The 72,089-nt window shown below is 39.2% G+C and overlaps 3 protein-coding genes across 5 annotated transcripts in view; 2 read left to right on the forward strand and 1 right to left on the reverse strand.

Moving 5' to 3' along the window:
• Positions 1-3,551: 3,551 nt before the first annotated feature.
• On the forward strand, positions 3,552-48,836 carry LOC133560863 (solute carrier family 2, facilitated glucose transporter member 4-like). 2 transcript variants are annotated; one of them, XM_061913866.1, is made up of 11 exons: positions 3,552-3,961; positions 9,314-9,409; positions 19,606-19,766; positions 19,970-20,091; positions 26,570-26,685; positions 27,870-28,032; positions 34,169-34,356; positions 34,434-34,538; positions 36,351-36,452; positions 36,522-36,725; positions 46,883-48,836. In XM_061913866.1, exons 1-11 carry the CDS (start codon positions 3,929-3,931, stop codon positions 47,090-47,092), a joined length of 1,500 nt encoding a protein of 499 aa, XP_061769850.1. In that variant the 5' UTR covers positions 3,552-3,928; the 3' UTR covers positions 47,093-48,836. The 2 variants fall into 2 exon arrangements, with proteins under 2 accessions (XP_061769850.1, XP_061769849.1); XM_061913865.1 differs by having other exon boundaries at positions 3,558-3,961; positions 19,970-20,094.
• Positions 48,837-49,101: 265 nt separating this feature from the next.
• On the reverse strand, positions 49,102-55,826 carry LOC133560864 (Y-box-binding protein 2-A-like). Its single transcript, XM_061913867.1, has 10 exons — positions 55,666-55,826; positions 54,978-55,041; positions 54,880-54,913; positions 54,722-54,811; positions 54,054-54,287; positions 51,384-51,463; positions 51,140-51,305; positions 50,980-51,081; positions 50,833-50,905; positions 49,102-49,512 (listed from the first exon to the last, which is right to left on the reverse strand). Exons 1-9 carry the CDS (start codon positions 55,766-55,768, stop codon positions 50,864-50,866), a joined length of 915 nt encoding a protein of 304 aa, XP_061769851.1. The 5' UTR covers positions 55,769-55,826; the 3' UTR covers positions 49,102-49,512; positions 50,833-50,863.
• Positions 55,827-62,501: 6,675 nt separating this feature from the next.
• LOC133560866 (eukaryotic translation initiation factor 5A-1) overlaps positions 62,502-72,089 on the forward strand; it is a 32,381-nt gene continuing 22,793 nt past the window's right edge. For both annotated transcript variants that reach the window (XM_061913876.1, XM_061913877.1), the window contains exon 1: positions 62,502-62,803. The gene's annotated coding sequence lies outside the window, so the exon portion shown is untranslated. The remainder of the gene's footprint in view (positions 62,804-72,089) is intronic.

Below are 72,089 nucleotides of genomic sequence, written 5' to 3' on the forward strand. Positions count from 1 at the left end.
ATAATACATTTTAGTGTATATCTGTAAATAACAATATATAAATAATAAATGTCAGTGTTTATTTGAAAATAATGATATATAAATAATAAATGTCGGTGTTTATTTGTAAATAACAACCTATAAATGATAAATGTCAGTGTTTATCTGTAAATAACAATATATACATAATACATGTCAGTGTTTATCTGTAAATAATAATATATAAATAAGGTCATGGTTTCTCTTACGCCAACAACACAAACACGTTGGGTTTAGCGTTAGCTTGTTAGCATTATCATTCTGTTCACCCAGGTTGAGGCCAATAACTACACAAATGAAGTGTCTGTAACTACTTTTACAACATGTAATAAAGTTAAATGGTTAATATTTGATTTTATTTGCCTTCATTCCACTCGTGTGCTGCCTCCTTTATTTTACATTTATCCAACAAAGTCGGAGTAGTAAGCAGCTGAGGTAGCCGCTTAAATACGCTTAAAAGAGTTTGTCCGCTTCTCGTAGGTTCGCCTATCGAAATTAAGTATATAAAACTAATAAACATTAAACTGCATAGAGTTTGCAGACTATGGCTGAGTAAAACCCTCCAAAATCATTGCACTGATCAGTGTTCTTCAACACAAAGATGCCCCCAAAAGTTACTGCATTTCGAAAACCCCTTTTGTTCTTCTTTCTCTACGTTGTCCATTTTTCTGTAAAAGAAATACACAAGAAATAAGAAAGAAACAAGTCGCCATGTAAATTACAATTGCGCCATATAGCCTTTCTGGAAGAAAAAATGCTTGTGTTGTTTTCGGCTGTATGAATTGTTCAATTAAATGCCAAAAATAGTTTCTTGATAGGTAACTAAAAAGGGAGGAAGTGTGCAAGATTTTACTAAACGACAAGAAAAGCAGCTCACACTCCAAAGGTCCAAAGGAATAGAGTCAAAGAATACAAGAGTTTGCAGTGATCACTTTGTTAAAGGTTTGTTTGATGTACGTTTAATGTCCATTGAAGAATTATATTAATACTATTTGTATTTCTTAAACACGTGTTTGCTTTGAGTGTTTGGAAAATAACCAACTTGGCGAATGTGAGGAAAACCTAAAAGACAACAATCATAAAATATTCTTTCAGCACATATACAATTTTGACATATATAGTTATATTTTGATAAACAATCATAAATGAATCTTTCAGCACATACACAATGTTGACTTCTATAGTTCTATTTTGATAAACAATCATAAATTAATCTTTCAGCGCATACACAATGTTAACATCTATAGTTATATTTGATTAACAATCATAAATTAATCTTTCAGCACATACACAATATTTAGATATATAGTTATATTTTGATAAACAATCATAAATGAATATTTCAGCACATACAAAATGTTGACACCTATAATTATTATTTTGTTAAACAGTCATAAATGATTTTTTCAGCATATATTACTATAGATGTCAACATTGTGTATATTGATAAACAATCATAAATTAATCTTTCAGTACATACACAATGTTGAAACCTAATGTTATATTTTGATAAAGACAGGGCAAACGCACTACTTGTAAACTGCGTGTGCAACATCAACAACAAACATGGCAGTAGATGTGAAGTTACAATTTCCTTGACCCAGCCACACACAAAGAAGTTGTAGACCTCCATGCTTTTCCCAGTTTCATCTGTTTTGTCGTCTAGAATGATGTCTGGAGCACCAGATAGTTCGACATGTTTGACAACGCCACCGACGTATAATCCTTGAAACCACTCCACAAACCTTTTTTTGATAAAGTATAGGATTTATTCAATGGTAGAGTTTGATTTTTGGCTCCTATCTGCTTTTTGCAGGAAGATTTAAGCCCCTTTTGTACTCAGATAGTTTGCGCACTGCTTGCTGTACAACAGCCGTCTTAGCTTCGTTGACCACCACTCGTTTTCACTTCTGGGAAGAAGTCACGTGTCGGAATACAAGAAGATGGTGTTCAAAAATCCTGTCTACGACAGGATTATGCCGTTGTTTTTGAAAACACCTACTGCAAAAATCCATGTGATAACAATGCGGGGTTTTTTTGTACCAAAAAATAGCAAATCAAACGAGTCATTTTCTACATGATGTCTGTTGTTTTTCAGGACTGTTGCAAAATTGCTCGTAAAAGATCATCTATATCAGTGGTTCTCAAATGGGGGTACCTTTTGGGTTACTTGAAGGTATGCCAAGGGGAACGTGAGATTTTTTTAGAAATATTCTAAAAATAGCAACAATTCAAAAATCCTTTATAAATATTTTTATTGAAAATACTTCAACAAAATATGAATTGTAAGTTTATAAACTGTGAAAAGAAATACAACAATGCAATATTCAGTGTTGACAGCTAGATTTTTTGTGGACATGTTCCATAAATATTGATGTTCAAGATTTTTTGTGGGCAGCACGGTGGAGGAGGGGTTAGTGCATCTGCCTCACAATACGAAGGTCCTGAGTAGTCCTGGGTTCAATCCCGGGCTCAGCATCTTTCTGTGTGGCGTTTGCATGTTCTCCCTGTGACTGCGTGGGTTCCCTCCGGGTACTCCGGCTTCCTCCCACCTCCAAAGACATGCACTTGGGGATAGGTTGATTGGCAACACTAAATTTGCCCTAGTGTGTGAATGTTGTCTGTCTATCTGTGTTGGCCATCACAAATGGGCCCTGCGACGAGGAGGCGACTTGTCCAGGGTGTACGCTGCCTTCCGCCCAATTGTAGCTGAGATAGGCACCAGCGACCCCCGCGGCCCCAAAGGGAATAAGCGGTAGTAAATGGAGGGATGGATGGAAGATTTTTTTGTGAAGAAATGTTTAGAATTAAGTTCATGAATACAGATGGATCTCTATTACAATCCCCAAAGAGGGCACTTTAAGTTGATGATTATTTTTATATCTTTTTATCCAAATAGTTCAAGAAAGACCACTACAATTTAGCAATATTTTGCACAGTTATACAATTTAATAAATCAGAAACTGATGACATAGTGCTGTATTTTAGTTCTTTATCTCTTTTTTTCAACCAAAAATGCTTTGCTCTGTTTAGGAGGTACTTGAATTAAAACAATGTTCACAGGGGGTACATCACTGAAAAAAGGTTGAGAACCACTGATCTATATGTTAGGACGAGAGCACTTCAATGGTTTTTAGGACCTCGGCCCTACTGCAAAAATGCTCAAAATTGTTTACATGACAGGAGGGTTCTGCTGTTTTTTAGGACCTGCTGCAAGAATGCTCGTCAAAGATCCTAACAGGAACACTCTGCTGTTTTGAAGGACCTATTGCAAAAAAACACTGTTAGACAGAGAATCACTGACCGTCATGTTTGCAGTAGGTCTTTAAAAACAACAGAGTTCTGTTAGATATAGGGTCTTTGAAATCTTGTCTGGAAAAACAGAAGTATGGTGGCTCCCAAAGGGTGGCAGTGTTGTCCAAGTTAAAGAACTGAGAAGTCCTATGGTGTGACTGTCCTCAAATATAGGAACCACCTGTTACTCAGCAGACGAGGGCTCTGTTCTGTGCAATGGGAGACTCAAGGGAGACCACAACGGGCTGTGGAAAGGGGTCCATTTGGCATGCCCTCTCAAAATAGAAACAATGACACGTGGTTTGTTAAGGTCAAGAAAATATCCCGGGACTGCTCGTTGTCCTCTGTTGCGGGACGTCAAGATCAGTGATCATGATATATCTGCCCACCGCTAACTCCGCCCCACACTCTGCCTCCTATTCTGTTGGAATGTGGTTGGTGTCTACTACTTAGCTGGACTGATCTTCAAAATAAGATATACACTCTCAAGGACTTTCTTCTTCTTCTGCAGTTTTTGTAAGGGGGTTTTGACACTGAGGTTTCGGAGTAGTTGGGGGTTGGGGGGCGTTCTCACGTGTCTCCACTTGTGTCACCAAGCGGGTGGGCTGCCAAAGTCATGCCGGCCGGGTTTCAGCAACTGGGAGGAGAGGTCAGTGCATTTGTTGTTAATTTTTTGTTCAATAAGTAGATCTGTGGAAACAGTGCCCACGACAGTGGCAAAAAACTTGTTTATGTGTTTTGACCTTGAGTGTTGGGTTTGGCGAGGTACTGGTGTGACTGCTTCACTCTTCCAAGCTGGCGCCTACATTAACTGTTTTTATTTGCAAAAATACCACTCAAAGATCCTCTGTATTACAGGGGTGCTCTGCTATCTTAAAGGATTTAGTGAAAAACAAATGCACTTTGCTGTTTTTACTGCAAAAATCCAACAATAACACTTGTTTTTAAAGAAAGACTTAGATTTCAAAGATCCTTAATATGACAGGAACAAGAAAAATGTGTCACAGATATTTTTGGGGACAGAAGCCCTGTGCGGTTTTTACTGCAGAAAAACATGAAGGGATCACTATGTTGTTTTTCAGAACATACTGCAAAAATCGTAGACGATGATTCTCTTTCTGACAGTAGCGTTTTGCTATTTTAAAAGCACCTACCGCAAAAACGCTCTTCAAAGATCCTTTGTATGATTTTAACACCCCACCGTTTTTAAGGACCTTCTACAAAAACACCAGTCAAAGATCCTTTGTAGGACATTATTAGGAATAATACTGTTACACAATAATGGGGTTATGATGTCTGTGTTCTCCAAAGTATGAATCTTTGTGTTGTACACGTGATACACCTCCATCCATCCATTTTCTACCACTTGTCCTTCTCAGGGTTGCGGTTGACGGGGTCCAAAGTGCAGGTATTAACGTTAGTTTTTATCCTGTAGGAACAACCATGCAAATTGTTCGTTTCTGGGAGCACTTTTGTGTATGTGCACGCACTTCGGGCGTTTGTATACGTGTGGAATGATAGCCGTTAACGTATACGGCTGGACAATTCATAGAATTTGGATCGATATTTTGGCTTCTCTCAATCATAAAAGTATTATAATTGATAAAAACTATTAATGTGTCACCCAAATTATGTGCAAATTTCTGCGCTTGTAACGGTGAAATGCATGAATGAATGTATGAAAAAAAAGACCACATCTACTAAAACATTTGGACATCATCTTGGATCCTACTTTTTATTTGACAGAGTGCCAGTATCCCTAATCGGTAATCACACACAACAACAAAAAGCAGAGCCTTATGAGTTCTATTTTAATATAATGGCGGACAGAAATGGCCAATAAAATGGAATCCGCTGTTACACATAGAATATCATGGAAATTGACATAAATGTGAGTGAAATGTTGTCATTGCGTCGAGGAGGAACATTTGTTTGGGAAAATGATGTGTCCTGTAGCGCTTATTTTATCCCCGAAACAATAAACAGCTCCGTCCTGAACTAAACTGTTGAGACTGCCACTTGAAACATCAACTGAGCTATGAAGCTAAAGCTAGCAAAGACAATCCATACGCCCACAACACATCTCGTCTGCTTGCATTGTTATGAACGTGATGTGTATTTCTGGTCTTGTCATCCTCGTCCGGACAGATGGGTGACACCGCAGTGCGACAGAATCAAAAGATCTGTCAGAGACGCTTTACTGAACCATAGGTTGCTGTATTACAAGTGAAGTGAATTATATTTATATAGCGCTTTTCTCTAGTGACTCATGGCGCTTTTACATAGTGAAACCCAATATCTCAGTTACATTTAAACCAATGTGGATGGCGCTGGGAGCAGGTGGTTAAAGTGTCTTGCCCAAGGACACAACGGTATTGACTAGGATGGCGGAAGCAGGGATCGAACCTGGAACCCTCAAGTTGCTAGCATGGCCACTCTACCAACCGCCCCGAGCGAGTGTCATTAGACAGGTCTGTGGCCCTGGAGGAGGTCAAGTCCAAAATGAGGCACTCCTCACTTGGAGAAGCCAAACCATCAGTTTTATATTCCTCCTTTCGGTCTCTGTGTGTGTGCTAAGTCAGGAGAGCAGATCCTGACCATAAAAGGAGATGTTCATGTGTAAGTGTCGGGAAAACAACTGCTTTAAGTCATAACTTAAATGTTGGCATTGAGCTAGACAGGTAGTCCATTATCAAGGATATGAATATCAGTTTTGCATTCCGAAGTCCCAATTGGAGCCTCTTTTCCTACGAGAAATGATCCAATCCACCTGCAAATATCAAAATAAAGGGGCTTATCTATTTATGTGCTCAAATTGAAATATCCATCCATACATCCATTTCTACCGCTTATTCCCTTTTGGGGTTGCTGGGGGCGCTGGCGCCTATCTCAGCTACAATCGGGGCGAGGGTTCCAGTCACCGTCTGCAATGCACACATGATTGATATGGTTAAATTGTTAACACCCTGAACAAGTCGCCACCTCATCGCAGGGCCAACACAGATAGACAGACAACATTCACACTCACATTCACACACTAGGGCCAATTTACTGTTGCCAATCAACCTATCCCCAGGTGCATGTCTTTGGAAGTGGGAGGAAGCCGGATTTAATTAAACTTGGTGGTTTGCTTTCTCCAAGGTGAATATGAACATTCACCATATGCAAACATAATATGAGTTAATTAATTCACTTCAAATGTCATCATCGATTTAAGATGAATGTACAAATAACACAACAGCTGTTTTTTTTAAACTGCTTCAAGTCGTCTCCTCGCTCCTTACAACCGCACACATCCACCCTTCACAATACCAGCGCTATGCAGAACAGCCAATCTCACTGCGCTAACAAAAAATACAGGTTTCAAATAGGTACCTCACGCAAGCACAATGCAATTATAGAACTTATTGACACATTTACTAAATTATTATGCCTTAACCTAAAATACTGCTCAATATTGTCCAAATTGCACCAATATATGTCAGGATGTTTGCATTTAAAGGGGCTGTTTGCAACATTTACACAGATGCCTTGAAGGTGTTAACTCTCCAATGTATTTTACAGTATATTCCGTCCTCTTACGGCTTCTAGGACGTAATGACGTAATAACGTACGTACATAATTAGCTTTGGGTGTTGTTAGCTAATGATAGCGATTCGGATAGCTCGCATTGAATGTATATTCTATCATAACAACAACGTGACTGCAAATTGTTCGTTGCTTCCCTTTGACTGTTTTTGTACGTGTGACCGTGCTCTCTGAGCGTACGTTTTGGCGAGAGCGGACTAATCATTTCACTCAAGCCGGTAAAAATTGCTATTACATAAACTTTGTAGATGTGAAAAATATGGACAATTGTCAAACAAATGTGTTCTTCACACCACCATTGGTAACATAAGCTAGCCAATGGTGTTTTTTTTTAGATGTTTTTACTTTAAATATTTTACAGTGAGTAAATTGAAAACTCTTTAATTAAAGAAAATTCAATTACATTGTTATTTATGACACAAAAAGCACACACTCTATTGGCTTTCATATTGCTGTTGTTATTTCAATTTATTGTTGTTACTATTGTTATCATTTTACTTGTTCATTATTAATTTAAATGTGGTTGTTCTTTTAAGGCAGGGTTGTCAAACGAACAGGTTTTTTCCGGCCCATGTGATGAGTTTGCCAAGAGTTTTCTTTTTTTTTTTTAAAACAGAAACTGCTGTTTTAAATGTGTCCACTGGATGTCACAATAGCAATTCTGCTTGGCAAGCAAATGTTTTATCTTGGCGCCAAGCAAGAGGTAACACAGTAAACGGTAAATGTGGCTCTTCCTTCTCGACCCACATGAAACTTAATACCTGCCATTTTATGGCTTCTGCTTCAAAAACCCTCGTTGCCCCAAAATGTCTCTGTCAAACACGAAAAAAGTGAACTTCATTTTTGTATAGTTTCACCTCCGTTATTAACAGTTTGTTGAGTTAGCTCTGTATTGATACGTGGACATGACAAAGGAGGTATTTGATACATAGAAGAGTTTAAAAGTTGTGTTTTTTGTTCAGTCCCATAAATAGTCAGATAGATAAATGGATGGATGGATGGATGGATGGATGGATAGATAGATAGATAGATAGATAGATAGATAGATAGATAGATAGATAGATAGATAGATAGATAGATAGATAGATAGATAGATAGATAGATAGATAGATAGATAGATAGATAGATAGATAGATAGATGGATGGATAGATAGATAGTACTTTATTGATTCCTTCAGGAAAATAAAATTCCAGCAGCAGTGTACAGAGTTGAGATTAATTAAAAAAAAAAAAAGACTGTGACTTAAAGTTTAATTCTGGTTTTGTAGATACACTGAGAAAAAATATAAAATCATTGTGTTTTTGAAACTGCACACATTTCCTCAGAATTTTCAACAAACTTGAAGTGTTTTGTCCAGATGATTATTTGTGATTTGTATGTTTTCATAATGCTTGTTCTATTTTTAGCCAAAATAATACAAAGAAAACAACCTAGAGTTGTCTTTATTTTTAAGTTATGATTTTGTAATTTCGGGCTATTTGGTGAAACATTTTTATCCATGAGGCCCCTGAGCTAAAATGATTTTGACACCCCTGGTTTAAGGTATATATTAGACAAAGTTGTGTTTTGGTGGTACAATAAATACTGGTATTTTCAAAAGAATGAATAATCGTGTTATTAATTGTGATTTCAATATCAATCAAAAATAAATGTGCTTCTTATTTTTGCCAGCCCTACATGAATGCTAGACAATTCCCTCAGGCAGAGGAGATTTTTTTATGCAATATAGTAATTGTGACAAACGTAGAAAATATGAAAGTGTTCTGTTAATTAAACTACTAATGGTAACATAAGCTAGCCTTCGGCGGTGTTGTTTTCATTAGAAAAATGTCATTTGGAGTAATTCTTTCCCACAGAAATAACTACGGTAAGTAAAAGTATAAAAGTATTGAAGCTACTCTGACAAGTACAATTTATCCAAAAAGTGACTGAATTAAATGTAGCACGTTAGCTACTAAGCTAACACACCACTTTAATTTGTAAATTTCGGTATAGGTGTTGTAAGGTTAGCAATAGCAATCAATTAGATTACTCTTTGATTACTTACTTAGTATAATAGCAACTTTATCGTTAACGTTATTAACACTGCACATCACTCAACGGGCAAGCATCAAATATTTAAAGGTTTTTAAGAAAACTAATTACTTTCCTTGGCAACTATGTATTGGGTAATTATTTTGTTATCAGTTAAAAAAAATGTTCGGGAGACTATAGTACAAATAACTAATACCGTATTTAATTACCTACAGTGTCTGTGACACTGTAAGTAATTAATTATCATTATCACTATAAGTATCACATAACGCCAAACCTGGAAGTGTGAAGTCAAGTACTTGACTTCCCTAAAGAGAAGGGGGTCTTTAATGAATATTCGTTAACAATTTAACCATATCAATCATGTGTGCATTGCAGACGGTGACTGGAACCCTCGCCCTGTCAGTCTTCACTGCTGTACTGGGATCACTGCAGTTTGGCTACAACATCGGCGTTATTAACGCGCCCCAAAAGGTAGCACTAACTTTTGAAAATACAAGAAACAACGCGAAAGAAAAACAACCAAAAACTTTTTGCAGTAAAGTTGTAACACGGTTGTTTGGTTGATGCTAACGCTATATTAATGAGCAATACAAGAAACAACTCTTTCAAGAATCAGAAAAATAGTACAGAAAGGTTTCAATTTCTCAATATCCTAGATTTTACAGCATGTCCACGGCAGTGTTGATTCTCAGCAGTGGTACTTCAGGAAACACATTCTCTCTCATGCAAAGAAACATCTTGCTGATGCAATCTATGTGTGTTTTACTTTTTCAACCCCCAAATGTTCTAAACCAGAACTGGGAAAATTAAGGCCGGGGTTTAAGATTTTCAATCTGGCCCGCTGGACATTCCCAAATAATTATTTTCAATCTTTAAGATCGAAACTGTAGCTGCCATTATGATGTTTTCAAATGACCGTAAGTCTTGAACTATACAAAGTATTTTAATTGTTAGAATCTGTGCTTTTGCGTGATATACTAGTTACTATGGTAATCTAAGTCAGTGGTTCTCAAATGGGGGTACGCGTACACCTGAGGGTACTTGAAGGTATGCCAAGGGGTATGTGAGATTCTTTTTTTTTTTTAATCTAATAATAGCAACAATTCAAAAATCCTTTATGAATATATTTATTGAATAAAACTTCAACAAAATATGAATGTTAGTTCATAAACTGTGAAAAGAAATGTAACAATGCAATATACAGTGTTGACAGCTCAATTTTTTGTGATGTTAATGAATTATTTTTTGTGAAGAAACGTTTAGAATTATGTTCTTGAATCCTGATGGATCTCTATTACAATCCCCAAATGTTCACAGGGGGTACATCACTGAAAAAAGGTTGAGAACCACTGATCTAAGTCACAGCTGCTCAGACAAGGCACCAAGCTGTGTTTTATGTTGCAATTTCTTCAAAATAGCCACCCTTTGCTCTGATTACTGCTTTGCACACTCTTGGCATTCTCTCGATGAGCTTCAAGCACACCTGTGAAGTGAAAACCATTTCAGGTGACTACCTCTTGAAGCTCACCTTTTTTTGTAAAGTACATAACTCCACATGTGTTCATTCATAGTTTTGATGCCTTCAGTGACAATCTACAATGTAAATAGTCATGAAAATAAAGAAAACGCATTGAATGAGAAGGTGTGTCCCAGCTTTTGGTCTGTACAGTACATCAATCAATCAATGTTTACTGATACAGGGGACGGCATGGCGAAGTTGGTAGAGTGACTGTGCCAGCAATCTGAGGGTTACTGGTTCAATCCGCACCTTCTACCATCCTAGTCACGTTCATTGTGTCCTTTGGTAAGAAACTTCACCCTTGCTCCTGATGAGCGCCTTGCATGGCAGCTCCCACCGTCAGTGTGTGAATGTGTGTGTGTGAATGGGCGAATGTGGAAATACTGTCAAAGCGCTTTGGGCTCCTTAAAAAGGCGTAGAAAAGCGCTATACAAGTACAAACCATTTACCATTTACCATTTATAGCCTTAAATCACAAGTGTCTCAAAGGGCTGCACAAGCCACAAAAACATCCTCGGCTCAGATCTCACATCAGGGCAAGGAAAACCTCAACCCAATGGGACAATGAGAAACCTTGGAGAGGACCGCAGATGTGGGGACCCCCTGGGCGACCGGTGCAATGGACTTCGAGTGGATCTAGCATAATATTGTGAGAGTCCAGTCCATAGTGGATCCAACATGATAGTGAGAGTCCAGTCCATAGTGGGGCCAGCAGGAGACCATCCTGAGCGGAGACAGGTCAGCAGCGCAGAGACGTTCCCGAACCGATCCACAGATGAGCGGTCCACCCAGGGTCCCGACTTTGGACAGCCAGCGCTTCATCCGTGCCCACCGAACATGTGCCCCCCCCCCCCCCCCCCCCATTCCACAAAGGAGAGGGGGGCAGAGCAGAAAAGAAACGGCAGATCAACTGGTCTAAAAAGGGGGGTTTATTTAAAGGAGTACTGGAGCCCGAATAGAAAAGGCTCTATAGCCCGCATACTTTTTTTGGGCTCTGGGAATCACTAATAAACTGGAGTTATTTGAACGCAGATTTTGTGCCGGGACATATGGTACAATACAATCAGCAAGATAGGATGGAGCTAGACTGTGCGTCCCAGCTACAACTGGGTTCTATTAACACTGACACGATGGTATATACGGCGGATACTGCCCTCCAAAATAGTTTCTCTCGTTTTGAGGAAATAACATTAGAGGAATTGTTACAACGTGTAAATGGAATAAAACAGACAACATGTTTACTTGACCCTCTTCCTGGGAAACTGATCAAGGAGCTCTTTGTATTATTAGGTCCATCAGTGCTAAATATTATAAACTTATCACTCTCCTCGGGCACTGTTCCCCTAGCATTCAAAAAAGCGGTTATTCATCCTCTTCTTAAAAGACCTAACCTCGATCCTGACCTCATGGTAAATTACCGACCGGTGTCTCACCTTCCCTTTATTTCAAAAATCCTTGAAAAAATTGTTGCGGAGCAGTTAAATGAACACTTAGCGTCTAACAATCTATGTGAAACCTTTCAATCCGGTTTCAGGGCAAATCACTCCACGGAGACAGCCCTCGCAAAAATGAATAATGATCTATTGCTAACGATGGATTCTGATGCGTCATCTATGTTGCTGCTCCTCGATCTTAGCGCTGCTTTCGATACCGTCGATCATAATATTTTATTAGAACGTATCAAAACACGAATTGGTATGTCAGACTTAGCCCTGTCTTGGTTTAACTCTTATCTTACTGATAGGATGCAGCGTGTCTCCCATAACAATGTGACCTCGGACTACGTTAAGGTAACGTGTGGAGTTCCCCAGGGTTCGGTCCTTGGCCCTGCACTCTTCAGCATCTACATGCTGCCGCTAGGTGACATCATACGCAAATACGGTATTAGCTTTCACTGTTACGCTGATGACACCCAACTCTACATGCCCCTAAAGCTGACCAACACGCCGGATTGTAGTCAGCTGGAGGCGTGTCTTAATGAAATTAAACAATGGATGTCCGCTAACTTTTTGCAACTCAACGCCAAAAAAACGGAAATGCTGATTATCGGTCCTGCTAGACACCGAACTCTATTTAATTATACAACTCTAACATTTGACAACCAAACAATTAAACAAGGCGACACGGTAAAGAATCTGGGTATTATCTTCGACCCAACTCTCTCCTTTGAGGCACACATTAAAAGCGTTACTAAAACGGCCTTCTTTCATCTCCGTAACATCGCTAAAATTTGCTTCATTCTGTCCACTAAAGACGCTGAGATCATTATCCATGCGTTTGTTACGTCTCGCCTCGACTACTGTAACGTATTATTTTCGGGTCTCCCCATGTCTAGCATTAAAAGATTACAGTTGGTACAAAATGCGGCTGCTAGACTTTTGACAAGAACAAGAAAGTTTGATCACATTACGCCTGTACTGGCTCACCTGCACTGGCTTCCTGTGCACTTAAGATGTGACTTTAAGGTTTTACTACTTATGTATAAAATACTACACGGTCTAGCTCCATCTTATCTTGCCGATTGTATTGTACCATATGTCCCGGCAAGAAATCTGCGTTCAAAGGACTCCGGCTTATTAGTGATTCCCAAAGCCCAAAAAAAGTCTGCGGGCTATAGAGCATTTTCCGTTCGGGCTCCAGTACTCTGGAATGCCCTCCCGGTAACAGTTCGCGATTCCACCTCAGTAGAAGCATTTAAGTCTCACCTTAAAACTCATTTATATACTCTAGCCTTTAAATAGACTCCCTTTTTAGACCAGTTGATCTGCCGTTTCTTTTCTTTTTCTTCTATGTCCCACTCTCCCGTGTGGAGGGGGTCCGGTCCGATCCGGTGGCCATGTACTGCTTGCCTGTGTATCGGCTGGGGACATCTCTGCGCTGCTGGTCCGCCTACGCTTGGGATGGTTTCCTGCTGGCTCCGCTGTGAACGGGACTCTCGCTGCTGTGTCTTGGATCCTCTTTGGACTGGACTCTCGCGAGTGTGTTGTATCCATTGTGGATTGAACTTTCACAGTATCATGTTAGACCCGCTCGACATCCATTGCTTTCCTCCTCTCTAAGGTTCTCATAGTCATCATTGTCACCGACGTCCCACTGGGTCATTATTGTCACCAATGTCCCACTGGGTGTGAGTTTTCCTTGCCCTTATGTGGGCCTACCGAGGATGTCGTGGTGGTTTGTGCAGCCCTTTGAGACACTAGTGAATTAGGGCTATATAAGTAAACATTGATTGATTGATTGATAGACTGTGTAGTATTTTACAAAGTTTGTATACGTAAGTAGTAAAATCTTAAAGTCACATCTTAAGCGCACAGGAAGCCAGTGCAGGTGAGCCAGTATAAGCGTAATATGATCAAACTTTCCCGTTCTTGTCAAAAGTCTAGCAGCTGCATTTTGTACCAACTGTATTGTTTTAATGCTAGACATAGGAAGACTCGAAAATAGTACATTACAGTAATCCAGACGAAACGTAACGAACGCATGAATAATGATCTCAGCGCTGCTAGTGGACGAAATGGAACGGATTTTAGCAATATTACGTAGATGAAAGAAGGCTGTTTTAGTAACACTCTTGATGTGTGACTCAAACGAGAGAGTTTGGTCGAAGATAATACCCAGATTCTTTACCTTTCGCCTTGTGTAATTGTTTGGTTGTCAAGTGTTAAGGTGGTATTAATTAATAGGTGTCGGTGTCTAGCAGGACCGATAATCAGCATTTCGGTTTTCTTAGCGTTGAGTTGCAAAAAGTTAGCGGACACCCATTATTTAATTTCATTAGGACATGCCTCCAGCTGACTACAATCCGGCTTGTTGGTCAGCTTTAGGGGCATGTAGAGTTGGGTGTCATTAGCATAACAGTGAAAGCTAACACCGTAGTTGCGTCTGATGTCACCTAGCGGCAACATGTAGATGCTAAAGAGTGCAGGGCCAAGAACTAAACCTTGGGTAACTCCACACGTTACCTTAACATAGTCCGAAATCACATTGTTATGGGAGACGCACTGCATCCTGTCAGCAAGATAGGAGTTAAATCAAGATAAAGCTAAGTCTGACATACCAATACGTGTTTTGATACGCTCTAATAAAATCACATGATCGACGATTTGAAAGCAGCACTAAGATCAAGAAGCAGCAACATAGATGACGCATCAGAATCCATCGTTAGCTATAGATCATTAGTCATTTTTGCGAGGGCTGTCTCCGTAGAGTGATCTGCCCTGAAACCGGATTGAAAAGGTTCACAGAGATTGTTAGACGCTAAATGATGGGGGGAGCTGCCATGCAAGGCACTAACGAGGACCCATCAGGAGTAAGGGTGAAGTGTCTTGCTCAAGGACACAACGGATATGATTAGGACGGTAGAAGGTGGGGATTGAACCAGTAACCCTCAGATTGCTGGCACAGCCACTCTACCAACTTCGCCACGTTGTCCCCTGTGTGGGCGGAAATCAAATTTAAAAACGCTAAGGCGGTAATGATAGGGACTGTATACAGATTCCCTAACCAAAGTGATTTCTATGGTGCTCTCAAGGAGTGGAGAAAATTATAACAGGAGATCTGAACACAGATTAAACGTAGAGATGCGCCTGTCTTCAAATCTTACAGCAAGCTTTGTAATCTGGACGGTCTTTCCCAGCTAATAACACTACCCACGGCGTGGCAAAGTTGGTAGGTGAATGGCACCGTGCTGACATTAAACAATCCATACACTTAGGTAAAACGGAATCCATCCTATTTGGGTCCCAAATCAACCTTAAGAAGGTTAGTGACTTCACTGTAAAAGTGGGTGACATTGTTATCACCAGGAAAGATGAGGTTTCTCTATAGAATCTCCTCTCTGGTCACCAAAAGCACCATGAAAATTCTAGCGGGAACTCTCGTTCAACCCTTTTTCGATTACGCTCGCACCTCCTGGTACCCCCGGCCAGCACCTCCAAAATCCTCATATCTAGTCTCCGAACATCCCAGAACAAGCTAGTCAGGTTACTTTTAGACCTCCACCCCAGATCACGCCTCACTTACCCACTTCTCCCAAGTGGGCTGGCTCAGGGTGGAGGACAGAGTAAAACAACTTGCACTGAACCTAGTCTATAAAATACGCTACACCTCCCTGATACCGAAGTACATGTCAAACTACTTCCATAACATAAATGACCTCCATAACTACAACACCAAGGGGAGCTCCACAAAAAATGTTAAACCCAGATTTCGATCTAACAAAGGTCTTAACTAATTCTCCTTCTGTGCCACATCAATATGGAATGCACTCCCAACAGGTGTAAAAGAAAGTGCATCTCTATCCTCCTTCAAAGCCGCAGTAAAAGAACAACTCCAGGCAACTTCAACCCTTGACTAACCCTCCCCCCTCCATATCCCTCCTCCCCGGATTGTAAATAATCAAATGCAAATAATCAAATGTATATACTTGTTCTTATGCTTTCTGAACTCACTATTTTCACTGCTCGCTGTACATATCCCATGAAGTCAGACCTACACGTTTCAATGTCGATTTCTCAGATGATGCAATTGTTGATGACTGAAGTGCTGATATCAACCAAACCGAACCCCACTTGGGGTCCTACTTTTTTGTAAGCGTTTTGAAAACAAATGATAAACGTATGCATTGTCCTGTGATATCTCACATTATATACTGTGTTTTGGAAACAAGTTGTCATAAATGTTACTTAATTCATTAAAAGAAATAATATAAAAAGAGACACATTTGTATGCATATGTAAAAATGTATTCAGTTATAAAGATTCATTCACTTTCTTCTTTCCTTCATGGAACTTAACTTTACCGCTGCTGGTAGTTTTTTTAAATGTTTTTATTTAATAAGTTGTGGGTGTATTTATTTCAGTATAAAAACATACAAAGTGTTTTTCTTGGGTCATGAAATGATGATAATCGTGCGCCACGACATAGATACATTTTATATTTAAGGCTTAAATCTCTGGAGTCTACATCAACTTCAGATCTATTCCTCATTTCAAAATGTTTTAGTTTTTTATGTTTTATGTTTTATCAAACAAAACTATGTTTTTTATGGCAAACACAAAATATGCAAAAAGCAGTCCATCCATCCATTTCCTACCGCTTATTCCCTTTGGGGTTGCAGGGGGCGCTGGTGCCTATCTCTGCTGCATCCGGGCAGGAGGCGGGGCACACCCTAGACAGGTCGTCACTTCATCGCAGGGCCAACACAGATAGACAACATTCACACTCACAATCACACACTAGGGCCAATTATGTGTTGCCAATCAACCTATCCCCAGGTGCATGTCTTTGGAAGTGGGAGGAAGCCGGAGTACCCGGAGGGAAATATTCCACCAAAAATAATTTTCAAAGTGGAATATTTGATGTGACAAAATCGGGGTTGAGGTGTGGGGGTGGGGGGAAGGAGGGTGTATTATAACCTCCCTTAAGAGTCAGTGTTGCAAGGGGTTCTGGGTATTTGTTCTGATGTGTTTATGTTGTGTTACGGTATAGATGTTCTCCCGAAATGTGTTTGTCATTTTAGTTTGGTGTGGGTTCACAGTGTGGTGCATATTTGTAACAGTGTTAAAGTTGTGTATACGGCTACCCTAATATATGGCTGTTGACTAAGTATGCCTTGATTGACGCTCAAACCACTTAAACGTTCTCTCTCTCTCGCTCTCTCTTGCTCTCTCTCTCGCTCTGTCTCTTTGTCTCTGCCCCCTGCCCCCCTCACGACTGTTGCTGTGTGCGCACATCTTCACAATTTGTTTTGTTTTTAACCCATCTTAACCCTGTACGTGCATTGGAAATACACGCAACGTTGACACAAAACGCCGTACATTTGAGGCATTTAAGAAACCCCGACCCGACAGTCCCGCAAAAAAGACATGTCCGGGGAAAAGAGGACGTATGGTCAGTGTAATGTTACTATGCCGGTACATAACATGTGTTCACATGTTACCTTTGTGTGCTGTCAGCTAATGATAGCAATTTGGTGAGCTAACGTACGGTGTCATTGAATGTATGTTCTTTCGTAACAAGAAGACTACAAATAGTGTGGAAAAGACAATGGCAGAAAAAACATGATTTAATAGAATGAGCAGTTGTGACAAATACAAACCCCAAAACCAGTGAAGTTGGCACGTTGTGTAAATCGTGAATAAAAACAGAATACAATGATTTGCAAATCCTTTTCAACATATATTCAATTGAATAGACTGCAAACACAAGATACTTAACATTCAAACTAGAAAACTGTTATTTCTTGGAAATATTAGCTCATTTAGAATTTGATGCCTGCAATGTGTTTCAAAAAAGCTGGCCCAGGTTGCAAAAAAGATTGAGAAAGTTGAGGAATGTTCATCAAACATTTATTTGGAAAACTCCACAGGTGAACAGGCTCATTGGGAACAGGTGGGTGCCATGATTGAGTATAAAAGCAGCTTCCGTGAAATGCTCAGTCATTCACAAACAAGGATGGGGCGAGAGTCACCACTTTGTGAACAAATGCGGGGGCAAATTGTTGAACAGTTTAAGAACAACATTTCTCAACGAGTTATTGCAAGGAATTTCGGGATTTTCACCATCTACGGTCCGTAATATCATCAAAAGGCTCAGAGAATCTGGAGTAATCACTGCACGTAAGTGGCAACGCCCATGACCTTCGATCCCTCAGGTGGTGCCGCATCAAAAAATGACATCAGTGTGTAAAGGATATCACCACATGGGCTCAGGAACACTTCAGAAAACCACTGTCAGTAACTACAGTTTGTCGGTACGTATGTAAGTGCATGTTAAAACTCTACAATGCAAAGCCAAAGGCAATCATCAACAACACCCAGAAACGCTGCTGGCTTCACTGGGCCCAAGCTCATCTAAGATGGACTGATGCAAAATGGAGAAGTATTCTGCGGTCTGACAAGTCCACATTTCAAATTGTTTTTGGAAACTGTGGACGTCGTGTACTCAGGACCAAAGAGTAAAAGAACCATCCGGATTGTTACAGGCGCAAAGTTCAAAAGCCAGCATTTGTGATGGTATGGGGGTCTAAGTGCCCAAGGCATGGGTAACTTACACATCTGTGAAAGCACCATTCATGCTGAAAGGTACATACAGGTTTTGGAACAACATATGTTGCCATCCAGGCAACGTCTTTTTCATGGTCGCCCCTGCTTATTTCAGCAAGACAAAGCCAGGCCACATTCTGCACGTGTTACAACAGCGTGGCTTCGTAGTAAAAAAGTGCAGGTACTAACTGGCCTGCCTGTAGTCCAGACATGTCTCCCATTGAAAATGTGTGGCGCAATATGAAGCGTAAAATACGACAACGAAGACCCCGGACTGTTGAACAACTTAAACTGTACTGAAAAGTTTCAAAAATTGATCTCCTCAGTTCCCAAACGTTTACTGAGTGTTGTTAAAAGGAAAGGCTGTGTAAAACAATGGTAAAATTGCCCCTGTGCCAACTTTTTTGCAATGTGTTGCTGCCATTAAATTCAAAATTAATATTATTTGCGCAAAAAAATTTAGTTTCTCAGTTCGAACATTAAATATCTAGTCTTTGCAGTCTATTCAATTGAATATAAGTTTAAAAGGATTTGTAAATCATTGTATTCTGTCTTAATGAATCACACAACACGCCAACTTCACTGGTTTTGGGTTTTGTATGTCCTATCGTAACAATAAGACTACAAATTGAAGTTGTGTGTAAGTAAAAGCCAATAGCAGAAAAAACATGATTTAATAGAATTAGCAGTTGTGACGAATAGAAAAAACAATATTTTCTGTTATGCTAGCCTATGGAGTTATTTATATATCGTATTATCGTTTTATTTTGAAATATTATATTTATTGGTGTATAATTCCTTCATGAACCACATGTATAATTTAATATTATCTAATTGAGTAAATACATGTTGAAAAATCCAGAAGTGTTATAGTTTTAGTTTTAGCAAATATAATTACCACTACAAAAAATATTCTAATAGAATGGCAATCACATTTTTTTTTAAGTCAGGGGACTTTTTCTGGGACGTCTCACCTTGACCCTCATGTGAGCGTCAGCTGATGCTAAAACAAAAATAGAGGCTGACATATTTGCACATGACACACACACAACCTTTACAGTTGACATCTATTTGTTTGACATGTGTCTTTGTGTTGTGTTCAGATTATTGAACAGGACTACAACACAACGTGGTTTCATCGCTATGGACAGCCGATCCCTACTGGGACACTTACGTCCTTGTGGTCTTTGTCTGTGGCCATCTTCTCCATCGGGGGCATGTTGTCCTCCTTCTGTGTCGGTTTTGTTTCGGAGTGGTTGGGAAGGTAAGAGTGTGTTACTTCCAAGAAAAACAAACAAAAATGACAGCAGCAAAAAAAAATAATAAATAAAGAACCTCCTTTCACACTAACAGTACGAGGCACAGAACTGTGGCAGACTTTTCTAAGATGCATATCAAGTTTTTTAGACGTGTTTCTTTTAGTACAAAACAGTCCTTTGTGACGGAGTAGATGTGTCCTTTCCCCAGGAGGAAGGCCATGCTCATCAACAACCTGTTTGCATTCATCGGTGGGAGCCTGATGGGAATGTCCAAACTGTGTCGCTCCTTCGAGATGATGATCCTCGGGCGCTTCATCATTGGCTCCTACTGTGGTAATACCCATTTATTTGTATTTGACACTTTTTCTTGTCTGTTTTTGCTGATGTTCTTATATCGTTTTGCTGTTGTTTTATTGTCTTTTATTGTGTGTCTTATACATTTTTGTGTGTTGCATGAAGTTTTTTCAATGTGTTTTTTACAGTTTTCTTGGAGTTTTGCTCTTTGTATTGTTTTTACTACTCTTGTCTAACAAAGCTAGTATTTTTATGTACTTAATGCTTATAGTGTGATGCTCAGCTCCTAGTGTAATGCTCAGCATGCTAGCCCGGTCAATGACACATCAACATATAGGCTAATGGGGGAAATACAGTCACGATCAAACATTTACATAAATTTGTAAAGAACAAAATGTCATGGCTGTCTTGAGTTTCCAATAATTTCTACAACTCTTATTTTTTTGTGATTGAGCGATTGGCGCACATATTTGTTGGTCACAAAAAACATTAATGAAGTTTGGTTCTTTTATGAATTTATTATGGGTCTACTGAAAATGTGACCAAATCTGCCAGGTCAAAAGTATACATACAGCAATGTTAATATTTGGTTAAATATCCCATGGCAAGTTTCACTGTAAAAAGGCACTTTTGGTAGCTTGTGTTTTTGACCACTCCTCTTGACAAAATTGGTGCAGTTCAGCTAAGTTAGTTGGTTTTCCAACATTAATTTGTTTCTTTAGCATTGTCCCCACGTGTAAGTCAGGACTTTGGGAAGGCCATTGTAAAACCTTAATTCCAGCCTGATTTAGCCATTTCTTTACCACTTTTGACGTGTTTTCGGGGTCATCATCCTGTTTGAACATCCAACTGCACCCAGCACCCAACCTCCGGTCAGATGATTTTAGGTTGTCCTGAAGAATTTGGAGGTAATCCTCATTTTTCATTGTCCCATTTAAGCACAAGTTTCATTGGCAGCAAAACAGGCCCAGAGCATTTTACTACCACCACCATGCTTGACGGTGGGAATGGTGTTCCTAGGATTAAAGGCCTCACCTTTACTCCTACAAACATATATTGCTGGGTATTGTGGCCAAACAGCTATTTTTTTGTTTCATCTGACATCACATGGACAAAGATAAGACCTTCTGGAAGAAAGTTATGCTGTATGTAAACTTTTGATCATGACTGTGAGTGCCCATTAGCCTGTATGTCAGTGTGTCATGCAATTGACAGGGCAAAACATCTTTTCGACAAATAAAACCTATGTGGATATGGGCAGTGTCGGTGCCTATTTCCTTCTCAAAATGCTGGTACGCTAGACTGACCATACGTCCTCTTTTCCCCAGACATGTCCTCTTTTGCTAGACTGTCCGGGGTGTCCGGGCGGGGTTTCTTAAATGCCTCAAATGTCCGGTGTTTTGTGTTAAGGTTGCTTGTATTTTCAATGTATGTACAGGGTGAAGGTAGTAAAAAAACAAATCAAATTGTGAAGTTTTGCACACGCAGTAACAGTCGTGAAGGAGGGGCAGAGAGAGCGAGAGAGGGAGGAAGTGAATTGATTGTCAATCAAGGCATACATGCTCAACAGCCGTATAAACAACTTTTACACTGTCACAAATATGCGCCACACTGTGAACCCACACCAAACAAGAATTACATATTTCAGGAGAACGTCTGCACCGTAACACAACATAAACACAAAAGAAAAAATACAGAGAACCCCTTGCAACACTGACTCAACTGGGATACTACAATAAACACCCCCGCTACACCCAAATGTGTTCCAACATTAGCACGGCTAAGTGCCATTTCTGGTACTGTATGTGCATGAGGTGATATTTGCTTGGCACAATATAATGCATTACATGTAATGATTTTTTACTTTGTATACTATTGGTAGAAGGCTATATGATTTATGCATAACGTGGTTTTGGGCTGCATATCTGGTAAACTCAGTTATGGCGAGTGGGAGGGGACTACAGAATTTTGACCCTGATTGCAGTACCATTTCTGGCCACATTCCTACATCTCGCACCTTAAAGGGTCTATCCTTCCATTCATTTTCTACCGCTTGTCCCTTTTGGGGTCGCGGGGGGGAGCCTATCTCAGCTGCATTCGGACCGTAGGCGGGGTTCACCCTGGACAAGTCACCACCTCATTGCAGCCTTTAAGGTTCTAATTATAAAAAATTCAATTAATGCGTTTTGGTGTCTGATGGTGTTTTTTTGTAATATTGTTATGTTTAGAGAGGGTAGAGGACGGCTCAGACACACAAATTATTGAACATTTTCTTCCCCCTGGTGTCAGAGCCGTCCTCTCCCCTCTCTAAACATAACAACAACATTACGCGGCCGTGGGAGTGTCCCGAGGTGCAACACACAGCGCGCAAGGATGAGGGTCGTTAATTTTTTTTAATCTGTAATTCCACGTTATTAACATAGCTATTTATGAAAACAAAATTGATTAAATATGTATTGAAATAGGGGGGTTAACTCACCAAAAATGATTCCCGGGTGCGGCCACCGCTGCTGCTCACTGTTCTCCTCACATCCCAGGGGTGATCAAGGGTGATGGGTAAAATGCAGGGAATCATTTCACCATACCTAGTGTGTGTGTGACAGTCATTGGTACTTTAACTTTTAACTTATTTTTTAGCATCTTGAGCACAGTCAGTACAACCTCTTTCCCATCAGCACATCTGCAGCGCACAGAAAAAAACATGCACTGGACCGCTTTTAAAGTGCCCGTAAAAAGTGTCAGACGTCTGCTGTGTGTTTTCTCGCAAAAAGCCACGACTTGGAGCTTGAGAACATGAATCTGTGGTGAAAGACTGTCTCCATGGCGACAGTTGTGTAATACATCCCAAACCTCATTTAAGTAAGGCGGTCTGCATCGGTTGTGAATAGCACATGCCCGATTGTAGCTGAGATAGGCTCCAGTGCCCCCCACGACCCCTGAAGGGAATAAGTGCTAGAAGATGGATGGATTGATGGAATATTAGTAGATCGCACAAATAGTACATGCTATTTTATGGATTTTACACGCTGTTTAGCACGTGGCATATGGATTTCAGAAAATCCGGTATTTTATTGCATTTTTTTTGCGTTGTGCTTATTTCTAATAGTTTTTTCTGCTTTTACTATGTTTTGCTGTTATTGGTTTGACTGCTTTTACTACACTTTTTACTGCATGTTGTGTTTTTCTTATGTTTTTCTGTTTTGTGTGTGTTTTTAATTTATTTATTGTATTTTTGTGCTTATTTTTATTTTTTTTACTGCATTTATTATGTTTTGCTGTCATTAGTTTGTCTGCTTTCATTACAGTGTTTGCTGCATGTTGTGTTTGTCTTATGTTTTTGCTGTTTTGTGTGTTTTTTGCCGTATTTCTTGTATTTTTTGTGCTTATTTCCAATAGCTTTTGTTGTTTTAATGTTTTGCTGTTATTGAGTAGTCTGCTTTTATCCCACTTTTGGCTGCATGTTGTGTTTTTCTTATATTTTTGCTGTTTTGTGTGTGTTTTTATTGCATTTTTGTGGTTATTTCTAATGGTTGTTGTTAGTTTTATTATGTTTATATATATATAGTATACTTTATGTGGGGCTTCACGGTGGCAAAGGGGTTAGTGTGTCTGCCTCACAATACAAAGGTCCTGAGTAGTCAGGGTTCAATCCCGGGCTCGGGATCTTTCTGTGTGAAGTTTGCATGTCCTCCCCGTGAATGCGTGGGTTCCCTCCGGGTACTCCGGCTTCCTCCCACCTCCAAAGACATGCACCTGGGGATAGGTTGATTGGCAACACTAAAAATTGGCCCTAGTGTGTGAATGTGAGTGTGAATGTCGTCCGTCTATCTCTGTTGGCCCGGCGATGAGGTGGCGACTTGTCCAGGGTGTACACGCCTTCCGCACGATTGTAGCTGAGATAGGCACCAGCGCCCCCCCAAAGGGAATAAGCGGTAGAAAAATGGATGTGTGGATATTTTCTGTGCTTAATTCTAATTGTTTTTGCTCCTTTTATTATGTTTTGCTGTTATTGGTTTGTCTGCTTGTATTACACTGTTTGCTGCATGTTCTGTTTTTATGTTTTTTTATGTTTGGTGTGTTTTTGCTACAACCCCCGTTTCCATATGAGTTGGGAAATGTCGTCAAATGTAAATATAAACGGAATACAATGATTTGCAAATCATTGTCAACCCGGACGGCGTGGCGCAGTGGGAGAATGGCCGTGCGCAACCCGAGAGTCCTTGGGCCAATACCCACCTAGTACCACGTCCGTTGTGTCCTGAGCAAGACACTTCACCCTTGCTCCAGATGAGTGCTGGTTAGTGCCTAACATGGCAGCTCCCTCTATCAGTGTGTGAATGTGTGTGTGAATGGGTAAAGGGGGAAGTAGTGTCGAAGCGCTTTGAGTACATTGAAGGTAGAAAAGCACTATACAAGTACAACCCATTTATTATATTCAGTTGAATATGCTACAAAGACAACATACTGTATTTGATGTTCAAACTGATAAACATTTCTTTTTTTGCAAATAATCATTAACTTTAGAATTTGAGGCCAGCATCACGTGACAAAGAATTTTGGGAAATGTGGCAATAAATACTGATAAAGTTGAAGAATGCTCATCAAACAATTATTTGGAACATCCCACAGGTGTGCAGGCTAATTGGGAACAGGTGGGCGCCATAATTGGGTATAAAAACCGCTTCCCAAAAAACGCTCAGTCTTTAACAAGAAAGGATTGAGCGAGGTTCACCCCTTTGTCCACAACTGCGTGAGCAAATAGTCGAACAGTTTAAGCACAACATTTCTCAAAGTGCAATTGCAAGAAATTTAGGGATTTCAACATCTACAACAAATTTAGGGATTTCAACATCTATAATATCCTCAAAAGGTTCAGAGAATTTAGAAAAAATCACTCCCCATAAGCGGCATGGCCGGAAACCAACATTGAATGACCGTGACCTTTAAACCCTCAGACAGCACTGTATCAAAAACCGACATCAATCTCTAAAGGATATCACCACATGGGCTCAGGAACACTTCAGAAAACCACTGTCACTAAATACAGTTTGTCGCTACATCCGGAAGTGCAAGTTAAAGATCTACTATGCAAAGTGAAAGCCATTTATCAACAACATCCAGAAAGGCCCCCGGCTTCTCTGGGCCCGAGATAATCTAAGATGGACTGATGCAAAGTGGATAAGTGTTCTGTGGTCTGACGAGTCCACATTTAAAATTGTTTTTGGAAATATTCATCATTGTATCATCCGGATCAAAGGGGAAGCGAACCATCCAGACTGTTATCGATGCAAAGTTCAAAAGCCAGCATCTGTGATGGTATGGGGGTGCATCAGTGCCCAAGGCATGGGTAACTTACACATCTGTGAAGGCACTATTAATGCTGAAAGGTACATACAGGTTTTGGAACAACATATGCTGCCATCTAAGCGCCATATTTTTCATGGACGCCCCTGTTTATTTCAGCAAGACAATGCCAAGCCACATTCAGCAAGTGTTACAACAGCGTGGCTTTGTAAAAAGAGTGTGGGTACCTTCCTGGCCCGCCTGCAGTCCAGACCTGTCTCTCATCGAAAATGTGTGGCGCATTTTGAAGCGTAAAATACGACATAAAACAAGAATGGGAAAGAAATCTACTTTCAAAGCTTCAACAATTAGTTTCCTCAGTTCCCAAACATTTATTGAGTGTTGTTAAAAGAAAAGTTGATATAACACAGTGGTGAACATGCCCTTCCCAACTACTTTGGCATGTGTTGCAGCCATGAAATTCTAAGTTAATTTTTATTTGCAAAAAAAAAATTAAGTTTATGAGTTTGAACATTAAATATCTTGTCTTTTTAGTGCATTCAATTGAATATGGTGTTGAAAAGGATTTGCAAATCATTGTATTCCGTTTACATTTACATCTAACACAATTTCCCAACTCATATGGAAACGGGGTTTGTATGTTTATTGCATTTTTTGTGCTTATTTCACTTTTTTTTTTTGCTGCTCTTATTATGGTTTGCTGTTATTGCTTTGTTTGCTCTTACTGCCCTTTTTGCTGTATGTTTTTTTTATGTTTTTTGCTCTTTTGTTTGTTTTTTGCTGCTTTTATTATGTTTTGCTGTGATACGTTTGTCTGCTTTTATTACATTTTTTGCTGCATGTGGTTTTTATGTTTTTGCTGTGTTGTGTGTTGTTTTTTGCTGTATTTATTGTATCTTTTGTGTTTATTTGTAATTGTTGTTACTCAATTTATTTTGCTGTTATTGGTTTGTCTGCTTTTATTACATTTTTCTGCTTGTTATTTTTTTATGTTTTGCTGTTTTGTGTGTTTTTTGGATGTATTTATTGCATTTTTTGCGCTTATATCTAAATCTATTTGCTGCATGTATTATGTTTTACTGTTATTTGTTTGTCTGCTTTTATTACACTTTATGCTGCATGTTGTGGTTTTCTTATGTTTTTTGCTGTTTTGTGTGTTTTTGCTGCGTTTCATTGCACATTTGTGATTCTAATGGACTCTAAATTGCAGGTTTGGCATCGGGCTTGACCCCCATGTACGTGGGTGAAATTGCACCAACCAGCTTGCGGGGAGCACTGGGGACGCTGCACCAACTGGCCATCGTTATTGGGATTCTCATTGCACAGGTAAACTCCATACACAGTGGAGTACAAGTGTCCCGAGCACTATGGGGCCAGAAGTTTTGCATTTTATTTTTCTTTTACTTTATGTTATTTTATGAAAAACTCAAAACAAACTGCTTACACCCTGCAAAACACTCACAGGAAACGTGGAGCAGACGCCGTCCACATAGTAGGAACGTAACATTGAAAAGGATTATCTTTAGTCGCTAGTGAACAGATGACAATGTCCAGCCACTCAAGGTAGCAAAAGGATCAACTTAAATAACCTTAATCACAAACAGAAAACAGTTGAGGGAAACGTGCTTGAAGGCATGTGTAAAGCAGTTATGAAAAAACACCAACACAACAGGAAGTGCCACCAAAATAAGAGCGCAGGACAGGAACAAGCACTAAACATGGAAGAACACTCACAAAACGCAACCTGGTGGAACCAGCCGTGACAAAAGAGCAGCTAATATTAGCCTCTCTTGTGGTTTGCGGTCTATTCTTTTTTATCAGACACAGACAACGAAACAGGTGAAAGCCCCCCTCTTGACGGTGCTGCAAGTTCAATCCAAATCTACAAAACTTTAAAGAAAAAAAATACTCATATTTATCTAACAAAAAAGTGGTTATTTTATTTTAAATCACTGATTTAAAATTAATTCAAGCACCCACTTATTTATATTTTCATGTCTAAAAGAATCATGGGAAGAGTCTAAATGAAAGTAGGGAAAAGGAATAATAAAGGATAACAAACATAACAGAAACCAAACTAGAAATTGATGTCTTATTGCCTCCTGATGGGACTTGATACTCTAAGAATCTCTTCTTTACATTACGCAGTGACTATAGTCGTGTTTTAAATTGTTTGTTGAATTTGTTGATATTTATTGTACGCAGAGCTATAAAACTGAAACCTGTTCAAATAATTTAGAGCTAAATTATGTTTCTGTTTTCTTTTCCTATATATATATAAACATTGTACTTTGCAATAGCCTAATTATATAAGATAAAAATGTTTCTCTTAGGTTAAAATTGTTATATCTTTAACAGAAAAAAATAATTCCCTTCAAAAAGGTGTCTTTTTTTGTAACCACAAAGTTCAAAAAGAAGTTAAGCCTGTTGCTTGGCATTCAGTGGTAAGCGTTGCTTGTGTAGCTCATTACAACATTTTTAATGACAATGAAAAAACATTTCTGACCTAGGTTTTGGGCCTGGAGTCGTTACTCGGCAGTGAGGAATTATGGCCTCTCCTGTTGGGGCTGACGGTGGTCCCGACTGTCTTCCAGATGGGGCTCTTGCCTTTCTGCCCCGAGAGCCCTCGCTTTCTCTACATAGTACGCTGCCAGGAACACCATGCAAAGAGTGGTCAGTGGGAATTGCTGTTTTTTTTTGTCTCAGAACGTCCTGGAATTATTATACATTCCCTGGTAGTGTCTACAATTCAGACAAGAATAAGACACCAGAGGAAGGTAGATAAACGCTATATGTTTTCTAAATCCATTTGCTTTATTTAAACATCACATATATTATAATTTATTGCTACATTATTTCACATTAAAAGGAAAGATTGTGGTAATATAAAAAACCAAAACCAGTGAAGTTGGTAATTCGTAAATAAAAACAGAATACAATGATTTGCAAATTATTTTCAAGTCATATTCAATTCAGCATTAATTGTGCCTTAACAGATGTGTAATATACCCATGCCTTGGGCAATAATAAGCCCCCATACCATCACAGATGCTGACTTTTGAACTTTGCGCATATAACAGTCCGGTTGGTTCTTTTCCTCAATGGACCGGAGTACACAACGTCCACAGTTTCCAAAAACAATTTGAAATGTGGACTCGTCAAAACACTTTTCGACTTTGTAGTCCAATCTTAGATGAGTTCGGGCCCAGCGAAGCCGGCAGCATTTCTGGGTGTTGTTGACAAATGGCTTTCGCTTTGCATAGTACAGTTTTAACTTGCACTTACAGATGTAGTGACGAACTGTAGTTACTGACAGTGGTTTTCTGAAGTGTTCCTGAGCCCATGTAGTGATATCCTTTACAAAATTATGCCGCTTTTTGATGCAGTAACCCCTGAGGGATAAAAGGTCTGTAATGTCATCGCTTATGTGCAGTGATTTCTCCAGATTCTCTGAACCTGGTGAAATTCCTAAATTCTTTGCAAAAGCTCACTAAGAAATGTTGTTCTTAAACTGTTGGACAATTTACTCAGGCATTTGTTCACAAAGTGGTGACCCTCGCCCCATCCTTTTCTGTGAATGATTGAGCAAAGAAAGCTGCTTTTATACCCAATCATGGCACCCACCTGTTCCCAATTAGCTTGTTCACCTGAGGGATATTCCAAATAAGTGTTTGATGAGCATTCCTCAACTTTCTCAGTCTTTTTTGCCATTTGTGTCAGCTTTTTTGAAACATGTTGCAGGCATCAAATTCCAAATAAGCTAATATTTGGAAAAAAAATAAAGTATTCCAGTCCGAACATTAAGTATCTTGTCTTGGCAGTCTATTTAATTGACTATAGGTTGAAAGGGATTTGCAAATCATTGTATTTTGTTTTATTTACGATTTACACACTGTGCGAACTTCACTGGTCTTGGGGTTTGTATTTGTGTGAAAACATTGTTTTAAAAAGAGTTATTTTTGTTTCTTGATTTTACGTTTGTTTTTAAATGTTTTAAAGTAACACCAAGTAACTTTTCAACCTTTATAAAATATTTTCATAACTTTAGAGATGATACATGGACTTACAAAACTAGTTGTATGGCCATGACAGAGGTGTCATTCAACTAAATGACACCTCTGTCATCGCCTGACGGGTCTGTATCACTTTCATTTAGTGACTTTAAGGTGGGTGGCAGGAACCCTGCCAGACAAAAAACTACAAATGTACTGACTTGCTTTACGGCAATTCCCCATTGTTAGTTTTCTGCACCTGATTCCACAAGCTGTGTGAGGTTGTTCCATTTAGCCCTAAAGACGTTTCACCTCTTCACTGGCTTGGTAGGAGTGGGCACTGTTGTGTTTTCTGGGAGAATCAGTCTATGTCAAAGGTGTCCAAACTCTTTGCCCTGGGGGCCACATTGAGCGAAAAAAAATCTTGCAGGGGGCCAAAAGCAGACTACTTGTATATAACGATATATACATACCGGTATTACACACATATACAGTGTATGTATGTGTATATATATATATATATATATATATATATATATATATTAGGGGTTTGGGAAAAAATCAATTCGAATCGTTTATGTTGTACGATTCAGAATCGATTCTAATTTTTAAATAATCGATTTTTTTTTTTTTTTTTTTTTTTAATTTATTATTTTTTCAATCAATCCAACAAACGACTACACAGCAATACCATAACAATGCAATCCAATTCCAAAACCAAACCTGACCCAGCAACACTCAGAACTGCAATAAACAGAGCAATTGAGAGGAGACACAAACACGAGACAGAACAAACCAAAAGTATTGAAACAAAAATTAATATCATCAACAACAGTATCAATATTAGTTATAATTTCAGCATAGCAGTGATTAAAAATCCCTCATTGACATTATCATTAGACATTTAAAAAAATAAAAAAAAAGTGTCACAGTTGCTTACACTTGCATCTCATCTCATAAGCTTGACAACACACTGTGTACAATGTTTTCACAAAGATAAAATAAGTCATATTTTTGGTTCGTTTAATAGTTAAAACAAATTTACATTATTGCAATCAGTTGATAAAACATTGTTCTTTACAATTATAAAAACTTTTTACAAAAATCTACTACTCTGCTAGCATGTCAGCAGACTGGGGTATATCCTGCTGAAAACATTATGTATTGAATGAATACAGAATCCTTTTAAATCGGGAAAAAAATTGTTTTTGAATCAAGAATCGAAAAAATCGATATATTATCGAATCGTGACCCCAAGAATCGATATTGAATCGAATCGTGGGACACCCAAAGGTTCACAGCCCTAATATATATATATATATATATATATATATATATATATATATATCCATCCATTTCCTACCGCTTATTCCTTATATATATATATATATATATATATATATATATATATATATATATATATATATATATATATATATATATATATATATATATATATATATATATATAATGCAGTTCTAAAATTAGTGTAGTGATAAAGATATAACATAAGTAATATAATTACATAAAGCATCTGTATAGATTTGATATCCATACCACTACACTAACTTCAGTTGTAATTACAATTTTTAAGGCAAAACTTCTGTTTTTTTTTTCTTTAATATATACTATTAACTAATCCAACTCTGTGTGCTGTCTAATTCAGAGTGCCTGTGCGATCAATAGTTACATGATTATTTTTACACGTAATAAATGATCGCAATTATTTGTCTGCCTATCAATTTTATATCAAAAAGAAGAGGGAAATTTCTCAAACATGTAGAGCAGAAAAATAAATAGTAATAATAACAAAAAGAGCCCTAAAAAAGGTGTAAGGAAACAATCACTAATGATGCACACTTAAGGTGTGAAAAACGGACACACACAGAAGATGTGGAGAAGTAACAATTAACACCACACCGCAGCCTTAGGGAATGTGAAGCGTGAATGAAGCCAAAACCCGGTTTCCAAAACCCACCTACACTTAGCTTCTGTTCCCGCTGAGGTCTTGGGTCAACAACTCACGATAACGTCAGGAATCCGCTTCTTCGGGGGAGGTTAGGACTGGCAGTTATGCCACTGGGTTACACAGCTCCCTCCACCAAGGCCGCAGCCGCCAAGTGTACGTCCAGATAGGCCACTGCAGCCAGCTCTACGTCCAGGCACCAGCTCTGGCTCCAGCTGGGCCAGCTGCCAGCTCTACGTTCTGTGCCGTTTCCAGTCTCGCCTCTAGTAAGTCTTCTGACGACTCCACCTCCAGTCTCGCCTACAGTGGGTCTTCCGACAACGCCACCTCCAGTGCCGCTTCCCATTTCGCCTCTAGTGAGTCTGCTGACGACTCCACCTCCAGTCTCGCCTCCAGTGGGTCCTACGACAACACCACCTCTGCCTCCAGTGAGTCCTCCGATGAGGCCACCTTCGCCGCCACTTTCACCTATAGCAGAGCAGCATGCACGACCTCCAGCCCAGCAGCCTGGTCACCTGGTGCGAAAGTGACCGTCAGTTGCTCGCGGCCTGCCGACTGGTCGATCGCCAGTCCATGGACGCCCCCCGCGCCATCAGCAGCAACGATCAGGACTTTGGCGTGAAACTCTATGGCTGCTGAGGTTCTGGTCTCGCTCATATCTGCCTCCTCGTCAGCCATCGATGTGGCCAGTTCATGGACGCCCGCCTTGCCAGCTGCAGCGGCATTCCACTTGTTGCTACCCCCTGACCAGGGGCGTCACTAGACCTAATACTTTACTGGGGCACACCTGGGGCACAAATAATTCATGAGAGCGTGCAAAGCGCGCAAGCAAAAACATTTTTAGCACTTATTTATCATAAAAAATACATAAATAGTGCTTTAAACTATGGAATCATATCAGATTATGTTGTATGAATCTTTGATTAACCACCTGAAATTAATTAATGCATTTGACCTACTTGTGCACTTTTTTACTCCAGACTTCTAAACTGCTTCTGGTAAAAGCAAAAAGGAAGAGCAATGAATCTTTTTGAAATATATATTGCAGTAATCATCTGCAAATTTAACATCTACGAAGGTAAAACAAAAAATAAAGCACCCCTACATCTCTGGGTTCTTTTATATTATTTAATTTCCATTTATGGCAATGTGGCTAATCCTCTTTCAGATACACAAAACTATAAAATATACACAAAACAATAAAGCCACAGTTGTAGAATAAATGAACAACTGTTGTGTGTCTGTCAGGGAATCATTTTCTGAGAAGTAAACTGTAACGTCTCCTTTTCATTTTTGCAAAGTGGTCAATCACTCTGGACAGACATGGAAATATTACAGTAACTGTTATACAGTTGACCAGTGGTTCCCAACTGCTGGCTCGTGACATAAAAGTGGATTGTATGTCATTTTCAGTGAGTCGCAGTCACATGTGTGCATGAAAAAAAAAGTTTAGGGAGGAAAAAAATCAAATTGTGGCAACAAAACCAGATATTTTTAGCCTTTTTTCTAGTGATTATTAGTGAGTATTTTAGCAAAAGGCAAACCGACTAACAAGTTGGAGGAGGACTCAGGACAGACATGGAAATATATTAAAAAAAAATCTAAATGGGGCAACAAAACCCGATATTTTCAGCCATCTTTCTGAAAACAAATACAGAAATGTTACTATTTTTTCTGGAAATAAAACCAGATGCTTTAGCTGTAGCCATTTTTCTGGTGACAAAACAAGATTATTTTAGTCAAAGTCACACCGATTAACAAGACAAGTCTACTGTGCTATTTTTCTGTGAAATAAACTTGAATGATTTAAAAATAGGCTCACGACTTGATGATATGGAAAAATGTTTTTCTTCCTGAAGATAAACCATTTGAGAAGCACTCAAATCACACATGCTCACTCCAAATCATCATTGATGCAGAACCAGCAGACAATAACCAACATTATGTTTCATGTTCATTGGAAATTCCCCCGACAGCTCGTACAGCAAATTAATATGTTTGTCTTGATACAAGGAATAAGGTTAGCTAACTTAGCATCAACTTAAGACAATGATGTTGCCTAGCTAGCTAGGACTTCACTTACATCTCTCATTCCTCGCTTATTCTCTGCTGCGGGCGAATAACTTTCTTAAATCCATCTAGGAGTTACAGTTTGAGTCAAATCAAAATCAAAATATTGTAATTAACAAATTGTTGTTGGCTAACGTCACCTACCTTACTCAGTGATTCGAATCCCCCCCCCCCTCTCTCTCTCTCTCTCTCTCTCAACCGAAGTCTCGATCCACACGTGAATAAATTACCATATTAAGTAGCCATGTGCTCACTGTTTCGTGGAGTGAATACAGTAGCAATCAATTACCATACTAAGTAGTCTGTGCGCTGTTGTCTATGTTATGTAGACTTAAAACTCTGAAGCGTTTTTTTTTCTTGGTGAAATTTTTAGTGGGGCACTGCAGATCAACAGTGGGGCACGTGCCCCAGTGAAATATGTCTGGCAACGCCCCTGCTCCTAACTCGTCGCTACATCCTGACTTGTCCTCGCTGGTTTCGGGGACACATGGCCTGGCAACCTGCCGCCAACTCCTCCTGCCAACCTCCTGTGACGTCTATAATTTTAAATAGATATTTTTTTAAGTAATAATGCAAAGTATGAGTTGTGGAAAGCAACATTATGTTAATGTTCTGACAAGACAAGCTTATTCAGTTGTTAGGGTTCAAAAAAACTATAAAATAAATGAGTAGTTTTCTGCCATTTTCATTTTATAAAAGTAGCTCTCACAAGAAAAAAGTTTTATTAAGCATTGTTGTTTCATACCTTTCTCAGCATTCATTTTGAATGGCTTTTCACCAGGCTTGAGGAGGCTCACCGGCCGCCAAGAAGTGGGCGACCTGTTAGCTGAGATGAAAGAGGAGAAGAGAAGGATGGACATGGAGCGTAAAGTTTCCATTGTGGAGCTCTTTCGCTCGCCTATGTACCGTCAGCCCATTGTCATTTCTATCCTGTTGCAACTTTCCCAGCAGCTATCCGGCATCAATGCCGTACGTATTCAAATATACCCACTCCTCCCCTCAAAAAATGTAAATCGACTACCTTTTTGTTTTCTTTGTCGTTTCAGATTTTCTACTACTCCACTAGTATCTTCACTAAGGCCGGAGTACAGAGTCCCGTTTACGCAACAATAGGAGCCGGCATCGTCAATTGCGCTTTCACCGTAGTGTCGGTCAGTAGAAACATTTGCTACTACGCTAATATTCCCTTTAAATTGACGCATCGGTTTGTATCTTTGTTGGTATTTCTGCAATATGTCCACATGCATCACCCATGTAGAAAAAATCTGAAGTGGTGATTGTAGCAGAGATATGGATCCCTCACCCGGGGCACCATGGAGCCGCAACTGCGTAAATTACTTAGGATAGACATATCTGCCAAATGTCATGTTGCTAAGCAAAATGTGCTAGTAGGGCTGAATTTTCTTTAAGGGCCTGTTTGCTACTTGCTTAAAGTAAAACACAATTAAACCAGAAATACAACGCACCCAGTTCTCCCAGTGTGGTGAGTCAGAGTACTGCTGAGGCATTGAACTGCAAGTTCACAATATATCGCCCCCTACTTTGTGTGTAGCCATGATTTTGAGCATGATTTTGACCATGCACAATAACCACACCAAATATACATATATATATATATATATATATATATATATATATATATATATTTATATATATATATATATATATATTTGGTATTATACATATATACAGTTTGTATTCAATATATGAATATGTGTATATATATATATATATATATATATATATGTATATATATATATATATATATGTGTGTATATATATATATATATATATATATGTATATATACATATTCATATATTGAATACTAGCTGTATATATATAGATACGTATATATACATATATAAATACATATATGCATATACATACATATATACATACACACACACACACACACATATATATATATATTTATTTTATTATTATTTTTTTTATTATTTATAATTATTTTTTTAAATGTCTATATTTTTACAATTACTTATTATATAGTTGGTAGGCCTGATGAAAATAGCTGCCATTCATAGCTGTCACACTCTGGTGTCCCGTGCAAACACACACATCCATGGAGATTGCACACACATACTCAAAGGCAGTCTTAGAAGCCACAAACTATTTTCATGGGTCCTGGCTGACAACTGCCCCGCAACAGTTCAAGAGAAATTAGCCTCCAAAAAGGGATAAGACAATGGGAGAAGTAAGACGAGTGTCAATACTTCTGAGCGGTGGAGCGACCTTCGTGAACAAAAATATTTCAAAATGGAGGCTGTGTTTGCTCCATTCTCGTTGAGTGAAATCATATACTTTTGCAAACATTGCTTTTGTAGCGTAACGTTCTATTGTAGGTGGCTTGTATTATGACAGGGCTAGATTCAAATGCGCCTTCTGTTTTGTTGTTGGGAGCGGCTATACTTTCAATGATAGCGGACGTTATTAGCTAAACTTTGCCAAATCGCTAGCGTAGTGCAGTGTTCTTATGATTTTTGGTTTGAAAAATTTAACTTTGAGCAAGTCGCAAACAGGCACCTGATATCATAGCAAAAAATTGACAACCAAGTTGAACCTGTTCAAATAGAAAGTGTCCAACATCAAATTCTTGGATATAAGGTATCCTGGGTGTTTACTGATCTATGGATGGAGTTTTCATGCATCTCGCAGTAGAGGAAAAACAGAACACATTTCATGGTAATTTCCCTTAATTTTTATAGTTTAATGGTTGACTGATCAAACTTTAAGGCTTCAAACCAAAATGGCTGACTTCCTGTTCGGCATTTGTTCCAGAGTTTTTTATGCGTTTACTCATGGTGGACATGCTGACAGACTTTCATGTCGCCAGGTGAAATTGACTTCAGGGGTTGAATTTTCACGCATCTCCTGAAACCTTCCATTAAGTGGTATGGTCCAAAAATTAGACATGTCGATGTGTTTTAACAAGTGTCCTTGACAGCTCTTCCTGATTGAGAGGATGGGTCGGAGGACGCTACATATGCTCGGACTCGGCGGCATGTGCATCTGTGCCATCATCATGACTACAGCACTCAGCTTATTGGTCAGTATTACTTAATTTAGTCTTTATGGTTGCAGCAATTTCACTGATGTCCTGTTCTAAACCTTACAGGATAGTGTTCCATCTATGAGCTACGTTAGCATGCTGGCCATTTTTGGATTTGTGGCTTTCTTTGAAGTGGGGCCGGGTCCAATCCCATGGTTTTTTGTGGCCGAATTGTTTTCCCAGGGTCCCAGACCAGCCGCCATGGCAGTGGCAGGCTGCTCCAACTGGACTGCTAACTTCCTTGTTGGCATGTGCTTCCAGTATATTGCTGTAAGTATCAAGTTAGCTCAGTGCCATTATGCTAGAAACAATCGGAATAGGTTGATTGGCAACACTAAATTGGCCCTAGTGTGTGAATGTGAGTGTGAATGTTGTCTGTCTATCTGTGTTGGCCCTGCGATGAGGTGGCGACTTGTCCAGGGTGTACCCTGCCTTCCGCCCGATTGTAGCTGAGATAGGCGCCAGCGCCCCCCGCGACCCTGAAAGGGAATAAGCGGTAGAAAATGGATGGATGGACAATGGGAACACTGCTTTGGTTTCCTCGTACGCGGACAATGTTTGCATGCGCTGTCTCTCTGTTTTCTACGTATGCGCCGTCGCTCCTTACTGTTGGCTCGGTTGGTAGAGCGGCCGTGCCAGCAACTTGAGGGTTGCAGGTTTGATCCCCGCTTCCGCCATCCTAGTCACTGCCGTTGTGTCCTTGGGCAAGACACTTTACCCACCTGCTCCCAGTGCAACCCACGCTGGTTTAAATGTAAACATTAGATATTGGGTTTCACTATGTAAAGCGCTTTGAGTCACTAGAGAAAAAGCGCTATATAAATATAATTCACTTCACTTCATTTGAAGACAGTTGCCGTTTCAAGGGACCAACCATAAAGTAACAAACAGTTTAAGTAACAAAAAGCAAACAATCTCAGCGCAAAACTTTTTGGCACTGTTTTGATGTCATATTTCACTTTCACCGTATTAGAAGTTGGACCAATTTTAATATTAAGATTGAGTTGATTGTGTTTGAATCTAGGATCCAGACAGTTTCCAGGTTTGAACGGCGAGCAATTGCTGGGTTGCAATCTCATGACCTAGAGGCACTTCTGGGTTTCAGGTGGACGGCTAGAGTCCCATTAGCCTTCTGTTTATTCACCTGCATCAATGCTGACTTGGGCGTATTTTAAATGGTTTGGAGGCAAGTATACAAGATATCATGAAAAAAAAATATTGAAACAGGATGGAGTTGATTTATGCAATGTTAAGAAAAATACCTTGAAATAATCCTTTTAGCATTTACTTCTACACCCACAAGGATTTCAGGTAGAAAAGTTTGTAGTCACATGTCTCTACATTTGGAGGGGTCCACCATTAAGCATTTATTTGTGAATGTCAACATTGGACTTATTCATGGATCAGTAAGTAACGTATTTGATAACAATAACGAGTACTGAGTTGTTGTGACCGTGATGCTAGTGAGAAAAAGGATAAATTAAATTTTTGCAGTGGATTTCCTGGTACAAATATTTCACTGCCATCTACAGTTCTGTTTAGCCAGATTTCCCTGTCGTTCAAGGGGACAATATTTAGCAATATCAAGATTCAGTATGATGATGAGTGAAGTGTATTTCCGGTCTTGTCGTCCTCGTTCGAACAAAAGGATGGCACGGCAGTGTGGCTGGATCAAAAGAGACGTCAGAGGAGCATTACTGAACAAATAGTTGCTTTATTACAAGCGAGAGTCATTAAACAGGACTGCAGTACTCGAAGGAACCTGGGCCAAAAAAATTAAGGACTCCTGACTGGAGAAGCCAAACCAATGAAACCATCAGTTATATATTCCTTCTTTCTCTGTCTGGGTGTGTAGGGAGAGCACATCCTGACCATAAAAGGAGATGTTCGTGTGTAGTGACTGGAAAAGATCTGCTTAAAGTCATAACTCAAATGTTGGCGTTGAACTAGATAGGTAGTCTCTGGTAAAGGATGTGGTTATCACTTTTGCATTCCGAAGTCCCAAATAGAGCCTCTTTTCCTACGAGAAGTGATCCAATGCACCTGCTGAAGGAGGTAGCCTATTATCTCCACTCTACTCAGGTTGTTTTGTATAATGGGATTGTTCTATCTAGTCCTAAAAGTGAACACTAAGGGGGCTAAAACTGAAATACCACTGTTTAATTAAACTTAATGGTTTGCTTCCTCCAAGATGAATATGAACATTCACCAGATGTAGAACACAATATGAGTTAATTAATTCACTTCATGAGCCTGCGAGAGATTTATTAATCTAGATTATCCATACTACTAAAGTAGCAGTAAAGTGGAAAAACAAGTAAAACTCTGTATGCTTATCTGTGTTCCATTGTATCCAGTAAACCATATCCAATTGTTTTTACAATCCACAAAGTATGTGAAAATACTGTTTGAATACCACAAAATGCCACAATATTCCGCTCCGAATACCTTGGGCAATTTTCGGAGATTTACACCACAGTGGTAACGCTTCTGCACTCTGACCATTTTATCAGGTCAGTCATACTGGAAATACGCAAACATTGTAAAGACATGTGCTGTTTATCATTGACAATCTTTATGTAAGGCAAAAACACATATAGTGGGGCAAAAAAGTATTTAGTCAGCCAGCGATTGTCTAAATTCTCCCACTTAAAATGATGACAGAGGTCTGTAATCTTCATCATAGGTACACTACAACTGTGAGAAACAGAATCTGCAAAAAAATTCCAGGAATTCACATTGTAGGAATTAAAAAAAATATATTTGTAAATTATGGTGGAAAATAAGTATTTGGTCAACCATTCGAAGCTCTCACTGATGGAAGGAGGTTTTGGCTCAAAATCTCACGATACATGGCCCCATTCATTATTTCCTTAAAACGGATCAATCGTCCTGTCCACTTAGCAGAAAAACAGCCCCAAAGCATGATGTTTCCACCCCCATGCTTCACAGTAGGTATAGTGTTCTTGGGATGCAACTCCGTATTCTTTTTCCTCCAAACACGACTAGTTGAGTTTATACCAAAATGGATACATGGATGATACAGCAGAGGATTGGGAGAATGTCATGTGGTCGGATGAAACCAAAATAGAACTTTTTGATATAAACTCAACTTGTCGTGTTTGGAGGAAGAAGAATACAGAGTTGCATCCCAAGAACACCAGACCCACTGTGGAGCATGGGGGTGGAAACATCATGCTTTGGGGCTGTTTTTCTACTAAGGGGACAAGTCGATTGATCCGTGTTAAGGAAAGAATGAATGGGGCCATGTATCGTGAGATTTTGAGCCAACACCTCCTTCCATCAATGAGAGCTTTGAATGGTTGACCCAATACTTATTTTCCAACATAGTTTACAAATAAATTCTTTAAAATTCCTACAATGTGAATTCCTGGATTTTTCTTCACATTCTGTCTCTCACAGTTGAAGTGTACCTATGATGAAAATTACAGACCTCTGTCATCATTTTAAGTGGGAGAACTTGCACAATCGGTGGCTGACTAAATACTTTTTTGCCCCACTGTATGCTTGGGTCTTTTATGCATTCGAAATCGTAAATTAGTATCCAACAATTGAGTCAACAGATGGAGGGTCTGCCCATTATATTCTCTAAAAACATCCAGAAAGTGCCAACAATATTCCATTAACATGTCTTGACCTGAAAATTAACCAAATATGAGTGATATTGTTATTATAAGTTATTATAAAAGACAGACTTTTTTAGCGGCGCATTGATAGCGGTGAGCTAATGCTAGCTTACACTGCTATTGTTGACACACTATTATAGGCGGCTGCTTCTGATTCGTCTCAAACTTGCTGAAAGTAAATTCTAGATTATAATTCACGTATCTCTCGCCTGCTCGTAGACAAATGTGGCCATGGACGGACAGGCTGGTCCACTTTCACATCCCCCGAGGTGGCGAAAAAGACCCGTTAAGACGCTTCCTGCAGGAACTTTTTTTAACCCTTTGTGAGATTTTTAATTAATTCTTCATGTAAACGGGATTATGTGAGCGTTCAGTCGGTCAACATCCCAGCGCGGGTGGAAATATTACACTAAGTGTCTGTTTTATTCTGATTTGTCATTGTTCGTTTGTATGTTTAGCACCTAGAAATGTTGCGGATGCTGGTGTCACAATAACACTGAATTTGGGTAGCAGTGTGCTTCTAAAACTCATCCTCTTTGTGTTCGTGCTCAAAAATTTAGTCCTGGATCATAATTTTTCCCAAAGTAAGAATTGTCGGCTCTCACAAAGTCTGCTTGATTTGCATTGGTGTTGACTGGATTCTCCGTGAGATTGATACTATTTTAATTATATATTTTTATTCGCAAAGTTTTGGAAGTCTTTTGGTGTCATAAATCAGCTATATATGATTATAGCTTCAATATAGAGGCAACTTGTTTTTCCACTCTACTGCTATTTTAAAAATATTTTTGATGCTTACGAATAGCACCAAAAAGATGCTACATATAGCGTGGTCATCTATGCCATGTAAGGCACTTTGATTGGCTTTCCTGCACAACATCTAGCTTTTAGTTTCTGCTATGAAAATCAACAATAGATTGGACCAACAATCACAATATTTATTACAAGGACTTAACATGACATTAGTTTGTTTCCACAACCAGAGGTCTCTGTACAGTAGTTATATTTAGGCATAGCAGCTATAATATAACCCAGACAAACACAAACTAATGCGATCTTTTGTCCTGAGTTTACGCTTAGTTCTGCTCTGACACTCTACATATATAGTCAAGGATAAACCTGATTGCATCACAGAAAGTTCCTCATGCAAATCAAATGTTCCAACAAACCTTGATCGCTGCAAACACGAGCATGGTCCGACTATATGCCAGGAGATGTTTCAGAGCCATTTCCCTTAATGTGTTTCGGTAATTTCCCTGACGTTATTCCTTTTATGAACCACTTCTTTCGGGACTCTATTAAAAGGTTTTTCGTATTTTTTTATTTAAATGTTTGGAACAGCACAGCAAAATGACGTTTTCGACTGAAACTCATCAATCACTAGCGTGTCTTTATCCTCCATGTGCGTTACAACGCGACAAAGCAGTGCGGACGTGGCGTCATATTAGTAACATTGTTGCACGCAATTACAAAAATAGAGGGGCTGATAGACATACAGGAGGTCCTCAGGTTACAAACTTGTTCCGGTTTTACGTCCATTCGTAAGTCTGTTTTATATGTAAGTCGGAACCTAGGCCTATTTTCTGCAGGTATGTACGTAAATCTGATTATACCTAACAACACATGTAAAAACAGTATACATAAATACAATATAAATAACATTTAAGTGCCAGCACTTATTTTTACTGTAGTTTGCTTGCATTTGTACAAAGGGGAGATACGGTTACCGCACGTGATAGTGAAGTGAATTATTAACTCATATTATTTTCTACATATGGTGGATGTTTATATTCAACTTGGAGAAAGTGAACCAACAGGTTTAAGTAAACAAAGGTTGAGCCCAATAATAAATTAAGGAGCCTTTGGTGGACTGGGTTAACTCTCTTACGAGAAGTGGCAATAAATTCAGACTTAGGATGCAAAAGTGATAGCTCCATTCTGGAGGAGAGACTCCATGTTTATCTCAAACGCCAACCTACAAGTTATAGTATACATCTGTTGTCTTCCCAGTCTCTTATACACAAACATCTGCTTACATGGTCAGGTTGTACTCTCCTGAATTAACATACACCCAAGAAGGAATATAAGACGGTGGTTCCAAGTTAGGAATGCATCATTTTTTGACTTGACCTCCTCTCGGTACTACAGCCCTGTAAATGACACTCACTTGTAATGAAGCAACTTTTTGTTCAGCAAAGCATCTCCAACGTCTCTTTTGATCCAACCGCACTGCCGTGTCGCCCGTCTGCCAGGGAGAGGGTGATAAGACCAGAAATACACATCAATAGCCTTCCTCTTCCTTAGTTCCTCATCTGCACTTGCATCTGCTGCACGTTTGGAAGGCATGTTGAATTAAAAAAAAAAAAACAGTTGAAAATGCACAATCCACAATGGCGTTAAACTAGTTAGTGTCTCTCCTCCTTACTCGTTCATCCGCCTTGTAACACCGTATACCGCCGCGCACGGCGACCAAGAGATTAGGTCGCCGTTCGTAACGGCGAGTCGCCGTAAATCGAAATGCCGTTAACCACCAAATGCACGCATTATACCTCATAAAATAGAATATCGTCAGCATTTCTGTATAAATGTTACCAAACATCTTTGACAATCAAAGCGTAATCATGACAATCCACCTTTTGTCAAACTAATATTCTAAATGCCTATCTAAACACAGAGGTGGAGCACCACTCCTTTGCATTAATGGTCTCTCCCACGGCAGGGAACACACTCCTCATTCAGTCTTTTTATCAAAAGTTGTCCAACTTCTGATCTTAAAAGCTACACCAATGCGAGCAGCGAAGGTAAACCTTTATGTCTGAAATTTGTTGAAAGTGATTTTAAAAATATTTTCTGAACATGCGGCTCACTGCACGCATGCAGATTCGCCGCAGCAAAAGTGTAGCAAGAAGCACAGCCAACCGAGAGCTCCTGAGTTGAATACAGATGTATCGTTTTTGTTGAGCACACAAATTTGATTGAAATACACATTTGCAAATCGTTTGGCTACAATACCACCTGTAATTGTTTTGCCAGAACAGGTGTGCTGTACAACAGGTGAGTGATTTTCTTCTGTTCAAGTTGTATTTTTAAGCTTTATACCAAACAGTACATGGTTCAATAAAGGACAGACAGAGGAAAGGAAGGAAAATGTGATCGAATACATAGCAGCAGTCACATGAATATGTGGGATTGGCTAAGAAGAGAGAAAAAGATGTAGAGAGAATCTACTGGGCAAGATACGCTGCATCCAGAAAGTTTCCCAGCTTTTGTTTTGTTACAGCCTTATTCCAAAATTAAATCAATTCAATTTTGTTCTCTAAATTATACACACAATACTCCATACAGACAATGTGAAAACATCCATCCATCCATCCATCTTCTTCCGCTTTTCCGAGGTCGGGTCGCAGGGCCAGACTTTCCTCTCCCCAGCCACTTTGTCCAGCTCTTCCCGGGGGATCCCGAGGCGTTCCCAGGCCAGCCGGGAGACATAGTCTTCTCAACGCGTCCTGGGTCTTCCCTGTGGCCTCCTACAGATCGGACGTGACCTAAACACCTCCCTAGGTAGGCGTTCGGGTGACATCCTGACCAGATGACCGTACCACCTCATCTGGCTCCTCTCGATGTGGAGGAGCAGCGGCTTTACTTTGAGCTCCCCCCGGATGGCAGAGCTTCTCACCCTATCTCTAAGGAAGAGCCCCGCCACCCGGCGGAGGAAACTCATTTTGGCCGCTTGTGCCCATGATCTTGTCCTTTCGGTCATAACCCAAAGCTCATGACCATAGGTGAGGATGGGAACGTAGATCGACCAGAAAATTGAGAGCTTTGCCTTCCGGCTCAGCTCCTTCTTCACCACAAGGGATCGATACAGCGTCCGCATTACTGAAGATGCTGCACCGATCCGCCTGTCGATCTCACGATCCATTCTTCCCTCACTTGTGAACAAGACTCCAAGGTACTTGAACTCCTCCACTTGGGGCAGGGTCTCCTCCCAAACCCGGAGATGGCACTCCACCCTTTTCCGGGCGAGAACCATGGACTCGGACTTGGAGTGGGAAAACATTTTTTTTTTAATTTGGCTAATTTATTAGGAATAAAATAAGAACAAGTCGCGTGTAGATAAGTATTCAGACCCTTTGCTCGGTACTTTGTTGCTGCACCTTTGGCAGCAATTCCAGCCTCAAATCTTTTTGACTGCGATCCCACAAGATTGCCACATCCACAGTATCTTTGGGCAGTTCCTCTCAAGCTCCATCAAGTTGGATGGGAAGCGTTGGTTTTCATCTAGGATGTCTCTGTACAATGCTGCATTCATCTTCGTCTAGTATCGTGACCAAGACCATGGTCACTCTGTCAGAGCCACAGCATTCCCTTGTGGAGAGAGGAGAACCTTCCAGAAGGACAATCCACCAATCAGGCCATACGGAAGCCATTTCTTAGTCAAAGAAAGTTGGCCAAAATGCACCTGAAAGACTCCCAGACAATGACAAACTAAAATTTCTGGTTTGATGAGACAAACATTGAAGTCTTTGTTGTGAATGCCAGGCGTAATGTTGGAGGAAACCAGGCACCACTCATCACCTGGCCAATACCATCCCAACAGTGAAGCATGGTGGTGGCAGCATCATGCTGTGGATGGTTTTCAGTAGCAGGAACTGAGAGATGAGGAAAAGATGAATGCAGCAATATACAGAGACATCTTGGATGAAAACTGATGCTTCCCATCCAACCTGATGGAGTTGAGAGGTGCTGCAAAGAGCAATGAGAGAAAGTGCCCAAAGATAGATGTGCCAAGCTTGGGGCTTTGTATTCAAAAAAGACTAGAGGCTGGATTTTTTTGGCAAAGGTGCATCAACAAATTATTGAGCAAATGGTCTGGATACTTAAGTACATGTGATTTATGTTCCATTTTTAAGAAATTAGCAAAATTAAAAAAAAAAAAAAGTCATTCATGGGGTGTTGTCTGTAGAATTTTGAGGACAAAAATGTATTTACAAACCCCGTTTCCATATGAGTTGGGAAATTGTGTTGGATGTAAATATAAACGGAATACTATGATTTGCAAATCATTTTCAAACCATATTCAGTTGAATATGCTACAACAACATATTTGATGTTCAAACTGATAAACTTTTTTTTTTTTGCAAATAATCATTAACTTTAGAATTTGATGCCAGCAACACGTGATAAAGAAGTTGGGAAAGGTGGCAATAGATACTGATAAAGTTGAGAAATACTCCTCAAACACTTATTTGGAACATCCTACAGGTGTGCAGGCCGATTGGGAACAGGTGGATGCCATGATTGAGTATAAAAGCAGCTTCCATGAAATGCTAAGTAATTCACAAACAAGGATGGGGCGAGGGTCACCAATTTGTAAACAGTTTTAGAACAACATTTCTCAACGAGCTATTGCAAGGAATTTAGTGATTTTACCATCTATGGTCCGTAAAATCATCAAATGGTTCAGAGAATGTGGAGAAGTCACTGCACGTAAGCGATGATATTACGGACTTTTGATCCCTCAGGCGGTACTGCATCAAAAACCGACATCAGTGTGTAAAGGATATCACCACATGGCTCAGGAACACTTCATAAAACCACTGTCAGTAACTTAAGTTGGTTGCTACATCTTAAAGTGGAAGTTAATACTCTGCAATGCAAAGCAAAACCCATTTAACAACAATACTAAGGAACGCCGCCGGCTTCGCTGGGCCCAAGCTCATCTAAGATGGACTGATGCAAAGTGGAAAAGTGTTCTGTTGTCTGACGAGTCCACATTTCAAACTATATTTGGAAGCTGTGGACGTGGTGTCCTCCGTAACAAAAATTAAAATAACCATCCGGATTGTTATAGGCGCAAATTTCAAAAGCCAGCATCTGTGATGGTATGGGGGTGCATTAGTGCCCAAGGCATGGGTAACTTACACATCAGTGAAGGCACCATTAATGCTGAATGGTCCATACAGGTTTTGGAGCAACATATGTTGTCATCCAAGCAACGTTATCATGGACGCCCCTGCTTATTTCAGCAAGACAATGCCAAACCACGTGTTACAACAGTGTGGTTTCGTAGTAAAAGAGTGCAGGTACTTTCCTGGCCCGTCTGCAGTCCACACCTGTCTCCCATCGAAAATGTGTGGCACTTTATGAAGCGTAAAATACGACAGCGGAGATCCCAGACTGTTCAACGACTAAAGCTCTACATAAAACAAGACTGAGAAAGTTTTCCACTTTCCAAAACTTCAACAATTAGTTTCCTCAGTTCCCAAATGTTTATTGAGTGTTGTTAAAAGAAAAGGTGATGTAACACAGTGGCGAACATGCCTTTTCCCAACTACTTTGGCACATCTTGCAGCCATGAAATTCTAAGTTAAGTATTATTTGCAAAGAAACATAAAGTTTATGAATTTGAACATCAAATATCTTGTCTTTGTCGTGCATTCAATTGAATATGGGTTGAAAAGGATTTGCAAATCATTGTATTCCGTTTATATTTACATCCAACACAATTTCCCAACTCATATGGAAACAGGGTTTGTATTCCGATTCGGAATAAGGATGAAACATAAAGTGTAGAAATAGTTAAGCACTGAATAATTTCCAAATCTTGGTTGTAGTAGTAGCAGGTCTCTAATCATACAATTGTATTGGAGAACCCATTTGAGTGGATTGAATTTGGTCAAATATTCATCCGATGCAGGAGTAGCTGCTATCTAAAAAACATATTTCTGTCAGAAAGTAGTAAACATGGTCCGTAAGAAAATTGTGTTTTTGTTTTAGGATATTTGTGGTCCGTACGTCTTCCTGATCTTCGCCGGTCTACTGCTTTTTTTCCTGGTCTTCACGTTCTTTCGTGTCCCTGAGACGCGAGGCAAAACCTTTGACCAGATTGCCACCAACTTTCAGCAGCACTCTGATGGAATGATGGACATGAATATGGACAAGACCAGCACAGAACTGGACTACTTAGGCGATGAGATAACCGATTAAGACCAGTCTGGGAGAGAGAAAGAGACTCCTTGTAATGAAAATGTATATTGTTTCAAATGGTGTGTGGTGTTCTCCAAATATTTCTAAGGCCACATAAGGGAATTCCTGCACTTTAACGCCAAGTACTGCCACATTTAGCAGCTTCTTGAACTTCTGCATATTTGTTTGTTTTTGTATTACTTAACATAGTGAATCAAAACTGGTATCAATAAATCGTACAAGTAAACAGTCTTGTTGAAAACATTTAAAAGCTTCTATTTCCCCATTACTACGTGCGAGTGTTTTACACACAAAAATACAACTAACCCATTGAAAAATACACAATACTTGTATTGGAAAAAAAAAAAAATGCAAATTTGAATCAATTTCGAAATATTTAAATCTCTGCGTTTAGAAATGTCCAATTTTACATGATTCTCCACATCTGAAAATACACACACAAGTGTATGTATACATAATGTATATACACACACCCGAACGAGTGTAATGTATGTACACAAGCATGTAATGTATACACATGTATGTATATGCCCACACACATGTATACATGTGGGCACAAGTATATACAAACGTCAAAAATCAGTGACGTTATGTTGTGTAAATTGTAAATAAAAATACAATTCGCAAATCCTTTTCAACCTAAATTAAAATGAATAGATTGCAAAAACAAGCAATTTAACATTCAAACTGTAAAACTACATTTTTGCCAATATTACCTCATTTGTAATTTGATGCTTGCAACATGTTTGAAAAAAAAAAAAATGGTACAAACGACTGAGAAAGTTGAGGAACGCCCAAACACTTATTTGGATCATCCCACAAGTGAACAGGCTAATTTTAAACAGGTGGGTGCCATGATTGAGCATTTCATGGAAGCTGCTTTTATACCCAATCATTGACAAACAAGGATGGGGCAAGGGTCACCACTTTGAACAAATTGTCAAACAGTCTAAGAACATTTCTCAACGAGCTATTGCAAAGAAATTAGGGATTTCACCATCTATGGTCCGTATGACCAAAAGGATCAGAGAATCTGGAAAAATCACTGCACGTACGCGATATTACGGACCTTCGATTCCTCAGACGGTACTGCATCAAAAAGCGGCATCAGTGTGTAAAAAGATATCACATGGGTTCAAGAACACTTCAGAAAACTAAATGTCAGTAACTACAGTTTGTTGCCTCATCTTTTAGTGCAAGTTAAAACTGTATGCAAAGCGAAAACTCTTTAACACCCAGCTTTGCTGGGCCTGAGCACATCTAAGATGGACTAATGTAAAGTGGAGAAGTATTCTGACGAGTCCACATTTCAAATTGTTTTTGGAAACTGGACAAAGACCAAAAAGGGAAAGAACCATTCGGATTGATATAGGTGCAAAGTTAAAAAAAAAAGCATTTGTGATGGTATGGGGATGTATTAGTGCCAAAGGCAGGGGAAACGTGCACATTTGTGAAGACACCATTAATGCTGAAAGGTACATACAGGTTTTGGAGCAACATCATGGACACCCCTGCTTATTTCATCAAGACAAGGCTAAGCCACATGTACATAGTAAGAGTGCAGGTAATACTGGCCTGTCTGAACAACTTATGCTGTACATCAAGCAAGAATGAGAGTTCCATCTGAAAAGCTTAAATTGTTCCTCTGTTCCCAAGCATTTGCCCCTCTGCCAACATTTTTGCAATGTGTTGCTGCTACTAAGTTAATGATTTGCAAAAAAAATAAAACTCAATTCAAACAATATTTTGTCTTGGCAGTGTATTCAATTGAATAAGTTGAAAAGGATTTGCAAATCATTGTATTGTATTTATTTACAAACAACCTGCCAAATTCATTGGTTTTGGGTTTGTACGTACACACTGTGTATATATGTGCAAATACAGTTATTAAAATGGCACTTCACACCATTTATAGAGTCAAATGAATTAACCACAAGATTTATTTTGTATACAAAAATTCAAAAAAGGGCTTTATATTTTCAAATGGTCGCTGAAAGAACAAGCAGTGGTCATAATTGCAAACATTTATTGACATTGCACATAACCCCCTCCATATGAAGATGAAAAAAATTCAAATAAGTAAAAATTAAAGTCAAGCGGCGTAACTAATCCAAGCTCTTTAAGTGCACCTCCTTTATTCTCTGCCTCCCCTTTGTCTTTATAACTAAATTAAAATTGTGAAATAAAAATCAAGTCTCTAGTTCATACTTGATGTGTTAAAGAAAAAACACTTGTTTAAATAAAAGGGGGTAGGAACAAGCATCTTTAATGCATTTTCCCCCTTTTAATGAGTCTCTGTAAATACACACCCGCCACCCATAACGATGAGAACACCGGTCGCAGGGGGTTAGGGGGCGAGTGCAAGGAGGGGAGAGACATGCCGCATTCTCATAAGGCCAGCAGCCTTTTAACCCTGGGACCTATTAGAGGAAAAAAACAAATGCATCAGTTAAATACTAATAATTATATTTTTATTTTATGATCAAGTCCTTTTATTGACAGTAGAAGTAGTCCAATTAAAAATAACGAGCTAGGATGTAAATAATGAGTGTGTTGCCCATAGATGGAACATTAACTTTAATACACCTTCTTGAAGCTCAAAGTACCACTGATACTCACACTGTGTGGTGAAATTACCCTTTGCCCCATCCCTTTGTTTCACCCCCTGGGGAAGTAAGGGGAGCAGTGATGGCTGCGCTCAGGAATCATTTTGGTGATTTAACCCCCAATTCAAACCCTTGATGCCGAGTGCCAAGCACTATTGGTCTCATTTTTATAGTCTTTGGTATGACTCGGCCGGGGTTTGAACTCACGACCTACCGATCTAGGGGCGGACACTAACCACAAGGCCACTGAGCATATTAATTTGATGTTAAAAAGGAACATGAAAATCAGTTTAAAAAGTTATAATTTCTCAGAATACGCATTGCCTTTATAGGGGACCCATTGAGTTAGTATAGGAAGCCATCACATCGCAACGCTGACTCAAATTGCTGTCAATTTTAGAAGCCTAAAGGAAACAAGGTAAACACTGTAATATGCTAGCATAAGAGGCAAACTGGCGAAAAAGTGCAAATAAAAACGGAACTGTTGGTGTAGCAACTCATAGCCAATTAAAAGATAGGAAAGGCCAACATGGTACCTTATGGACAGGTGCTTAATGTGTTTGAGTAAATAGAAGCGCTATTTCAACAACTTTCAAATCATTTGTCATAATGACTCTTAACACAGCCTGTGAAACTAATACCAATATGAAATTATACTGTAATGAAGTAAAAAAAAAAAAAAATGCAAAAATAAAATAAACCCACGGACTGACAGACGCCAGCTCACTTGGTTAAAAACTTAAGAACAGGAGAAGTATCTTCCCATTTACATACTCCGATCTGAACAAGATATTCAATTGTGCTCCTGCAGAGTGATAAGAGACCGGTTTCTACGACGTGTTTAAGGGTCGCTTAACAGAGGACTCCACACCCTCCGCCGAAAACAGATTTTGTAACGCACTTCATTTAAAATACATCTTTGCTACAGCACAAATTTAAAATGAAAGCTTCGCCATTACAACAGATGAATACTAAAACACTATCAGTGACGCATAAGAAGAATACATGCAAAATAGTGGCTTCTCTAACAGTAGAAATTCTTGTTTTTACTAGGTCAAAAGATTCCAGTGTGTGTTGAAGTACATTGAACGGGAAATGACATTTTCATCATGTCAATATATACTATACACGCACCTCTTCCCATTGGGTCACGCAACAGGGATCGTCACTCCGTTGGTGCCGCTGCATCTGTTAGCGTGGCAGCTGCCTGAGTGCAAGAATTTAAAGAACTAGTTAGAAAAAGCGGGATGCTAGCAACTTTAAGTGGCTTAACCGCCTTACCACTGGCGATTTAGGCCGTTTTGGGGATTTTGGTTTCAATTCGACAGACTTTGACATCTTAGGAGGGGTGCCAGGTTCCGAAGCAGTCTTTTCAGTATCATTCTAGGATTTAAAAGAGTTAAAGCTTCCTGTAGGCCTACAGGTTAGCGTGGTTACTGACTTTAGAAGTCGACGACCCCGAGTTCCTTAGCCGACGGGGTCTTTGTTGACGACGTGGTTTAGGGCCTTCGCTGGTTGTCTCGGCAGAGTCCACTTCTTCGGACGTCAGTGGAGTCGTAACCTGGACATCAGCAGACTGTTCTAACACAGGACGCGGGCGGAACGGTCTGTAACAGTCACAACAATTAGTAAGTCAATAGGTGAAGAAGAAAAAAAAAAAACAATTTAAAAAGTTGCTACGTTACCGCCGATACGGCCGCCAGAATCGACGCCGAGGTGGTTTTTGCGCTTGATCACCTTCTGTTCTTGTTTCTCCTGCTTCCCCCTGCAAACCAAAGTTTGGAAGTTACTTTGCAGGATAGCACCAAGCTACAAGACAGAGGTTTTTCACTTTTGTCAATGTAGCCAACCAGCCCAGCAAAAACATTTAAGATGTTTGAGGGACAAATTGAAGAGTTGCTCTGAAAGCAAATGTCAGACATCTTTGATTTGTTGAGCCTCGCTTTAAAAACAGGAGGAGAAAGAAGTCTTCCTCGGAGAGTGTTTAACAGTAGAATTAACTGAAGGCCGTAAATCTCCTTTACCAATCTTGGTTTGGGTGGGCAGAGAGCGACTCGGCACAGGAAGCACAGACAGAGCCTTGCCAGTCACTCGTGAAAAGTCCCGCAAAAGTAACAAAAATGAGGAAGAACGTGCAGTTGTGGAAACATTCCAGCTTAAAAATCTGATAGCAATTTACACCTATCGACAGACGAGCGAGAAAGCAGTGATTGAAACCAAAAAGAAATTACATCCGGCCTCGTTTTTTTTAATTGGGGAAGAACAAAGAAAAAAAACCTTAAGTTGTTTAAAAAAAGGACCCATGTCATTTCATATCAAGTCATTAAATGGCTCTGATATGCCAAAAGGCATTAATAAATCTTGTTATTTTCCAATGGATATGCTCATTTCAAAATTAGATTCACAGCTCCGAAATATTGTTAGTTTTCATTTCGATGCCCCGCCCTCCACTGTTTGACCAATTAGAAAGTCTTAAGTGTGTCACATCCAAGTTGCCAGTTTTCATTGAGCTACTGCCAGTGGTAGTTACTAAACATGTCAGACTTTAGTGAATCTAAAAATAAATAAAAAAAGGTGTCGTTACGACTCAACTTCTTGACAAAGTCAGGAGCAAAAGTAGTATTTGTATCAGGAATGCCTTTGAAAGAAGGACTATTTTTTTCTTCATCCGACACCAAATTTGCTAATTTCCTCCTTGATAGGCAAGTCAGGCATTTACGTCTTCTTATTACTTGTAATAAATGGAAATTGATATTTGGTATGTAAACTATGTTGTCCAATACAGTCTATGATCTTATCAAAGCTTGTATGTTTTTGCAGTGAATGCTTAGCATGCTAGCCCGGTCAATGGGGAAATATGCCCATTACCCCGTGTATCGACGGGTCATCCAACTGACAGGGCAAAATATATTTGACAAATAAAACCTGTGGCTATTTTTCAGTGCCTATGCTCTTAATATAATGACACGCTAAGGAAATGGGTTCCAACATTAGCACAGCTGTCATCATGGCAATGTGAAACATATGTAGACAGCCAAATCACGTGATAAAATTCTTCATTCGGTTTAGCTCGGTTGGTAGAGTGGCCGTGCCAGCAACTTGAGGGTTGCAGGTTCGATTCCCGCTTCCGCCATCCTAGTCACTGCCGTTGTGTCCTTGGGCAAGACACTTTACCCACCTGCTCCCAGTGCCACCCACACTGGTTTGAATGTAACTTAGATATTGGGTTTCACTATGTAAAGCGCTTTGAGTCACTAGAGAAAAAGCGCTATATAAATATAATTCACTTCATTCGTGTAGCCTATAGGCATATCTTGGTAAAATATCTTTGTAGTTTGGGCGTACAATAGGCTGCTAAGCCTGCTCTACTTATTTTCACCAGTATAACCATCGTAGTTGGTTTTAGTCTCTCTTTTCTGATAGTACTGACAACCATATGATTGCCATTTGTTGAGATATTGTACGCAGGCATGGCGTATTTCCTGAAAACAGTCTATTTTCTGTGTAAAATGTGTTTGTTAGAGACAAAACACTAGTCTATTCAGCTATTATGGTCCTAGCACCTCAACCCCTAGTAAGAGGCAGTGGAAGTTTGAAATTCCTTGCGTTAGCCCAGTCCATCGAGCTGGATTCGGCTGCGTATTTGGCAACCTCAGTCAGGAAGAGGGTACTATAGAATTTTGATTGTGATTGCAGTACCATTTTCGGCCACATTCCTACATATCATTCCTTTATTTAAAAAAAAAAAATTGCCTACAGAAATAAGGACATTTTTCGGAGAGTTCTTTATTTTCCAATGACTGAACAGTTCTACAGTGAGAAATAAGTTTACATCCATTACAACACTGTCCAATAACACTATCATGCCATGGACCCCCAGTCGTGTTGAAACCCTGCATGCGCCCAAAATGGATAAACGTTTACCTGTGTGTTTAAAGTGTTTACATTATTTTCCAATAACTACAAATTAACAGCTTTGGGAGGAGTTTGTCACCATAGACGCAATAGCTGGCAAACCACAGGTTAAGCTTTGAAGTGGCTTAGTTAGCCATTAAGTGCCTCTGTCACACCAAATATCTTCCCCCTTACAAACCCCCATTTACTTCCGGGGTCATGATTAATAGACGTTTTGTTAACGCTAAATTATAAAAATATAACGCTATATTATAAAAATAGACGTTTTGTTAACGCTATATTATTAAAAAAAAATTAAAAAACAATTTACAATGACCCCGGAAGTAAATGGGGGGGGGGGGGGGGGGGGGGGGAGGTTTTTGTAGGGGGGAGAAATTTGGCAGGACACCTCCATCAAAGCACATTCTGCTCAATGAAAGAAAAAAAAATTTTTTACTTACGTCTTGCGGTTCTGGCAGTGGACGACGAGGTCCACGACGTTGCTGTTGAGGTCGTCGGTTCTCCTCCAGCCTGGCTTCCTCATCACCATCACCGGGGGTCTGACCGTCCGCTACCTTGCCCTGGTCACTGGGTCGGGGGAAGAACTGCCGGCGGAAGCGACGTTTATTGGGAGCGTAGCGGCTCCCCTTGACCGGAACACCACCGGGACCGGTTACATTGGCTGCTTCAGAACCCTGCAAGGATGAGGGGCAATACAAGTGAGAAATAAATTGCATACAATTTTAGAGAGATGTAGTCCAAATATATTTTTGTAAAAAACCTCAATTAAAAAAAGGTAACAAAAAGCTTTAGAAATTTAATATGAAGTCCTCCCATGTGTGCATTTGTTTTACCTTCGTATTTTTAGCTAGGTTGAACAAAATGTGTCCAATACTTAGTGAGGAAAAGATGAAAATACAATTAAATAGGGGTATAAAAGGCACAGTTGGATACGTACTTCGGTTTTAAGATTGTACATTAAATATGCTAATCTTGCCAAAAACTTTGCTTGAGTTACAGGCCTGTCTTTGTTACACTAAAAACAGAATGGCCAAACCTGACCAGAGCGGTTTTAAACACCAGCTTAGGCCCACGTCTAGCAATTAATTGATTTGAGCAAAGAGCTTACCTTAGCTGCTTCAATGACATCGAACTCCACCACTTCTCCATCTCCGACGCTGCGTAGAAACTTTTTAGGGTTGTTTTTCTTAATAGCGGTCTAATAAAAAAATAAAAAATACAATTACGACATACAAAGACTGCATTTGAACAACTGGTTTAAGTTACCTGATGAACAAACACATCTTCTTTAGTGTCATTCCTTGAAAAAGAAACAGACAATGTAGTACTCGTCACAGCTGATGCACATCCATCTCATCAGTTACCTGTTGATGAAGCCGTAACCGTTACGCACGTTGAACCATTTCACCGTGCCTTGCACCAAAGTGGCTGCCGGGACACACACAAAATAAAATTAAAAAAAATAAATGGACTATACAGACTGGTGTAGGAGAGGTCATGTACAAGAGAGGTCATGTGATCACACACACTGTAAAGCGCAAGACAGCAAGGTGTGACATTCTGCGTCAATTATTAACTCAAAGTCTTTGAAAGCAGGTCAACCAAAACCTAATTTTAAAAAATCTATAGCATAATTTTAGAGATTTTAATATTGTCTTTAAAATAGGAATGTTGATTAATGTAAGTATACAAGAAAAAAAGAAAACCCTTGCATTACAATAAATAGGACAAAAGAGGCCTATGTTACTTGAAATTATAAACACCAACGATGACACCCGCACATTTTTCTATTTTCAAATTAGTTTTCGATATAGCTTCTTACAAAACACAAAGCTTAAAATGTAAACAAAACAAAAAAAATCCATGCAAATTTAATTTTTTCTTTTTAAAAATAAAAAGTTAGAAACGTTTCAAACGAATAGACGAACAGTATTGCCTGGTCCTTAACACCTGATGTCGTCACACAACCCGCGCACAGGTGTGGTCACCGCGCCATCATTGTCGAGGTGTGTTTTTTTTTTTTTTAGGCGGTGAAAGACGCTCGGACCTCACCGATGACTGTCCTCTCCGGGAGCGGTTTGTCTTCCGCCGACGACACCGAGGACGGCGGTACCAGTGACGGCGGAGGTGGACTGTGCGCCTCTGCGTCCGTCATGCTCGCTGTAGCCTCCTTCTTCTTCTTCTTGTCGCCGACACACTGCCAACATTTTAACCCATCAAGCAGCGTTTTTATTGGTGGAGAGGAGCAGGTGTTGGGCGGGGTTTAATTGACTGGAAGGGTGGTCGTTTGCAAAGACCCAATTCTGTTGAACTTCATTCGGGAAAATCAAATGAACAAAACATGAAAAAGAATGTCATTGGTGATAAATAACTTTTTTTAAATGCAAATATGAAGTTTAGTCAAATCGTATGAAATCATGTGTTAATAACAAACATTTATTTTTTATTTACCACATAAACATTAGATTCAGGTCAGACTGATAAAAAAAAATGATATATCTTATAAAAATACACACTAAAAATGAGAGAAAACATTCAGTCTAAGCCTGGGGTTAGACTGAGGTCCAGACTGAGGCCACGGGGAAAAAAAACTCATGGCCATAGCACACATAAGCATGTATGTAAGAGGGTAACATCCAACATCAAATAGCACAGAGGACATTAAAAGAGCAGAGCTATTGAAACCAGCCATTTCTACATACAGTTACAAAAGTAAAACAACAACGACAAAAAAACATATATACTGTGGTGGCCTCTGCGATGTTGCACGCCATCGTCTGCTGGGTGGAGGGAACATGGCCAGAGACAGGAGCAGACCCAACAGAGCAACCGAGAGAGCCAACTCCACGCTCGGCCGCCAACTAACTCAATTGTACAGAATATGTACTGTACTGGGCAATCTACTAATACAAGTTTCAATCAATCTATCAATCAATCAATCACTCAATCAATCAATCAATCAATCAATCAATGTCCAGATGCAGGACATTTGTCCATCCTAAATTGAAGTTTTGTCAGATCTAATGAAATCATGTGTTAATAACAAAAAAATATTTGTATTTACCACATAAACCTTAGACTTAGATCAGGCTGATTAAAAAAATGTAATGCATCACATAAAAACTACACACTAAAAAATGATGGGTTGTTTTTATAACCAAATTAATGAGTTGCTATTGTATTGTTAAATTTTGGAGTTATTTTTATTAAGAACAAACCATTTTTAGGTTTAAGTGAATCAGAATCAGAATCAGAAATACTTTAATAATCCCAGAGGGAGAATAAAGCGTTTCAGTACAATCACATTCAAGCGCAAACAAAAATTACAGGGAGACAGAACAGGATCGCTGACAAGTCTGCCATCTTCCGGAGCCCCTTACAAAAAAGGTGAGAAACAGGTAAAAGCGGCAAAAATTTTTAGTCTAAGCCTGGGGTTAGACTGGTGTCCAGACTGAGGCCAAGGGGGAAAAATAATAGCAATAGCACACATAAGCATGTGTGTAAGAAGGAAACATCCAACCTCAAATTACACAAGGGACATTAAGGACATTAAAAGAGCAGAGCTGATGCGACCAGCCATTTCTACATACAGCTACAAAAGTAAAACAACAACAACAAAACAAAAAAAACATATACACTGTGGTGGCCTCTACGATGTTGCATGCCATCACCTGCTGGGTGCGGGGAACATGGCCAGAGACAGGAGCAGACCCAACAAAGCAACCGAGAGAGCCAACTCCACCCTGGGCCGTCAACCAACTCTCTGCTAGTGTCCAGATGCGGGACATTTGTCCATCCTAAATTGAAGTTTAATTAAATCGTATGAAATCATGTGTTGATAACAACCATTTTTTTTTCATTTACCACATACTGTAAACCTTAGACTTAGGTCAGGCTGATTAAAAAAATTAATACATCACATAAAAACTACAGACTAAAAAAATGCTGGGTTATTTTTATAACCCAATTAACGAGTTGCTAGTGTTGGATTAAATTTTGGAGTTATTTTTATGACAAACAATCCATTTTTTTCGGTTATCAGAATCAGAATCAGAAATAATTTAATAATCCCCGTGAGGAAATTAGGATTTTCAACAAAATCCCATTCAAGCGCAAACATACATTACAGGGAGATCAAACAGGATCGCTGACGGGTCTAGCAACTTCCGGAGCCCCTTACAAAAAAGGTAGTAAAAAAGGGGGAGAAAAAAAATTCAGTCTAAGCCTGGGGTCCAGACTGAGGCCAAGGAAAAAAACTCATAGCCATAGCAGACATAAGCATGTGTGGAAGAGGGAAAGATCCAACATCAAATGACACAAAGGACATTAAAGACATTAAAAGAGCAGAGCTGATGCAACCAGCCATTTCTACATACAGCTACAAAAGTAAAACAACAACAACGGCAACAAAAACACATATACACTGTGGTGGCCTCTGCGATGTAGCACGCCATCGTCTCCTGGGTGGGGGGAACATGGCCAGAGACAGGAGTAGACCCAACAAAGCAACCGAGAGAGCCAACTCAACCCTTGGCCGCCAACTAACTATTGGCCAGTGTCCAGATGCAGGACATTTGTCAATCGTAAATGGAAGTTTAATCAAATCATATGAAATCATGTGTTAATAACAAACATTTATTTTTTATTTACCACATAAACCTTTGACTTAGTTCAGGCTGATTAAAGAAAAATAATACATCACATAAAAACTACACACTAAAAAATGCTGGGTTATTTTTATAACCCAATTAACAAGTTGCTAGTGTTGGATTAAATTTTGGAGTTATTTTTTATGCAGAGAAATCCATATTTTGGGGATTTTAAAGGTATTATTATGACCAAATTTCCGAGTATTCAAAATTATGAACCATTTTTGGGTTGTTGTTCAACGGGTAAAGCATTATAGGGTAAAATGCTTTTTGTAGATTAAAATGTTACTATTTTCTCAAGGGGATTAATTATGGATTAATCTCATTAACATTATTTACAACCACCCAACGATGAGTTAGCATAACTCAACTTTTTGGTTAACTAATTCAACGCAAAAGTTGGGTTGAAAAAAATGTACCCAAAATAACTCAAATAACAGGTTCATCTTTTTCTGAACCAGCTGTTGGGTAAAAGTTGGGTTATTTTTTAACCCAACATTTTTCAGTGTGAAATTAATAATAAATATACATTGCGCATTGCTAAAATAAATCAAATCTAACTGAACTTATAATAAATAATAATAACAATATATATGTTTCTTCACCAGTTTAGTTTAGTTTAGTTTATTATTTCTTCGGTCAGTGGTCAAAAAAATAAACAAAACGGTTTTACATAAACAGTTGTACATTCATAAATTGAAAATGTTGCAGACCGACTAAAATGTCAATTAAATGAAAATATACTCATAATTTTTGCACTTGAGAAAAAGTCTCTCTGACTTTAGTTTTAGACTATGTGCCAAAGCCAAGGCCCGCGGGCCAGATCTGCATGTCGAGTTGATCAACAGATTGTATTATTCTCCAGTGCAATAACAGTACTGAAATGAAGGCTAAAAGGGCATTGATGTGAGCCTTAAAAAAAAGAAGAAGTAACTAAATAGTTACTTTTCACAGTAACGCAACCCTTTTTGGTGTAAGTAACTGAGTTAGTAACTCAGTTACTTGTAAAATAAAGTAACTATTAACTGTAACTAGTTACTGGTTTTCAGTAACTAACCCAAAACTGGTGATTTCTCCAGATTCTCTGAACCTTTTGATGATATTGCGGACCGTAGATGGTGAAATCCCTAAAGTCTTGGCGATATCTTGTTGAGAAATGTTGTTCTTAAGCTGTTTGACAATTTGCTGACGCATTTGTTCACAAAGTGGTGACCCTCGCACCATCCTTGTTTGTGAATGACTAAGCATTTCATGGAAGCTGCTTTTATACCCAATCATGGCACCCACCTGTTCCCAATTAGCCTGTTCACTTGTGGGATGTTACAAATAAGTATTTGATGAGCATTCCTCAACTTTCTCAGTTTTTTTTGCCACTTGTGCCAGCTTTTTTGAAACATTCTGAGGGCATTCATGGTGGAAACCCTGAAACCGGAGAAGAATAGGGGCGTGGCCTGTGAATACCTCTCCACAATCGAACTGGAGGACGACCATACAGGGACTCTGGGCTTCCCAACTGAGAATGCTGCCAGACAATGCAAAAGGGGATAATCACAAAGAAATGGATTATATAAATAATAATAAATCAAATGAAATACAGCATGGAGGAAAAGTGTAATAACTGTACTGTGCTCTCTAGTAGTTGTTCTTTTCAGTCTAGCAAGGGACATTCCTTGTGTGTTCCACTTGGCCAATAAAGCTGATTGTGTTTCTGACTCTGATTACCCGAGGACCGTGAGTCTTTGCTGTGTCTGTCCTGGATGCTCAGCGCAACAGTGCCAAAGCCAAGGCCCGCGGGCCAGATCTGCATGTCGAGTTGATCAACAGATTGTATTATTCTCCAGTGCAATAACAGTACTGAAATGAAGGCTAAAAGGGCATTGATGTTAGCCTTAAAAAAAAGAAGAAGTAACTAAATAGTTACTTTTCACAGTAACGCAACCCTTTTTGGTGTAAGTAACTGAGTTAGTAACTCAGTTACTTGTAAAATAAAGTAACTATTAACTGTAACTAGTTACTGGTTTTCAGTAACTAACCCAAAACTGGTGATTTCTCCAGATTCTCTGAACCTTTTGATGATATTGCGGACCGTAGATGGTGAAATCCCTAAAGTCTTTGCGATATCTTGTTGAGAAATGTTGTTCTTAAACTGTTTGACAATTTGCTCACGCATTTGTTCACAAAATGGTGACCCTCGCCCCATCCTTGTTTGTGAATGACTAAGCATTTCATGGAAGCTGCTTTTATACACAATCATGGCACCAACCTGTTCCCAATTAGCCTGTTCACTTGTGGGATGTTACAAATAAGTATTTGATGACAATTTGATGACAACAAACTCGGCTCCCTGGTTTGTTGATTTTTTTTCGTTGTACTGTACAATGGTTAAGTTATTTTTATGTCTTTAAACATTTTTTTCAAAACTTTGATGCATTTCAGTATTTCTTATCCAATCAAATGTAACATAATCTGATTTAAACAGGTATGAATAATGCATACTTGCCAACCCGCCCGGATTTTCCGCGAGACTCCCGAAATTCAGTGCCTCTCCCGGAAACCTCCCGGGACAAATTTTCTCCCAAAAATCTCCCAAAATTCAGGCGGAGCTGGAGGCCACGCTCCCTCCAGCTCGATGAGGACCTGAGTGACGTGTCTGAGGGTGTGTCTGCCCAATGACGTTATAACTGTAGAATGATCTTGGTTTCTTATGTGGGTTCATTGTTAGACAGTTTCATCAATGTCCTCTCATCGCAGTAACAACACACAACAACAGCAGTCAAGTTTACGTCTACCACTCTACTGTAAGGCAGTTCGTCTGCCGTAAACAGCATGTGACACTCTTAAACAGGACAATACTGCCATCTACTGTACATGCACCAACACAACACCTCCAGGCAACTTCAACCCTTTACTAATCCTCCTACATTCACATCCCATCTACCCGGATTGTAAATAACCTAATATAAATAATCGAATATATTTCTAATGTATATACTTGTTCTTATGCTATCTGAACTCACTATGTTCTCTGTTCGCTGTACATATCCTACTAAGTAAGACCTACACTGTTTCAATATCCATTTCTCTGTTGATGCAATTGTTGATGACTGAAGTACTGATATCAACCAAAGCTCCTCACCCCCCCCCCCCGATTGTAAATAATTCAATGTATATACTATGATGATTAACTTGTGTGATGACTATATTATGCTGATAGTATATATTTGTACCATGAATTGATTAACATGGACGCCGACTTAAACAAGTTGAAAAACTTATTGCGGTGTTACCATTAAGTGGTCAATTGTACGGAATATGTACTGTACTGTGCAATTTACTAATAAAAGTTTCAATAAATCAATCAATCATGCATATATGACAATAACATCTCCTGTTATATTTTATTCCCATTGTTGCTTTGTATTTTTTATTCTTATTGTAATATTTCTCTATTTTGTTTCCCATTATTTACTTTTTATTTATTTATTATTATTATTATTATTTTTTTTTAAAATTTGATCTCAACTCTGTACACTGCTGCTGGAATTTTAATTTTCCTGAAGGAACTCTCCTGAAGGAATCAATAAAGTACTCTCTATCTATCTATCTATCTATCTATCTATCTATCTATCTATCTATCTATCTATCTATCTATCTATCTTTCTATCTATCCATCTATCCATCTATCCATCTATCTATCTATCTATCTATCTATCTATCTATCTATCTATCTATCTATCTATCTATCTATCTATCTATCTATCTATCTATCTATCTATCTATCTATCTATTTAGAAAGTGCAGTGCACAACTGCTCACACAACAGCTGTAGATAACCACGCCCCCAACCGCGCCCCCTGCACCAACCCCCCCCCCCCCCCCCCCCCCCCCCACCTCCCGAAATCCGAGGTCTCAAGGTTGGCAAGTATGGGAATAATGAATTAATGAATACTGCGCATAGGCACAAGCAGCGGTCAGTTCTCATGGATGACGTGCGTCAAGTCACAAGTATCCACTTGGATACATTTACCTTCAAAATAAAAGCATTTTTACATAGGATTAACGAGAATTGAAGCCTGCACTATATGTGGGTTGAATCTATTTCCGTTTAACGTAATTATATTGACTGTTAAAAACATCTTAATAAATTAAACGTTTACTGTCATGTCTAAGACACCCACAGCGGAGGAATAGCGGGGTTTTTATTTTGATAGTCATAAAGGAAAGTAGGCACAGGTTTCGTTCCATCACAGACGGACGGGATGAGAGAGAGGGCGGGCAGTGCGGTCCAGCCAAAGCCGCTGACGCCACTCGAACAACAGGACCGAAGAAACTGCCTGTTTTTTTCTCCAGTCCGGCGGTGGCAGCGGCGCACTTTGACGCTTCAACAGCCTTGGGGGTTTATTTAAAAAAAGACAAGCTGTTGGGAGTGCCATGAAAACAGAAGATTAAAGACAAATACAACTGGCGGCTAACAAAAACAACAAGGGGAGTGAAAGAGAGGGGAAAGTAGAGCAAGAGAGGGGATATATTTTCTCTAAAAGGTGAGTTTTTGGATGAATAAATCCACTTAATGATGTTTTATCTCAGGCGTGTGCCAGAATCAAAACACCTGTGTCTAGGTTTAAGGCAGTTCATTGAAACATAATCTCGTGTGGACAACAAGCTAGCCAACCAGTATCCCGTTTGTACCACTTTTATTTATGTGTAACTGTAACATTTGATGAAATATAGAATAGTTTTTGTTGACATAGTTAAAATAAGTGTCAGCTCTCGTGTTGGCACTGCAGCGTTTCCAACCCGAAGTAATGGCTTCGTCATTACATTAAGCTAGCTGCTCTTATACCAGCTCCATCAGCAGGCCAGTATTCAAAACATCATGTAAAAATAGGCGAGATGTTAAGACATTTTTGTTGTGTTGTTTTTATTTTGCTCGGCTAAAATGTGGTTATCCGTAGTCGTTGAGTGTATTGAGCGTAATCACTGCATGCGCACTGGATGGATGCGGCGAAGTGGGACCGCCCTGTTAGGCCGCAAGCATCACTGTTATCATGGACTTCCTGCTGTTATTATTGTTTTTTTTTAAGTCACATTTAACCCCCCCACCCCCGACCTTTTTGGAATTTTTGATGGCCAGTTTGGTTAATTTATTTGTGTACTATGTTAAAGGCCTACTGAAACCCACTACTACCCACCACACAGTCTGATAGTTTATGTATATATCTATGATGAAATACTAACATTGCAACACATGCCAATACGGCCTTTTTAGTTTACTAAATTTTAAATTTCCCGGGAGTTTTTTCTTGAAAACGTCGCGAAATGATGACATGTACGCTTGACGTCACGGGCTGTTAGGAAATATGAGCGCTGCGCACACACAGTTAAAAGTCGTCTGCTTTAACCGCATAATTACACAGTATTTTGGAGATCTGTGTTGCTGAATCCTTTGCAATTTGTTCAATTAATATTGGAGAAGTCAAAGTAAAAAGATGGAGTTGGGAAACTTTAGCCTTTAGCCGGACAAACACACGGTGATTCCTTGTTTAAAATTCACGGAGGTGAAACTTTACTATGGATCACAGCGAACATGGATCCCGACCGATTGTCAACCAGCAGGTTTCGGTGAGAAAATTGTGGTAAAAAGTCGATTCTTACCAGAGATCAGCTGAGCTTTTGCCACCCATAAAGCTAACGTCGACTTCCCTGAGACACTGCGCGTCAACACACCCGTGGACACACACCTCCGACTATCAGGTACTATTTAATCTCACTAAAACACTAGCAACACAATAGAAAGATAAGGGATTTCCCAGAATTATCCTAGTAAATGTGTCTAAAAACATCTGAATCTGTCCCAATGCAATCGCGTTTAAAAAAAAAAAAAAATGTAACTTGTTTTTTTCAGGGCTTTTCTGTTAGCAAGCAAAAGTTGCGAACTTTATCGTGGATGTTCTCTACTAAATCCTTTCAGCAAAAATATGGCAACATCGCGAAATGATCAAGTATGACACATAGAATGGACCTGCTATCCCCGTTTAAATAAGACAATTTCATTTCAGTAGGCCTTTAATATTGGTTAATACGCTAACCTTACATAACCAAAGTGTTATTCTAATAAAAAAATGTCTGATTCATCTGTTCCAGGGTCAAAGTATGGCCACCAGCCAGACTGAATTAACTGTTTAAGAAACATTTTCAGCTCCACATGAGCAAAAGCACTTTTGGCAATTGAGGCGGGGGGAAACCCAAATGCTGCCCACACGCAAGGTATGGGTATCGTTTAGAGTTTAACCAGTAGTAGTACAAGATCGATACTAGGAAAAAGGTGCTGGTGCTTGAACAGTGCCTGAACCAAAAACTTGCAAAAAACAATCAAATGTCATTGTTATGGAATTTCAGATTGACTAGACTAGTTATTGAAATACTAACATCATAAAGATTAATTAATGTGAGTATAAATGTTGTCTATCTGTGTTGGCCCTGCGATGAGGTGGCGACTTGTCCAGGGTGTACGCTGCCTTCCGCCCGAATGCAGCTGAGATAAGCTCCAGCGACCCCCCCGCAACCCCAAAAGGAACAAGCGGAAGAAAATAGATGGATGGATGAATGCAGATTAAATGTTAAATACACATTAAAAAGTAGGACATACAATCAACAAAACATTTTCATAATTATTGCAGCAATACAGTACAAAGAGACCGTGCAAAAAGTGACTTTTGTGATGTAATATTGATGCTCATAATTCCGTTTGTTCCTGAATGCAACCTTGCCATTGGTGGATAGTGACAAAAGACCTGTGTTGGGTTGTTAAAAACGTAACCTGACATTACTTACCATACCTTATGTGTACAATTCCTTGAATCATAAGAATATCACCACCATAAACTTGTTGCCGGTGGCTGAGACTGCATTGATTTAGCACCAAAATTAAGCAATGCTCAGTGATGTTGACGGGTTTTCAATGGAGTGAGCACCTGGAACCCACAGGTGGTCATTTAAGTGGGTCCTGGGAAAGTTCTGTGTTTACCCACTTAAAGGGACTGTTTGCAACCTAATAGCAGATGCCCAGAGGGCGCTAACTTTCCAATGTGTTTCACAATAATTATTTCCTGCCCTCATTTGGCGTTGAGCACGTGATGAAGTAACTACGCCCGAATGTAACATAAAATAATCTTTGGGCACCTCACCACTCGAATACGTTTACGGCTCAGGAGCTACGATCCGATTAAAAATCGATTACTGATGCATCTTTCAGTAATTCTGATTCTGATTTATGTATTTTAATTACGGCTGGGCGATATGGATGAAAAAGTATATCTCGATATATTTTTTCTTAAACTCTATATTCGAAGTATATCTCGACAGCGAAAATATTCCTATAAAGATATTCATTTTTGACCAATATTCCCTGAAATTGAAGTGAATGACAACTGCAGTATAAACAATCAGTGGCACTTTTTTTTAACCCACTTATTCAAGATGAGTATTTACAGCACAGAATATAAACAGTTTAATTAGCACAGAATTACATAACATAAATAAAATAGAAAAAATATTTCCCCGTAAAATAAATAACATAGCTGTACAAATAATACAACATGTATCAAACTCAGATAAAAAATACATTTGCAGGCAGGCACTTTTTAATTCCCAGTCAACGAAGTAACAAACACACACGTACGGTTCTGTGGTCCAACTAGAAGTGGTCCGCGCAAAGTAAGTTTTGTGCGGCTATGATCCTCCTCACTTCGTCATACATTTCGCTTGAAATTTCTCTTTTCTCCTCTCGGACTTTTGTCGTCATTTGGGATGTCAGTTGTGTTTTCCCTTCCTGGTTCCATGACCTGCCCTTTCTTGCCTCTGATAGGCCCGTAATGTAAATTTGCCTTACTCTTAACCAATTGTGACTCATCATAGTAAACGAACCAATCATGGATGTTCTTATATGTAAACTAACCAATCATTGATCTATTCCGTATATGTTGTCCCCTGCCTGTGGAGTTGCACTCGTCCACTTCTTTCTCTTCTCCCTCTCAATTTTTTTGTAGCATGTAGCTTAGCTAACCTCTACATGGGTCTAAAAATAGCTAAGCTACTGAAGTTGCTACTTTCCCGAGCGCGGCGCACACTGCTGCTCACAGGGATCTCTCAATGAGGTGTTTTGCTGCAGTGAGCCAAATGTTAGAACTGTCAGCATTACTTAATTTACAATAAATAGATCGATAATTGGTATTTACTAATCGATTATGTAATCCTCCATGTCTGAGTTGTGATGCATCTAAAAATTTATTTTTTACCCCACCTCTCGTGACAACTTATAAGCCTGAACGCCAGACAAATTTTTCGGACCAAATTAAATTTTTACGCAATAGAATCAGTAACTGTGAAAAATATAGACACTTTAAAATATACATTTCTTTTTAATTCTTATATTCCTATTTTTGTAAAAAAGTAACTTTAAACTTTTTTGGTGATGACATTGTATAATATTGTTGTAATTACCTCTCGTGACAACTTATAAGCCTGAACGCCAGACAAATTTTTCGGACCAAATTAAATTTTTACTCAATAGAATCAGTAATTGTAAAAAATATAGACACTTTAAAATATACATTTATTTTTAGTTCTTATATTCCTATTTTTGTAAGAAAGTAACATTAAACTTATTTGGTGATGACATGGTATAATATTGTTGTAATTAATTGATGTATTAATTTATGTGAATAATGTATCTGAATAATAAACACAACTCCAAGTCTGAAAAAACAATGGTCACAGGGGCATGACATACAACATAATAAACTGCATTTGAAACATAAATAGCATTTCAAAACAAAATAACCCAAAGTAAATTCCTAAACTTCAACTGAAAACAAGTAAATGATAAATAAATGGGTTGTACTTGTATAGGGCTTTTCTACCTTCAAGGTACTCAAAGCGCTTTGACATTACTTCCGCATTTACCCATTCACACACCAAAAATTTCAATACAAGTTCTGATTTTACCATGTTAACAAAATAATCATCATAGTAGATGTGCCTGCTTTATTGTAAGTACTGCAAATGTTGCTGTACATGAAAGTGGCATCTGAAAATTGCAGACATTTGTATGTGGTGATGAACCACACCTTGAGACAAAACTCGTTTTACTACGACTGTATAGAAACACTGCAAGTTAGATCCATTGATCAGTGTTCTTCGCCACAAGGCTGCCCAACACAAATTCCTGCAAGTCGAAATTTCCTTTCGTTCTTGTTCCTCTCCGATGTTTAGTTTGTTGTAATAGAAATACACAAGAAACTAGCAATAAACAAGGCGTCTAGCGTTCTGTGATGGCAGTGCTGTGTTCAAAAAAACAAGTTTTAGTAAGGCCACTGTTCAACCAATCAACGTTTTTAATTATTTTGCATTTGTCAGCGGATTCCGTTTTTTTTATTACTAATGCGTCCGCGTTAATTTCGTGAACACAGAAGTCATATGCCTTACTTTTTTGTTGAGTTTAGTGATTATTGATTAGATGTGGTGTGTTGTCAGGGCCAACAAGGCCGATTTAGGCCTAACCTAAATAATGATCATAAATTAACAAAAGTTCATTTTATTTTGAATTTACTTTCAATAAACCTATAAAAAATATTCATCATACTGCCCTTATGTCATATTAGGCTCCAGTGTTGCTTGTTTTCACGTCTATCCGATCAGAATTCCACTACCTTGTTGCATGTGCTGTCTGAATTCTGCCGGAGGCCTTCTGAATCAACATAAGCGGCGGATGTGCAGTGTACACGAGCAGAGGACATTCAGTTGACAGATGGTTGCCATAGCCAGTCAGATCATAAGTTGTTGACAGTAGACTTTCTAGGTTGTCTTAATTGTGACTGTGATTGAATACTCGCATGTCACTCCCAAGTGAGTATCCAATCGCAAGTTGTGATTTTCGAAAGCAGGAAGTGGCACCGGAGCCATAGTGGCTAGCAGAGAAATCACTGGTTCCCACCCTTTTTTAACCCACAAAGAAGGGAAGAGCAAAATGTTGATTAAATGACAGATATACAGTATATTTGCCAGACCATTTTCAAGAAGGATATTTAATGAGACACTACATTCTGTGAGACGAGGTGGGCCAACCCCGGAAGCTAGTTAAATTGTCTCGGCTGGGGTTTGTCCGACAGTTCCACTCGAATCAACCAATTACGAGCGGTACCACTGGCTTATACGTCATCGGGTGGATTCTAGAAATTGTGAATTAAAAATTGTATTATTTTAAATTTTTTGTTTAATATGAATTTGCATGCACGCTGCGCGGCTCAATAATACAATTTATTTTATCAATTTTTATATTTTCATAATCGTGAGGAGTCTTAATGTAAATCAAAATTACAATTTTATTAATTGTCCAGTCCTACCTGATAGTTAGCACATAGTATGAAGGAAAAGGCAGGATGTAATTTTATCGCTTTGGTGATTGCAATTTGATTCCTCTATTCTCTTTGGCTTTTTTATATTACAGGCCCTGAATTTTTACTTTTTAAGGTCAAGACAATAGTTGCCTTAAAGGAGGCTCATATTTTAGGGCACCAAGGCAAGTTAGAAGGGCACCAAGGCAAACATTATTTTCTTTCCAGGCATGGGCTCCAAAGCATGCATGGATTCATATACAGCTTTTTTTATTCATAATTAATATACATTTTTCAGCTTTATGTCATTTCATGATACCTTTACCTTTATTTTTACCTTTTGTTAGAGGAAAGTATTTTTTATTTTTTTTAGTTATGTACATGCAGATACTGTATCAGGACAGATCCATTAAGAGAATAAGCAGAAATATGTTGTATAGGAATTAACTATACACAATAAAACATTAACAACATTTCTTGCCAAATGTTTTTTAAAGTAATACCTTTGTGACATGAAAAAAACACAAGTAATGGAAAAAAAAACATGGCGTTTTCTTTTTGAAATCAAAATAAAACACAAAGCAGTTTGGCTAATGACAATAAAGTCTAATAAACAAGATGTGTTCTTCTCGAACACCTCTTTGTTGTTCAGTACAACAGTTTGGCCAACAAAAAAAAAAACAGTAGTGACAGCTAGGGCTGGGCGATATGGCCTTTTGTTAATATGTCAATATTTTAAGGCCATATCGTGATACACGATATATCTCTCGATATGTTGCTTGTATCCTTGAATTAACACTTGATGCATATAATCACCGCAGTATGATGATTCTATGTGTCTATATTAAAACATTCTTCTTCATACTGCTTTAATATATGATCATTTTAAACTTTCATGCAGAGAGGGAAATCACAACTAATTCAATCGACCAAAACTGTATTTATTAAAGTTAAAGTACCAATGATTGTCACACACGCACTAGGTTTGGTGAAATTTGTCCAATGCATTTGACACATCCCCTTGATTACCCCCTGGGAAGTGAGGGGAGCACTGGGCAGCAGCCTTGCAGTGCCCGGGAATCATTTATGGTGATTTAACCCCCAATTCCAACCCTTGATCCTGAGTGCCAAGCAGGGAGGCAATGGGTCCTATTTTTTTTTATAGTCTTTGGTATGACTCGGCTGGGCTTTGAACTCCCAACCTACCGATCTCAGGGCGGACACTCTAACCAAGCAATGGCACAAACATTCATGTCATTTCAAAACAAAGTTTAGCTATGTGGTAGGTTACTACGGACGTTATTAAATTCTGTTGTTGACTATTTTTTTCATACGGTGTTGATGTGGAAATGTTTGTCTCGGCATTTTGTTGGTGTGGCACCGAATGGAGATGTTGACATGCGGAGTAAGCGCTCTTCATTCTCTAGCAAGTGACTTTTCAAATGATGCTACATATTAGCAGTAATGTTACTTTTTGTAGCAACGTTTTTGACCCACACTTGACAAATTAAAGTTGTCTATTCGACATATTCCCACTTAAAGCCAAACCACCGCCAGATGATGGACCCCCTGCTGTTTTTCTTGGGAATTAATTATTCCTTCATTCGCACCTTCTTTCTCTCGTATTACCACTCGCATAGCTCCGCCTGAGGGATCAAAGGTCCGTATTATCGTTGCTTACGTTCAGCTAACGTTACCCATACTGCTACCTCTCTGCTCCACGAGGGCGTATGACGTTGTATGGGACGAATGTAAGAAGGTGCGCTTGGTGTCTGTGAGAAGGAGAGACAGGAAAGAGCGAGAAGAGCCTACAGTGTATCGCCAGCAGCTAAAAGCAACTGCGTGAGAACGTATACTCGAATATCACAATATAGTATTTTCTCTATTGCACAGAGACAAACCCGCAATGTATTGTGTATATCGATATATCACTCAGGCCTAGCGACTGCGTGTTTCCTCACCTCATTAACTCAGTCACACTCAGTCACAGCAGCTGATGGACGCTGTATTGTCAAAATGATAGCAACATCATATAGATTTTCTCCTTTGCTGTAAACTTTTAGTGTGGGCACAAGTGTCTCCAATATTGTCCACACCTGTCTCCATCTAACAGCAGTGCGCTCTTAAATACACGGCGGGATGCGAGGGAAAATGAATGTAGCGTCCCAGATGAGTTGGTGCTGCAAGGAATTCAGGGAATGCGTTCTTTTGTGTTTATGTTGTGTTGCAATACAAATGTTCTATCCATCCATCCATTTCTACAATACAAATGTTCTACCGAAATGTAATTGTCGTTGTTGTTTAGTGTGGTCTCACTATATGGTACAGATTTATGACAGTGTTTGCGTTGTTTATACGGCCACACTTAGTGTGACATATAGGTCTGTTGACTAATTATACTCCAAGGGGATACCCTCGAAGTAGGGCTGGGCGATATTGCCTTTTTTTAATACCGCGATATTTTTAGGCCATATCGCGATATACGATATATTTTTCGGTATTTTGCCTTAGCCTTGAATGAACACTGGATTCATATAATCACAGCAGTATGGTGATTCTATGTGTCTACATTAAAACATTCTTGTTCATACTGCACTAACATATGCTACTTTTAAACTTTCATGCAGAGAAGGAAATCACAACTAAGTGAATTTACCAAAACTGTATTTATTAGTTATTAGTAGGTGACTTTTCAAATGATGCTACATATTAGCAGTAATGCTACTTTTTGTAGCAACGCTTGTGCCCCACACATGACAAATTAAAGTTGTCTATTCGACATATTCCCGCTTGAAGCCGAACCACCGCCAGACGATGTACCCCGTGCTGTTTTTCTTGTGAATTACTTCTTCCTTCATTTGTTACGAGATTCGCACCTTCTTTCTCTCGCAACAACCCGCTAGCATCACAGTTAACGTTAGCCACGCCGCTACCTCTCTGCTGAGCGAGGGCGTATACGTATGTGACATATGACGTGACAGTATGAAAGAATGTGCGCCTGCTTGTCTGTGAGAAGGAGACACAGGAAAGAGCGAGGAGAGCCTGTAGTGTAATGCCCGCAGCCAAAAACAACTGCGTGAGAACGTCTACTCAAATATTACGATATAGTAATTTTCTATATCGCACAGAGACAAACCCGTGATATATCGCGTATATCGATATATCGCCCAGCCCTACCTCGAAGCAAAATTAACGTTGTTAGTTCGTCATGAGTAATAAACCATACGACGTTAGTGCACATGCGCCTGAGTTTGTGTTATCTAACATGTATGAATAAATGAAAGGGTTTCAGTATTTTATAAAGGAGACTGTATGACGCAACATCTGGAATGTTATCGCAAATTATCATTATGCCGTTGACCATTACAACCCTCATCCGTTACCAAGAAAAAAGTCAAGGGCAGTCACGGTAAGTTGTTGCCGCAAATGTTGG

The sequence above is a fragment of the Nerophis ophidion genome, linkage group LG10, assembly GCF_033978795.1.
Source record: "Nerophis ophidion isolate RoL-2023_Sa linkage group LG10, RoL_Noph_v1.0, whole genome shotgun sequence".
NCBI classification, from domain to species: Eukaryota; Metazoa; Chordata; class Actinopteri; order Syngnathiformes; family Syngnathidae; genus Nerophis; species Nerophis ophidion.

Excerpts from the sequence above, each read along its gene's own strand:
- LOC133560864 (XM_061913867.1), bottom strand. The coding sequence starts at position 55,768 with ATGACGGACGCAGAGGCGCACAGTCCACCTCCGCCGTCACTGGTACCG. Across the intron at positions 54,288-54,721 it reads ATGTCATTGAAGCAGCTAAG|GGTTCTGAAGCAGCCAATGT; the intron begins GTAAGCTCTTTG and ends TCATCCTTGCAG. Across the intron at positions 51,306-51,383 it reads TTCTGGCGGCCGTATCGGCG|ACCGTTCCGCCCGCGTCCTG; the intron begins GTAACGTAGCAA and ends TGACTGTTACAG.
- LOC133560863 (XM_061913865.1), top strand. The coding sequence starts at position 3,929 with ATGCCGGCCGGGTTTCAGCAACTGGGAGGAGAG. Across the intron at positions 3,962-9,313 it reads TTCAGCAACTGGGAGGAGAG|ACGGTGACTGGAACCCTCGC; the intron begins GTCAGTGCATTT and ends TGTGCATTGCAG. Across the intron at positions 9,410-19,605 it reads TTATTAACGCGCCCCAAAAG|ATTATTGAACAGGACTACAA; the intron begins GTAGCACTAACT and ends TGTTGTGTTCAG.